Source organism: Phodopus roborovskii, unplaced genomic scaffold (genome assembly GCF_943737965.1).
Source record: "Phodopus roborovskii unplaced genomic scaffold, PHOROB, whole genome shotgun sequence".
Lineage (NCBI taxonomy): Eukaryota > Metazoa > Chordata > Mammalia > Rodentia > Cricetidae > Phodopus > Phodopus roborovskii.
In genome coordinates, this window is record NW_026126480.1 from 52,464,096 (window position 1) to 52,525,043 (window position 60,948).

At 50.1% G+C, this 60,948-nt stretch overlaps 3 protein-coding genes across 3 annotated transcripts; 2 read left to right on the top strand and 1 right to left on the bottom strand.

Moving 5' to 3' along the window:
* The first annotated feature begins 728 nt into the window (after positions 1 to 728).
* Mrgprd (MAS related GPR family member D) lies at positions 729 to 1,695 on the top strand. Its single transcript, XM_051192145.1, is given in 2 exon segments — positions 729 to 773; positions 775 to 1,695. Coding segments are annotated over 2 exon segments (966 nt in total).
* A 21,684-nt stretch (positions 1,696 to 23,379) lies between these two features.
* Positions 23,380 to 44,715, bottom strand: Ighmbp2 (immunoglobulin mu DNA binding protein 2). Its single transcript, XM_051193504.1, has 15 exons — positions 44,598 to 44,715; positions 43,449 to 43,618; positions 41,624 to 41,813; positions 41,358 to 41,455; positions 38,732 to 38,895; positions 36,219 to 36,419; positions 34,795 to 34,942; positions 34,189 to 34,363; positions 31,189 to 31,371; positions 30,815 to 30,933; positions 30,081 to 30,175; positions 29,516 to 29,639; positions 27,869 to 28,708; positions 25,132 to 25,301; positions 23,380 to 24,155 (listed from the first exon to the last, which is right to left on the bottom strand). The coding sequence occupies exons 1-15, from the start codon at positions 44,681 to 44,683 to the stop codon at positions 23,940 to 23,942; spliced, it is 2,979 nt and encodes a 992-aa protein (XP_051049461.1). The 5' UTR covers positions 44,684 to 44,715; the 3' UTR covers positions 23,380 to 23,939.
* A 225-nt stretch (positions 44,716 to 44,940) lies between these two features.
* Mrpl21 (mitochondrial ribosomal protein L21) lies at positions 44,941 to 53,604 on the top strand. The gene is made up of 7 exons (XM_051193505.1): positions 44,941 to 45,094; positions 46,630 to 46,687; positions 47,890 to 47,975; positions 49,393 to 49,556; positions 50,174 to 50,226; positions 51,171 to 51,274; positions 53,417 to 53,604. Exons 1-7 carry the CDS (start codon positions 44,995 to 44,997, stop codon positions 53,479 to 53,481), a joined length of 630 nt encoding a protein of 209 aa, XP_051049462.1. The 5' UTR covers positions 44,941 to 44,994; the 3' UTR covers positions 53,482 to 53,604.
* Positions 53,605 to 60,948: the final 7,344 nt, after the last annotated feature.

Here is a 60,948-nt window from a genome sequence, read left to right on the forward strand (position 1 = left end):
ATCAGGTCACTGTCAGCTGCCTTCCCCAGAAATCAGGAGGTAGAGGTAGGAGGATTGGGGGATTGGGACTCCTAAGTCAGCTTGGACTACATGATCCCCTGTCTCAAAAAAAAAAAAAAGTCATATTAAACTAGGAGGAGGGAGAGGAGGTGAAAGAGGTAGGTGGAGAGATGACTTAGTGATTAAGAGCACTGGCTGCTGTTGCAGAGGGCCTGGGTTTGGTCCTCAGCACCCACATGGTGACTCACACCTGCAATGCCAGTTCCGGGAGATCCGATGCCCTCTTCTGGCCTCCATGGGCACTGCATGCATGTGGTACACGTACATACATGTAGGCAAAACACCCATATACATAAAATAAAAATAACTTTTTTAAAAATGACACTACACTGGGTATGATGATATACAGCTTTAATAGCTTTAACCCCAGCACTTGGGAAGCTGAGGCAGGAAGATCAGGAATTCAAGCCCATCCTGAGCTATATAGGGATTTGAGGCCAGCTTGGTCTATATGAGACCCTGTCTCAACAAAAGAAAAAGAAATTCAGGCTGGGACAGAGCAGAACCTGAGGAGGAGTGTATGTATCAGGTCAGTGTCTGTCTGGTCCTGTGGCAGACTCAGCCATAGTGGGAACCCAGGGATGCTTAAAGAAAATTTTCAGCATTCCCAGGGGTCCGATGGTTCAGTGACACAGAATTTAATACAGGTTCCTTTTCCTTCCTTCTGAATGAATTACACTCAGAACAGCAGCCCAGCCCCAGGTCTGACCGTCAATGAGCCCCGCCATGGACTCTGTGAGCTGGGTCTACTTTTCAGTGACATTTCTTGCCATGGTCACCTGTGTTTTGGGGATGGCAGGCAACAGCATGGTGATTTGGCTGCTGAGCTTTCGTGTGCAGAGGTCCCCCTTCTGTGTTTATGTGCTCAACCTGGCGGTGGCCGACTTCCTCTTCCTGTTGTCCATGGCATCCATGCTCAGCCTGGAAACAGGGCCCCTGCTCGTAGCCAGCACCTCTGCCAGAATCTACGAGGGGATGAAGAGAATCAAGTACTTTGCCTACACAGCCGGCCTGAGCCTGCTGACGGCCATCAGCACCCAGCGCTGCCTTTCGGTGCTTTTCCCCATCTGGTATAAGTGCCACCAGCCCCAGCACTTGTCAACCGTGGTGTGCGGTGCGCTCTGGGCACTGGCCCTGCTGATGAACTTCCTGGCTTCTTTCTTCTGCGTCCAGTTCTGGCATCCCAACCAGAACCAGTGCTTCTGGGTGGACATGGTCTTCACCAGTCTTATCCTGGGGATCTTCATGCCCATCATGATCCTGTCTAGCACCATACTCCTCATCAGGGTACGGAAGAACACCCTACTACGGAGACGGCGGCCCCGGCGGCTGTTCGTGGTCATCCTGGCTTCCGTCTTCGTGTTCCTCACCTGTTCTCTGCCCCTAGGGATCTACTGGTTCCTACTCTATTGGGTGGGACTGCCACAGGATGTGCTCCTCTTGTATATCTGCTTGTCACGCTTCTCTTCCAGTTTGAGCAGCAGCGCCAACCCAGTCATCTACTTCCTTGTGGGCAGCCAGAAGAGCCACCGGCTGCAAGAGTCCCTGGATGCCATGCTGGGGCGGGCACTTCGGGACGAGCCTGAGCCAGATGGCAGGGAAACACCATCCGTGTGCACCAATGATGAGGCCTGAAGGCAGCCCACCTCAGGCCTCCTTGCCAGCCCTGCCCAGCCCTTCCCACCCTGCTAGCCTGCAGTGGGTGACCCCAAAGGCCTTGCAGCTCACCATGTTGGGGTCCATTTTCTCTGTACCAAAGGGCTCACCACTATCACCTTGTGCTCCTAATCTAAACTAGAATATGAGGCAACATTTCTTTCCATTTCACCTGTTTAGACACAGATCCTAGCTTTGGACCCCATTCCATGCAAGGTTGGCTGGGAAATGGGGTCTCCAAGTGGAGACAGCTTCTCATGTGGGTGGAAAAGGCTATTCCTACCAAGCTTATCTCCTTGAGATACCATTTATCCTACTTTCATTTCTGCTGCTGTGAGAAATCCTCTGACAAAAAGCAACACAGGGGAAGAAACAGTTTATTTGACTTACAGCTGCAAATCATAGTCCATTATTTCAGGGAAATCAAGGTGGGAATTGAAGCAGCTAGTGACATCAAATCTAAAGTTAAAAGTAAAGGAAGGAAGGAAGAAAGGAAGGAGGGAAGGAAGGAAGGAAGGAAGGAAGGAAGGAAGGAAGGAAGGAAGGAAGGAGCGTATTGAGGAGCAAATGCATGAATCCATCCCTGCTTGCTTGCTCTCAGCTAGCTTTTTCCTCTCTTATTCTATTCAGAACTCTGTGCCTAGGGGTTGGTATTGCCCACAGTGGGCTGGGTCTTCTTTATGTCAATCAACAATCAAGATGATCCCTCACAGACACGCCCACAAACTAATCTGACCTAGGTAATTCCCCGCTGAGGCTTTCTCCCTAAGTGATTCTAGGTTGTGTCAGGTTGACAGTTGAAGAAAAACAACACAACATCTTGACTTGGGGATATACTGGTGGCATCACTTGGTGCTCAAAGTGGTGGCTCTGATGCACCTGTCATTGAGTGTGCCTGCAGCATATTGTATGACTTCTCCTGGGGTGGCACGAACATACATCTATACATCCCAGATAGGGCACTGATGACAGACCGAGGAACAATCCCATCCAATCCCAGTCTGATGACCCAATGAGTTATTGACCCACGGAAGTGTGGATCGGGGATTACTTATAAAGATGTAAGTGACCCTAAAACAGCCACAGCACTGAAAAGTCTCACCCTAGCGTGAATGATAATTCCTAGAGGTTGTATAGATGGAAGACCCTGTTACTAACCATCTACCTTCTTTACACTAACATCTTCCCAAACCAAGAGCATCTGGAGTGGGTTATATGTGTTGGAGAGGAGGTGCAGAGGAAGGGGGAACCTCAGACCCTTCTGCCTGTCTTTCTTGAGGGGACCACCATAGGCTTCACCCTGAAGGTTTCCGGGGGGGGTGTTCACAGCTGCACTGTCACAGTGGTAATGGTTATGAGTGATTCTCAGGGAACAGAACTCCATAGGCCAACCAACTGTGTCACCTTCTCTGACCCCCCATCTCACTGTCCTCATCCCCCACTTGACCCCTGGCCCACCCTCAGGCTCTGACTTGGGGTTCTCTTGTATCCCTTGACAGGCACATAGGTTTTTTTCCCCCAAGATGTCTGCACCAGTTGACCTTGTAGCAGGAGAGGACAGAAACATGGTAGCCAGAGTCTAGGAGGAAGGATAGAGGGACAAGATGGAAAGAGATTGCCGAACAGACAAAGCTCTGCAGGAGGCAGGCACAGCAGAGAGCCTGAGTCAATAGGGGGAGGAATTGGAAGGCTTTAGCAAAAGTCAGTGTGCCATGTTTGAGATGACGGAAAGGCTAGCCACCCTGCTCTGCATACATGTGTTGAAATGGCACCTTGGACCCCATGAACCTGTATGATTCTTATGTGTAATTAACAATAAAAGGCAATAAAAAAGAAAAACAAAACAAAACTCACAAAAAAGACTTTTGTGTTTTTGTCCTGACTCCAGCCTCTGAATCCTAGATATTGCCTTCAACACTATTCAGTAAACAGTCCCCAGTTACCTACCCTCCAACTGAAGGGCACTCAGGAGCCACTTTCGCCCAGTTATTGACCTAGGAGCCCTCTCTGGAATCTCACTGCACATTGATTTTGTTTGGGTTGAATTTTTGATTTCTTTCCTCCAAAATTGAGAAAAAGATCCCGCTTGGGGTCAGATCAAGGGCTGTGCACACACCAAGCAAGATCTCTAATAGCAATTGCAGCCTTGGTCTTCTTTTTAAAAAGGTTATTTGGTGGCGCACACCTTTCATCCAAGCTCTCCCTCATCAGGCAGAGGTAGAAGTAAGTGGATCCCTGAGTCTGAGTTCGAGGCCAACCTGATCTACAGAGTGAGTTCCAGGATAGCTAGGGCTCTGTTAGAGAGACCCTGTTTCAACATGCCCCCACAAACGACTATTTGATCCTCCCCAAAAAAGATTATTCTTTAATTTTATTGTGCATATTTTGTAAATTTATTGTGTGATATTTTGTTTGTTTGGTTTGGTTTTTTGTTTTTTGGTGGTTTTTGCTTTTGTTTTTTTTTTTTTTGTTGTTTTGTTTTGTTTTTTGTTTTTTGTTTTTGCCTGCATGTATGTCTGTGTACCATGGGTGTACCCAGTGCCTGTGGTGGTCAGGAGAGGGCATTAGATTCCTTGAAACTGGAGTTACAGGTAGTTGTGAGTCACCATGAAAGATCAGCCTTCTTTTTTCTTTTTCTTTTTGAGAACGAACCTTCCCATGTAGCCCAAGTTAGACGTTGAACTCACTACGTAGCCCAGGCTGGCCTTATATCTATGGTCCTTCTGTCTCGGCCTCCTGAGTGCTGGGTGTACAGCTCCTTTTCATTTTTTGCTGTTTGTTGTTCAGACATACCGATGGAGAAAAGTAGAGAAATGTAGAGGCACAGAGTAGCAAATTCAAGGCAGGTTTATTTCTTGACTTTGCAAAACCAAACGTCGGTACAAAGTCACCAGCCAGTCTTGAAGACTCCGATGCAGGCATCTTCCTTCCATTGGCTGAGTCCTAGTTTTGTTTTCGTTCTTTGGGTTTTTCAAGACAGGGTTTCTCTGTGCAGCTCTGGCTCTTCTGGTGCTTATCTGTAGACAAGGCTGACCTTGAACTCACAGAGATTCTGTTGTCTCTGCCTGCCAACTGCTGGGATTAAAGATGTGCACCACCATTGCCTGGCTGTGATCCTAGGCTTATCTGTTCCTCTATTGCCTAGGTTTGGATTTTCTCAACAACAAGAAACATTTAGCTCTGTGTTTTAAATCCTTTTAAACACAGGCCTCTTTACCTCTGTATGCAGGTTATTAGGTGGGAGTAGCTGTTAATAATTTCCTACTCTAAACTACTAGTTTGAGTGACAGTAGCTAGACAAGCAGAGTTTGCGTGGGATTAGATAAATTTAGCAAGGTACCTGAAAGGTTCCCACATATAATCTTCCTGCATCAGCCTCCAGAGTGGATGGGATTAAAGGTTTGCCTGCACGTGTACTTGATCCAGGGTCAAGAGTGGCCTGAGTTGTCCCCATCACACTTCAAGGAAGAGACCACAAAATGCTGGAAAACAGATGGGGCCTTTAGTCACAGCCCCAGACCTCTCCAAAGTCCCCAGAATAAGTGCAGATGCTACAAGGAGACCAGAGCAGCTGAGCAGAGGTCAGGAGATGAGGCTGGAGTGCCGGAGACTCCCTGGAATGGCTGGGTGGGGTCCAGGCCTGAGGTGAGAGAGAGGAGAACCAGGTGCTAAGTAAATGATCTCTCTTTTAGGGTCAACATGAGGAGTGATGGAAAGAAAGAGGGGGGAAATCTTGGGGACACAAGATGGAATAGAGCCCCTCACCCAGGAACCTGGTCAAAGCCCTTTGCCAGAAAAGAAGTGGAGATTCCAAAGCTAACTGTCCAGGCCTTCCCATCCCAGCTGTGACCCTGCAGTTTCTAGGAATCTCTAGGAATCCTGTTGACAGGAAGGGATGTGTTGTAAGCCCCTGTGCAGCCCTACAGGAGCCTAAGTCACCAATGAGGTTTAACCCATCCAAGTCATCCCCAGAGCCGCTTTATAATCTCCCTTATCTCAAGGGAGGAGACAGACAGAGAGAAGGTGGGAGAGGGGCCCTTAGCAACCACTGAGATGTAAAATGAAGCCAGCAAAGGACTATGTGTAACTAATACTAGGATGTCACAGCAGCTCTGCCTTGAGGCGCTCAGATATGCTCTTTAGAAGTTCACACCCACGTCTCCGGTGGCTTTCACGTTCTCCCGAGTGCCTTTCTTTCTCCTCACTCTAGTGTTAGCCTATATTAAAATGTTTGGGGCTAGGAGATGGCTCAGTAGAGTTCTTGCAAGCACAGGTAAAAAGCTGGGCACAGTGACTTTCCTGTGACTCCAGAGGGGCAGGGTGGAGACATCACTCTTTGACATGTGGCTAGCCCCACATGAGATTCAGGTTCAGTAGATCCCACCTCAAAAATTAAAGGTGGAGCCCAATGGGAGAAAGACCAATGTCAACCTTCATACTCACAGGCACACATTCACACACCTATACCAACAATACATCATTCACACAAAGCCGTAACTGCTTGTACTTCCAGCTCCAGGGGCTTCAAGGTGCTTCTGTGGCTTCAGCAGGTACCCACACCCATGCACAATAGAGAGAGGGAAGGAGGGAGGGAGGGAGGGAGAGGAAGAGAAGGAGAGACAGAGGAAAGGACAGAGGAATGGAGGGGGGAGGAAGGGAGGGAGGAAGGAAAAGAGGAAAGGAAGGAGAGAGAGAAGAAAGGAAGGAGGGAGGGGGAGGGAGAGAGGGAGGAAGGGAGGGAGGGAAGAAGGAGGAAAGGAAGGAGGGAGGAAGGGAAGGAGGGAGGGGGAAGAGAAGGGCAAGGAGAGAGGGAGGAAGGGAGGGAAGGAGGAAGGGAGGAGGAAGGAGAAAGGGAGGGAGGGGGAAGGAGAGAGGGAGGGAGGGAGGGGGAAGGAGAGAGGGAGGGAGGGGGAAGGAGAGAGGGAGGGAGGGGGAAGGAGAGAGGGAGGGGGAAGGAGAGAGGGAAGAAGGGAGGGAGAGAGGGAGGGAGGAAGGAAGATAAAAATAAAACAGGGGCTGGAGATAGCTCAGAGGTTAGGTACACTGCTGCCCTTGTTCAGGATCCCTATTCATGTCCAAGCACTGACAGGATAGCTCCCAATCAGCCATTACTCTGGGTCCGAAGAATCTGATGCCCTTTTTTGGCCTCTGAGGGCACTGCTTACACATGATACACCTGTAAATACACACACACACATAAATAAAAACAACAATTTAAAAAAATAATAGTAACTGGGCAGTGGTGACACACATCTTTAATCCTAGTACTCAGGAGGCACAACCAGGCAGATCACTGTGAATTAAAGGCCATCCTGGAGTACAAAAGGAGTTCCAAGACAGTCAGAGCTGTTACAGAGAAACCCTGTCTCAAAAAGCAAACAAACAAAATAATATTTATAATAGTAATAGAATACAAAACAAGCCGGGTATCAGTGGCCCACACCTTTAATCCTGGCATTTGGGAGGCAGAGACAGGTGGATCTTTGACTTCAAGGCCAGCCTGCTCTACAGAGTGAGTTACAGGACAATCAAGGCTACACAGAAAAACCAAAACAACAACAACAACAATGATGATTATGATACAAAACAAAATTTGAGTCAACCATGCTTTTAAGTTTGAATTATAATTCAATTTTCTTGTCAGAAAATTATTGAAACTGTTGACCTATGAGAATATTGTCGGCCTAAAATGATTAAAAACCACATCACAGTTTCCTGTGTTCTCGATTCTTCCACCGCATCTGTTGCTGTCCACGACCTATAGCCTGCCCTAAGCTCATCCCTTGCCCTAGCTATCACCACAGCTGGAGCTGATTCTACCTGTGTGACTTCACTCTCTCCTTTAACATGCCTCCCTTCTCAACCGAGAAGCCTGGATCACACAAAATGTGAGGGTACAAGAGCCCCCATTTCAATTCCAGCTGGTTAGCAAGACCCACAGGTCAGCCAGGGACAGATGCAGAGGCCGAGGAGGGCCCTGTCGGCTGGAGTTGCTGCTCCCAGCATCCCTGGGTGCCTGGAGTCACAGACTGGCATTTCAAACCCTAATTCATTATATATCTGAACAGAAACCCCAAGGGATCTTCTAAGCCAAAGCTGAAGGAATATCTATCCTCCCTCCCTGCCCCCCACTCCCAAAGGCTAGTCTAGGGGAAGGAAAGGGAAAAAAAATCTATCACAATACGCTTCTGTAGTTTGCTAAATTAGAGCTTTTATTGAACTAAGAGAATGACTCAGTGGTAGAGAACTTGCCTAACATGTGTGAGGCTGTTTGATGCCAGTACCACAGGGGCTGGGGGAAGGGGACACACACACACACAAACACACACACACACACACACACAGAGAGAGAGAGAGAGAGAGAGAGAGAGAGAGAGAGAGAGAGAGAGAGAGAACTTGACTTTACAACTGCCTCAGCCTGCTGTTCCTTTAACAACCCTTTCTGAGCAGCCAGTGTGAGCTGAGCCATGCTCACAGGCCACTTGGAAAAAGAGATTAGGAAGATTCAGAGAGGACAGCTCCCAGCAGGCATGTGTGTGTCCATCCACAGGCTTCTCCTACCCACAGGGTCCATCCTCTCCTTTGCCTCAACCACTCTGGAGTCCCTGCCCTCTGGGGACTCTGCAGGGACCAGTTCCCTTCCCAATCCACCCTGTGGTCATCCTAATTCCATGCCAGCTGCAGCCTGACAGTGGTACTGGAGGAAAGGGTCCCCATGGAGGAGAGAAGAGCTGCATCCCTCACTGTTCAGTGTTTGAGGGTACAGGATGTGGGGTGCTGCATCCCGTCTGCTCCCCAGCTCCAGGCCCTGGTGCTCAGATGTGTTCCTGAGGCTCTGCAGGCGGCCAGTGTGAGTCTCCAGCTCACCCAGCCCAGGGTTCCCGTGGCAGAGAGCTCTAGGCCAAAGGCAGATGATGTCAGGAGAAAGGAATGAGCTTGGCATGGTTGTCCCTCCCTCCCACTCTGCACAGCCCCAGAGAAGACCCAGAGACTGTCTGCCAAGGACTTGGGCCATACCCAACACAGGGACACCAGTATGCACTCAGATACACTCTGCGAGCACACAAGTGTGTCGGGAATGTGTGCATGAGAAAAAAAATAAGCCTCAACTGAGTGACCCAGGGCCTCCCCAGGGCTGGCAGCCAACCTCCTCTTTCTCTATTCCTTCCTCTTTCTTTTTGAGACAGGGTCTCATGTAGACCAGGCAGGACTTGAATTCACTATATCCAAGGATAACCTTCAACTCCTAATCCCCATGCCTTCATCTCCCAAGTGCTGGGATTGCAGGCTTATACTACCAAGCCTAGTTGTATGTAATGATGAGCAGGAGCCAGGGCTTCATGCATGCTGGATAAACACACTACCCCCTCTCTCTTCTTCCTCCCCTCCCTCCCTTCCTGTTTTCCTCTCCCTCCCTCTCTCTCCCATCCCTTTTTAGAAAGTGCTTTTCTGTATTGTCAAGGTTGACTTTCAAATTGTTGGGCCAGCAATCCTCCTGCCTCGACTTTCCAAGTCGGCAGTGGATCCCCTGGAGCTGGAGTTCTAGGTGTCATAAGCCACCCCAAGGTGGGGTGGGAACCAAGGACCTCTGCAAAAGCAGGAAGTCCTCTTAACCACTGGGCCATCTCTTCAACCCCTAAGCCCCCTTTCTGAGATGCACTACATCTTTGGTTCCCTCAGGAATGGTCCCAGGCTTAATGGGAAGTAAACCCAGTCTTTTCACCCCAAATGCCTTTCTCTTTAACCACCTAGCAAGTTCAAGGTCAGCCTGGGCTATTTGAGACTATCTCCCCCCAAAAGTTCTTATTCTAATATCGTGGCAGGTGTAATGGGTTAAGGCAGGGTCCCAGTGGATTAGGGTGACCTCTAATTGAAAGTGGCTGTTTTCCTTCCCGAAGCTGTGTGCAGGGACAGACCAAAGGAGAGTGATGATGACCAAGGTAGACATCATTGATGCACCCATGAAGCCAAGCTGTTAGAAGCAGGAAGGGACACTGTCCCATGGAGGAAAGAGGAACTTACTGCTCAGTTACTGAAAACTTGAAACATGACTTTAGGCTCAGGTGGACACAGGTGACCCTCAGGAATTGCTTGCTTCCCGGGGCTCGGCTCCCCTGCGGGCCTGACTCTCAGACAAAATTCTCTCTCTACTGGAATAATGGATTTCCACTTCTCAGATTCCATTCTATCAACTCAGGGGCCCCAGGAGAAGGGTGGATCTTTTTCTTCCATGTTTCCCATGAATCTCCTGGGCCTGACAGCTGCTAGATGACCTGGATGAGAGTCCACTTGGACCAAACTCACGCACTTTTCCCCAAGCTTGCCAGAAAGTCCACAGCCAGGATCTGCTGATGGTGAGTCCCAGGCATATTATACAGAGCCAGCTGTGGGTTCAGAACCGCATCTCCAGCCCCCCAACTCCCACACTGAGAAACACCTGGGCTCCTCTGTTTGGGAGAAGTCACAGATCTTGGTGGGCTGGGCTTGAGGTGTGGCCAGCAGCCAGCTGCCTTCAAAGCCAGTCTCCTTGTGGGAATCTGCATTCCATCAGAGTCAAAGCCAAGGCCTAGTGGGTCCTGGGGGGAGGGGCGCTCCTCCCACCGCCTTAGCTCTGCTGCTGGCCTGCTGTCCGCTGGGGTGAGGCATGGTGGTGCATACTATAATCTTAGCACTGAGGGGACAGAGACAGGAGGGTCCTGAAGTTTGCTGACTAGCCAGCCTATATGGATCCAAAGGCTGCAGATTACATGAGGGTCCCTATCTCCATAAAAGGTGCATAGTGACTAAGGAAGACATCAACCTGATATTAACTTCTGGCATCCACAGGCACATGTACACGCCCACCCACTGTAAGAGTCATACATGCATCCGTGATTCAGCATCCATGAAGCTGAGGCAGGATGGCAAGCTCAAGCCCAGCCTGGGCTACTTAGCCAACTGCTCTCTCAACCATGCACACACAAACACACAGAAGGGAGAAAAATTAAAGGAACAAAATAATACTTATCTTTGTTTGCTTTATTTAAAAACAACAGATGAAAGCCTTGGGAATGCCCCAAACTGTTTTTAGGTAGGTTTTGTCCTTTTGAAATGTGGCTCTTTGTGCGCACAAATACAGGATACAGGACTCCCTCAGCCTGGGGGCGGGTGGGGGAGGTTTCTGAGGTGGTTGTGTATCTTGGAAGACAACAGAAGGGCATGAGGCCAGCTCCCCCAGCCAGCATGGGTGGGGGGCCGAGAACATTCCATCAGAGTCAGTCATGAGGTTCGTGGCAGGAGGGGTCCTCTTGGCAGGAACCCCACAATCTGTATTGCTTTAACTCAATAATGTAAGGCCCCATGCTGCATAGACAAACCCAATGCAGTCCCTCCAACTCTCTGGACTGTGAAGGACACCATACAACTAGTTACATACACACATCTAAGGCTGGTCACCTGTCAGGTATGAAGGGGCACAGATGAGGGCAGGGGTGAGGCAGGAGGAAAAGATCTGGGCTGGACAGACAGTAGCTGGGACCCCCTCAGTGGGTAAGAGGTGTACTTGGGATGTGTTATCAGCAGGTGGGAGACACCCCTGCACCACCTACTCCACACCTGCATGTTCCCATGGTTCCTACTTCCTCAGTGTGGCTACCTCCTGTCCCTGGCTCAGCAGTCCCCCACCCCCACCCCTGTAACACACACACACAAAGCTTTGTCCAGGGCCTGTGTGGGGACTTTTAGGAAAAAGGGGCTTTGTTGATGGCGGTGGTTAGTTCCATGTGCCGGCCTGGTTAGGCTAAGGTAGATTGTGAGCCATGGCCGTGGGCATGCCTGGGAGGGATCCTGAGCAAGGTGAGCTTCAGACTCAACGGATGGCACAGGACAGATCCACCCTCCTCAGTGGGTGTGGGGATGCTATGCAGAAGAGAAAGGCAGAGGAGGGGTAAATCTCCTCATCTCTTTCTGGAGCTGATGATGGAGCTGGGAGTCCCAACATCTGTTTTCTCCTTTCATCATCAGAGACCCTGGTCCTCAGGCCTCTGGACTCAGGCCCCACCCACCACTCCTACTAGCAGCCCCTCCCCAGAGCCTGCACCACACTGTTTGAACTATTACCCTCCAAAACCATGTACCTCTTTTGCTTATAAAGCATCCAGCATCAGGCATTTCATTGAAGCAATGGAGATGGGCTGACGAAGCTGTTCTGGATGGATGTATGAATGCTTCAGGGTTGTTCCAGCTTCAGGCTGGAACTCCAACTAAGCAGCCCTGATCCTACCCTCCCCATACACCTGGCAAGCAATGGACAGGGACTCTCCCCTGGATAGAGACACTGCCACCCACGACACCTTCTGTCCTCCAGCCTCCTGCTGGACAGACTGAGAGTGAGCCACACAGGCCACCTTGTCTCCTACAGTGGCCTCAGGAACATTGTCCTCTCTGGTGCCATGCCAGAGCCTACCCCAGCCTTGGCCTTGTCCCTATGTGAGCCTGACCCTGTGTCTTTTCCTATCACTCTCTCAGGCCCTCACTGACCTAGAAACAAACTGCCTCCATCACCATGCTCTCCAGGGTAAGAGGAGCAGAACTCGGCAGCCAGCAGCTTTTTCCAAGGAACTCTCCCTGGGTCTCATGCTGATCCCCACTGCCTGACTCTTGACTCCAGGGCAGCTTCCCACAGCCATTCCTTTGGGCTTCCAATATTTTAGTCATGGTTGTTTTTTGAGACAGGGGTTCCAGATAGCCTCAAACTCATGAGCTTCTTCTGAGAAGCTACCCAGAATCCTCTCATGTTGACATCACAGCCAAGACGATACCAGGGATACAGTTTATGTGATGCTTCACCGGGGCATCACGGTGCTTGACTGTGTGGCCAGCTCAAGGGCTGTGTTTATGGCTATGTGTATAGAGTCCTACAGATCTTCATATCTTTGTCTAGGTTTCTAAGTAGAGTCCTCTGTGTGTGTGTGTGTGTGTGAAGCAAGTCCTGGAACCTAGGGTCCCTACACCCACACAGACATGCTCCCAGTTCCCTAGTTATTCTAGTCCCTTCTGTTTACTGGGTCCCTGGAGCCTTGCACAGTCATCTAGGCAGTTCAGGGACACTGAAGGCTGGGCAGCCCAATGCCTGCGAGTGTATTTTGGCCTCTATGGCTACCTGCCGACAAAGCAGGGGCTAGTGGGCAGGTCTTCAGCGACCATCAAGCTTCCAATGATGAAGAGGACTGGATCACAGCATATTTGGGGTCTCTCTGTTCTTTACACTTGGGTGGCCTTCACATCCACTGTGACTCTGTACTGAATGACCCTCCCCACCCAGCTTCAGAGAAGGCTCTCCGGCATGGTGGCCAGACCCATGAGACTGGGCACGGCCATCCTGGCATCCACCCCCCCCCCCATGAGTTATACCTGCACCCTGACTTCTGAGGTCTCCAGGTTCAGCTGCTCTGCAGTGGACCTGCCCTTGGACATTTTGCTAGGCAACTTCAGACACCTCACCTGTCTAGAAACAGCAGCTCTGAACTTGCCACCTACTTCCTGTAGGCGCTTGGGACCAGGAGAGTTTGCAGGAGCCATCAGAGACCTTGCTGGGCCTGGTGCTGTGGGAAGAGCCTGAATCCGAGTCAGGATGATGCTCTCCACAGGCTCCAGTGAGGTGGTTGCTTCTAACTGGTCCTCAGCTGCCCACTCTCACCTGCTGGTGGCCTGAGTCCGCAATTAGCCATCATGGTTTTGACCCACAGCTGTCTACCTTCTCCCACCCTGGCATCTTGAGGTCACTAACGGGCAGTTGATCAGCACGGATCATGTCTGGGGTAAGGGAAAAGCCAGTGTGGGCTGTGATGCTCCCTCTTCTCGTCAACCTGACTGGATTTAGAGTCACCCTGGGACATAGCTACAAAAGTATCTATGAGGGAGTTTCCAGAAAGGCTTAGCAGGAAGAAGGCCCACAATGTTCATCTCTCTCTGCTTCCTGACTGGGGATGCAATGTGACTGTCTGCCCAGAGTTCCTGCCAGCATGCCTTTCCCACCATAATGGATTGTGGGCCACAAGAAACCTCCCTTTATTTTATTTTCTGGGTTTTTTTTTTTTTTTTTTTTTGCCCCCAGACACAGAGTTTCTCAGTGTAACAACCCTGGCTATCTTGGAACTCACTCTATAGACCAGGCTGACTTTGAACTCACAGAGATCTGATTGCCTCTGCCTCCCAAGTGCTGGGACTAAAGGCATGTACCAGGCAATCCTTCCTTTCTGAAGTTTCTTTTGTCAGGTTTTTTTTTTTTTTTTTTTGTCACAGCAACAGGAAAAGTAGCTGATAAGGGTTAGGCAAGGGTCACAGGCAGGTTCCATTTGAAGTCCTGATGGCCAGGAAGACACACATGCTAGGCAACTAGGACAGACCTGATCCCTGCATATGAGCAAGGCCCTGTGTGGGGTGCTCATCCCTCAGTTCTTGGACCATGGAGAGATCTCAGTGGTACTGGGAGAGCAGCTGGGACAGGGCAATGGGGGGGGGTGTTAGTTATCAATCAGTGCAGGTGCATTCGTTAGGAGCCTCCAGGGCCTGTCAGCCAAATGACAGCACAGGTCAGTAGCCAAGAACTGGCAGTGTGTTTAGTCATCTGAGTGGGACAGATGGCCTGCACAGGGGACAGCAGGGACTGGCAGGGGCCTGTGCAGGCAGTGGACAGACTTTGCTGGCCACTTCTCTTACCTTGCATGACAGTAGAGAGGAGAAGGATGGGATCTGTGTTTTCTAGAGGAACCGCCAGGGTGTGGAGTGGTCAAAAGAGGAGTCTCCCAGGCCGTGTATCCTGCCAGGATTAGCCATGGCTTTGCCAACTCCATCTACCAGGAGGCATGCAGACCCAGGGCAGGGCAGCCTATCAGTGACCCCCAGGAGATATACCATAACCTGGCACCATGCACAGGTCAAGCATACAGCAGGCATTTCATGTGTGCTTGATTGTGTAAACATGATGCTTTCCTGGGCTAAGCCTGAGTGCTCATGGCCCATTTGTACATGAATTCATCTCAATGCCTCCTGCCTCCTTTGAGGCCCTTCTTCTCTTCTGCATTGGCCTTGTCTGCAACCTGAATGGTCTCCCTGTGCCATCTTCTAGGACTCCCTGCTCCTTCCTACCCACTGCCCACTGTGCCTCAGGACCTTTGCACTTGCTACTTCCACTTCCCAGCATGTTCCTCCTGTGTGCACAGTTCCCACCTGCAAGGCACATGAGCCAGTCAAAGATGGCGCAGAGGGGAAGTTGGATAGGCAAGTCCTGAGTTGTTTACAAAAAAAGATAACTGATTGATGGGAGATGTCATTCTGTAAACATATTTCTCTTATTGGTTAATGAATAAAGCACTGTTGGCCAATAGGAAAGCAAGATAGGCAGGACTAAGAGACAAGGGGAATTCAGGAATAGGTAGTAGGAGATTCAAAATGTGGGACCAAGAGAGCAGAACTCCGGGCCCTCTCTCTGGTAAGATAAGACCACGTGAAAATACTTAGATTGATAGAAATGGGTTAATATTTAAGACAGAGCTAGCCAATAAGAAATGCTAGTAATAGGTCAACAGCTTTATATCTAATACAGCTTCTCTGTGTGTTATTTGGGGCTGGCGTGGCTCTGGGACCAGGCTGGGGGGTGGGGGAAAACTGATTGTAATAATTGGTTGCCTAGACAGAACCAGATGAGGTCACTGCATGAACAGCTCATGTTCACTAGGTAAAGGGTAGGGCACCTAGGTGCATGATAGGCTGACTTTTCAAACCATTGGCTCGCTGTTTTCCCACTTTGCAGTTTTTTCCTTTAAAAGATGCTTGCTATGAGACAATAAATGAGTTCCTGCTTGACTAGTCTCCCTGCTGCATCTGATTGTCTCTGGGATTCGGGGGGGGGGGCTGGGGAATAGGCAAGCAGCGCACTAACCTTTCCTCAGACGCAGCTCAGGTTTCTGTGGTTGGGCTAAGACCCTGCATCTAGTGCCCTCAATGTCAGGCACGAAGGACCTATATTTCGGCAGAGGCTAAGTGGTCTCTCAAGGTAAATGAGACCCTCAGAATGGGTAACTCTATTTTCAGTAAGAAGGGAGAAGGAGAAGGACTGGAGAAGTCCTCCAAAGATGAGACAGAGGAGGGATGGGCAGAACCATCCACCCCAGATACCTCCAGACTCCTGCCTTATGCTCCCAGGAATGAGGAGGTTGGGTCCTCCTATACCGCTGGGACATATCCGCCCTTCTATGAGCCCATGGAACACCCTGATGTTTGTAATCCAAAAGGCGTTCAGGGCTTGGTGCATGCTCCAAGATTTGCGCACAATAAATAAAAGAATGGAACTAACGGGCACCCCCTTACGGTGCATGCCCTGGACTCCTGCTATTCCCACAGAATATACGTTTATGGTAACTGATATTAAGGATTACTTCTTTTCTATACCACTACATCCAGAGGATTGTGATAAATTTGCCTTCTCTGTTCCTTCACACAATTATTCCAAACCTGATCGACATTTTAAATGGGGAGTGCTACCACAGGGAACGGCTATTAGCCCGGTTTTCTGTCAACAGTATCTTGCTACTCTCTTAAGGCCTATGCTAAAGTCAAAGGACTCACTAATATATGCCTATATGGATGATTTAATTTTGGGACATCAGGATCCAGCATATCTGGAGGGCTTTGTGACACAAGTGCTCCAATTGCCTTAGAAAAGGGGGCTTTACTGTTGCCCCAGAAAAGGTCCAAAAGGTGCCCCTCTTCAAAGTACTTGGGTAGAGCCTCACCCTGACACAGGCTAGCCCACCTAAGCCTGTTCTGGAGGTGTCTGAATCTATGACCCTGACCCCGCTCCAGCGCTTACTGGGGGAGATTAATTGGTTGAGATCCTGGGTGTCAATCCCCACAGAAGACCTTGAGCTCCTGTATGCTCCACTAAAGGACAAAGTGCCTCATGATAATATAACCATGACAAAGGAACCTCAAGATGCTCCTTGTATTTCAGAAGGCCTTGGACAAATGCTCTATAAGGAAGTATTCAGTGACTAGGTCCTTATCCCTCTGGCTGTTTGCTGGAGTCTCCCTGATTACAGCGGTTCTAACCCAGGAGGGGGAGCCTTTGGAATGGATCCATACGTATGCCTTAGGGAGAAATACCCCCGGTCTACTCTCAGGCAGATGAACTCACTGACGCCATCATAAAGGGCAGGACCCAGGCCCCGTGACACTATGGGTTAGACCCCCATACCACTGTCTTCCCCTTCCAGATGGTTGAATGTTGAATGGCTTGCTCGGGCTAACACCCACCTTGCTCTCACCTTAGGATTTACGGGAAGTATTGATTGTCACTATGGGCCATTCAAATGGGCTGCTCTTTTACAGAGACTACACCTTAAGATACCTTCCTTATTTCCATTCGAGCCCATCCCGGAAGCCATTTGCATCTTCACTGATGGGGGCCAAAAGGGCTCTGCCTATGTTGCCTTTAGGAGATACAAAGCGACACCAGGCCACCAAAGATTTCAACCCTGCCAGGGGTCTTCCCAATATAAGGAAATGCTTGTTGTGATGCTGGCATCTTCAGTACTCTCTGAGCTGTAGGTCAAACTTGAGAGGGGAGCCTGATTCCTCAACTTTGCCCAGATGGCAAAGACCACATCCTCAAAAACATCTGCCAGGCAGCATTAGGAGGCAGAGGCAGGGGCATCACTGTGAAACAGAGGCCAATCTGGTTCACATGAGGAATTGCAGGCCAGCCAGAACTACATAATGACACCTTGTCTCAAAAACAAAAAAACAAACAAACAAAAGGGGACATGGCTCTTCAACTTTGAGACTTGGTTCCTTTGTTGGTTGGCCATGCCACTCCAAACAATCTAAAATTGGGTGGTTATATCTTTTAAAAAAGTGTTTTCATTTTTTTAAAAGCTTCATTTATTTTTATTTTATACATACAGGTGTTTTGTCTGCAAGTATGTCTGTGTACCATGGGAAGGCCTGATGCCCAAAGAGGCCCAAGAGAGCATTAGATCCCCTGGAACTGGAGTTCCAGACAGTTATGAGCCACCATGTGCTTGCTGGGAATGAACCTGAAGTCTTTCGGAAGAGCAGCCAGTGCTCTTAACCCCTGAGCTGTGACTCTGATATACTTCTGTAGCCCCTAAACTGTGACTCTAAAATTATACCCACCACCACAGCAATCAGGACTGCACCAACTCTCCTGCCCACAGTCGGCACTCACAGTGGACAGAGGAGCAGCAGGGTAACCTTCACAGAGGGGCCGCAGGAACCAGGGGCAAGGACCTCTCAGCTCCCACATGTACTTGGGCCTATCTGCTGCCCTCTCTTAGTCTCCATTTTCTCCTCTATGGAGCGGGGATAGTCCTCTGTCCCTGCCCTTTCTCACCTATGAGTGCATTGCAGAAAACAGCATGGGTCAAATGCCAGTCTGTCACTGGCACTGGCAGTGCTATCCCTAAGCAGGATTCCTAGCTATCTGGTGAGGGGGTGCTAAGGTGGCCTAGAGCTCAGGAGTCAGCATGTGGCTGCAGCCCAGAACCACCTGAGAGCCTCCATCTTGTCTCTGCACCCACCAAGGATGGGTTAGAACATACTGATGTCAACCCAAGGGTGAGAGTCTGTCCAAATCAGCCTCTGGGTTCTAGTTCTTGTGCCTCCTGTAGTTAATACTCCCTGGTGGGGCTCTACCCAAGTCTGGGCCTGGAAATCCACTTCAGACAGGAACAACCAGAGTGAATGGGGAGACCAAGGTGGCCAGGGAAGGCTGCATGCTGTCTGTCCTGGCCTGCAGCCTCCTATATCGCCAAATGCCATCAATCTTATTGACATCAATGAACAATCTGGAACTCTCCACACTCACCTTTGGGGCTGAGACTTGCAGGCGGGAGTTAGGAGTTACATACAAAGTCACACAGTTCCCACTGCAAGTCCCATACAGGTGCACACCTTCCAGCTTCCCCACCCACCCATCGGGACAAGAGGCAGGTGCTGAGCTGTCAGCAGAATTCCCCTCCTCATCTATCTGGCCTGGTCACTTCCTTTGATTTTCTGGGTCTTCCTAGGTGATAACCTAGGGTGGTCACTGGGTGTTTTCTGAAACAGGAGATCCACCTCCCCTTCCTGCCTCCCATAAGGCCCAGGCTTCTCCACAGTCTTCTATACACAGATCCGTAATCCACCTCCACACCATGGAAGGCAACATCACACTGTGGTGTTATAGAGCGGAGGAGACTGAAGAGGACAGGGACAGGTGAGAGTCAGTCAGAGGCCAAGTGAAGATCAATCTGGGAAGAGGAGGCCACCCTGGGGTTAGGGCAGAGAGCGTGGGGTCTTGGCTGGAGCAGCAGAGTGAGTGGAAGGTCCAGCAGAAAGCCCAGCACATTTAGAAGTCAGGAAAGAGGAAGTGCCAAAGCCAGGCGTGGGGTCACACCTGAAACCCCAGCACTTGAGTGGTAGAGGGGGAGGACAGGAAATTCAGGGTCATCTTTGATGTCTTAGTCACTGTTTTCTTGCTGTGACGACATCATGACCAAGGCAACTTATAAAAGGATACATTTGACTGGGGGCTTGCACACAGTTTCAGAAGCTTAGTTCATTGCCATCTGGGATGGCTTGAACGAAAATGGCCCCCATAGGCTCATATATTTTGATGCTTAGTACCTAGTTAGTGGAACTGTTTGGGAAGGAGTAGGGGTGTGACCTTGTTGGAATAGGTGTGTCCTTGTTGGAGGATGCGTGTCACTGGGAGTGGACTTTCAGGTTTCAAAAGCCCACACCAGGCCCAGTGTCATTCTCTCTCTTCCTGCTGCCTGTGGATCAGAGTGTAAAGCCCTCAGCTATGGCTCCAGCACCACGCCTGTTAGTTCCCTTCCTGCCATGATGCTCATGGACTAACCCTCTGGAATTAAATGCTTTCCTTTAACAGTTGCCATGGTGTCTCTTCACAGCAGTGCAACAGTAACTAAGACATCATGATGGAGGGGAGAGCATGGCAGTAGCCAGGCAGGCATGGTAGGGGAGTTGTAACTGAGAGCTTAAAACTGACCCAGACAGACACAGAAAACCTAACAGCCCATCCCCAGTGACACACCTCCTCCAAGCAACAAGATCACACCTCCTAATCCTTTCCAAACAGTTCCACTAATTGGAGACCAAGCATTCAAACAGATAAACCTATAGGCAATCACTTGGTTACATAGAAAGTTCAAGGATAGCCTAGGTTACACAAGACCCTGTCCCAAAACACACACACACACACACACACACACACACACACGCACGCACACACGCACACATGCACACACGCACACAAGCACGCATGCACGCACACGAATGTGAGCAACCATAGGGTTTGGGGAAGAGCAGTCATAATTTATAATTATTTGAAAACAGTTGGCACCTAAAGCCAAAAGGCTGTGGTGTGTGGCTCAGGTCTGGTGGCCAGAGCAGAGCCTGTGTGGGTGAGTGACTAGGAAATTGACATCTGGCTGATGGGCCTGACCCCACAGCAGCTACAAGAGACACATTTCCCTCTTTGGGGCAAGCTGTCTGCCATTTATCCGCTGATAAATGGTGTTTAGGGCCAGTGCTCATCTGGGGGTGGTGTTGTGCAGCCCTGGTAATAACATCACCTTCCTTCCGGTATCTAGTTCCACCAGGGGAACCTGAAACTCTCCCTTTTCCCAGATGGCCTCTTCCAGCCCTGGCCCTGTTACCCACAGGGAAAAGCCACAGCACTAGGCTGTGACCAGATCCCAGATTCTTGTGGGTCCACAGCCTCTATGCTGAGATTCTGGGTTCTGAAATACCAGGCCCTTTCTTCTCATGAGCAGCATAGGCTTTGCAAACTCTTTGATCCCCTGGGCATGGTTGTACACAACTGTAATACCAGCAACTGAAGGCCAGCCTGGGCTACACAGCAAGGTCCAGGCCAGGACCATCTCTAACCTGCATGAGATTCTGTCTCAAAAATAAAAATAAAAGAAGAGCTTGAAAGTGGAGGTTCACAACATCCCTGTGGTTCCTGACAGCCCCAAAGCAGAAGCAACTCAGGTAATGAATTTAAAAAGGGTGATATGTTCACACAACAGGATGTTACTTGGCAACAAAGAAACAAAACTGATGCATAATACAACCTGGGCAAACCTTCAACATAGGATGCCAAGTGAGAGAGGCAAAGGACTATGTGCTTGAATGAAGTTTCCAGAATAGGTCAATTTCCAAGCACAGAAGATGGGTCCAGGGTTCCTGGGACTGCAGGAAGGCAAACAGATCAAGTACAAACCACATGGATAGCTTTTGGGGTAGGAGGGATGGACTGGAATGGCCAGGACTGTACCTGCTAACTCCCGTGGGATTCTGCACTCTCAGAGGGTGAACTGTGTGGTGGGGCCACTGCCCCTTCATGACAGTTACTCCTGGCAGCAGGAGGCAGGGAGAGGGCTGAGCTGGGGATGTAGTGGGTAAGGGCCAAGACAGCCAGCCCAACAGAAATACAGGGAGGGTGTACAGCCTTGCCATACCGATGCCCAGCCTTGTCTGCTGTCAGATGCTAAGTAGCATTGGTCCTGGTGAGCATTCAGAAGGGATTCAGTGATGGAGGTCACTGGTACATCCAGATTCTGTCCTGGGAAATAGCCACATTGCTTCCTACCCACTAGAGGTCCATGGGCCTGCTCCACATTTCCTTCACTCAGAGAAGTTTCCAGACCAAATAAGGCTGCAGCAATTGCCAAGCTCCTGGCACAGCGCGCAATTCCCTGTAAGTGCCAAGGTTGTCACTTGGGCCCAGAACCTCCTGAAGCAGCTGGGTACCCAGCAGCCCTCTGGAGCCACCCGCCTGGGTAATGCTAGAGGCACACTGGTGATCCTTGACCAGCAGGGGCAGCATTGCATCTTGGAACTGTGGCCACCTCAGCCCCCCTGCATAGTTGCTTTGCTAGAGAACAATGGTAACAATAAGCAGAGACCAGATACTGTCACCAGAGCCTTGCACTGGATTTCCTCTATCCTTCACAACTGCCTTATGAAGTGGGTTTTGTAATGCCCATTTTACAAATGAGGAAAGTGAGGTACAAGTCCAAGAAAACTAGGGGCTGTAGTATAAATAAAACCCCTCTCCACCCTCAGGGCCACCTGGGGACCTCCAAGAAGCTTCTCACTCCTAACAAACCTAAATGGGTATAAGCCACTCCCTCCTGAGAGGCTGTCCCAGCAGCCTAGAGCCCACAGTGGCTGGAGGAGACATCTGGCTGCCTTTTCCATTTCCTGGGCTAACCTGCCCAGCTAAGCTATAGGACATTTTTTCCAAGCAATCAGACACATTTTCCTAACCAGGGCTCTCTGGGATGAGACATGGAAATTTTGAACTTAGCCGCCTTTGATGCCAGCATTTTAATGGAGCAGCAGTCAGGGTAAGGATGACCCATGAGAGCTTTGTGGGTTGTGAAGACATGATGCAGGCACTGGCATGGAGACCTGTGTGCAAGGACCAAGCCACACCTGACCACATCCAAGAATGGCATGGTCATTCTCCTACCTGCTTAGTAGGTGAACAGGCTTGGTGTGTGTGTGTGTGTGTGTGTGTGTGTGTGTTGCCTAGTGTTGCACCAGTGGCAATTCCAACACTAAGCTCTGCAAACCACAGCCATGTCCTCTTCCCAACAATTCTGTCCAAAGGCCATGCATGAACGCAAGCAAGGAAGGCAACCATAAGCACAGGAGTGGGAGGTGGTGTTACATGTCTTTTTTTCCCCTGGGAGATGGATGATCTCACCCCAGGGAGAGACACTACAGACAAAAGGAAGGATTCTGTTCAAGTCTAACTGGGTGGATGGCCTAGCTTTAGGAACACGGGTGATTCAGCAGCAGGTATACCATCTAGAAGTCTCCTTGGGGGATGTATGGACATCTGTATTACCTAAGAGTACCCCCACCAGCCAACTGTTTGCCACTTAATCTTAAGAGGGGAGGAGTCTTGGGAGACCTTAGGCAGGGGACTGTTAAGGAACCCAGTCTCTTAAGGTCTTGTGCACACATTACAGCTGCTCTAGTTCAAGTGGCCATGGTCATGTCCAACCTGCAGGAACAGCCACACAGCAGAGGGCAAGGATGATCCTGCCCTGGCAACAGCACAGAGGTCAAGGTGTGCAGCCACCTGGGGGACAGTAGTATGACTGCAACATGAACAGGCTCCCAGGAGAGGAACCTCAGGCACCAGTTCGGGGAAGCCATGTTTCCCTTTGCTTAAACAAAGATGACCCTTATCGAGGGCAGGCAGAGAGCAGGGCATGAAGACCCTCATGGGAGGGAGGAGGGAGGATTCAGAGCCTGGCCCCACCAGGAAGCATCCCACATAGCCCGTCTGGGGATTCCCAGCTTCTCCCTACAGTCAGTTACATGGTGACAAACTTCCCAATCTGAAACTCCATCCTCCTTGCTAGGAAAGTCAGCTGAGAGAGCGTCCCTTTCTTCCCACCTATCATGAAACTTCCCAGCACTGACCTTGCCTTATCCATGCTGCCAGCCTGTGTATGGCCTATACCATCACTCCTGCATGCCCTGGGGGAGGTGCTATCACTGCCCATTCAACTCATGTTCAGGGTGACATCTGAGCCGGGGTAAAAGACACTCACTCAACTTTGTCACAAGCAAACAGCCACTATGTGCACACTTTAATTTGCCAATAATTTATATTCTTTTGAAACAAGAGCCCAAGGCTAAAACACATCTGTCAAAGTTCCCAGGAACAACTGGTATAGAATGCTGGAGATGATGCAGACTTTGTGAGGTGACAGAGAGGTGCCCTGGGATGGTTCCTTCCCGCCAGTCACCAAGCAGCAGCAGAGTGCAGCCAATCACAGGCTAGGTGACTTCCAACCTCAGAGCAGCCTCCTCCTATCCCCAGAGCACACACTCTATGACCATTGTGTCACTGAGGAAGATAGATGAAGGTGGCCATGCCAGCTAGACATGCAAGGTACTCACTTCTCAGGGCATGCATCTAAGAAGCATTAATGGGGCCTAGGCAGTCAGGGCAGAGTTATTCTGATGAAGTCTAAGATCAGGCAGGTCTCCTTTCGAACAACACCCTTGTCACTGAAGAGCAGGGATAGGCCAGATCAAGCAGGGAAATGGCTAGTGCTGGACTATGACTGAGGAAGCTAGACCCAGGGCCTGTCCCTCTGCCCCACTCAGCCCTGCATGAGGACATTGTCTCATGTCCCCCTCTCCTTCTCCCTCTCCTTCTCCTTCTTCTTGCTTGTCCTCTGGTTGCTGAGGTCATCCAGCTTCTTGTCCAGTCTCCTCTGCAGTTGGGCCCTCTTGGCCGGGTCCAGAGCCCTATCCCTGGTCCCACTGCCTGCACAGAGTACTCCTTCCCGGCTGATCTTCTGCCGAGCATGGGTGCGAGCCTTTTCACCACAGCCATGGATCTGAAAAGACACAAGAGTCAGGGTGAGCTGTGGGCAAGGGAGACTCCAGCCTATATGCCTGCATCAAAGGGGAGTACCTAAGGCTGGTTCGAGGCCATGGATCTACCCTTCCACCTTCCCCAAGTCCACCCTTCCACAGCTACCCAGTGATGGGCCTACATCCTGAGGCTGGAGCCCTGGGGATTGTGGACAGGAGCTAACACCCCTTGTCTGCCTACAGAATTGTCAACATGGTCTCTGCAGCTGCTTCTACCCACCAGCCCCCCCTCTCCAAGCTGCTGCCAGTCTGGTGATACCATGGCCCTGGTCACACCTTGTGCTGCCCATACCTGACTCTGATAGCCTAGGCCACTCCACCCAACACAGCTGGCTATGCTGGGGCCTCTGCATGCTAGAAGAAAGGGCAGCCTGCTGTCACTACTGTACTCCCCAGCCAGGCTTAACTTCCCACCCTGTGGGCCTCAGCCCACTAATCCCAACAGTCCTGGTTCCTGGATTTCTTCCTGGGAGCACTCAGTAGTTTCTGTCTCCTACTCTATGCCAGCCTCTTTCTCAAACCCCCACCAAGCCCGAGTGCCCTGGGGAGTCAAAGCTTGTTCTGCCCCAAGTCCTCATAGGTCCTATACCTGACCTGAGGATTCTGGAGGTACCACTCAGTCTGCAGGCCAGAGCCCCTCCCCAACCTCTGCGTGGACCTAGGTTAGCCAATCTATAGAATGCAGGATGGACAGACCTCCTCTATCCAGAGTTCCCACTGCTGTGGCTGTCCCTTGGCAAAGGTGCACTTTGCTTCCTTGTGCCCTGAGTGTTCTCACCAGATCATGATCAGTATCTGCTTTGGCTTTTACAGGAAATGGGCTAGAGAGGCCTTAAACTGATCTGGCTATCTCCACCACCACCACAAGCACCAGCACCAGCACTAACACCACCACCCGCCACCAATGATGCCCCCACACCATCTGGGAGGAGTTGTCACCTCGGGCAGGTGATGGCTGAGGCAATAGCGTTGGCTACAGTGTATGCAAAACTGGCCCAGGGTAGTGGTACTGGCCGAGCACTTGGCAAAGCTACAGGTGTTGTCAGCCTTAATCACAGCTGACACCAGGGCATCGAAGTCCTCCTCGCAGGGCAGAGCCGGGGCTGGACCTGGGGAGGAATGAGGCAGTGCTCAGGCAAAGGAAAGGATGGAGAGCAGACACGGCAGACAGCAGACACCCCATCCCAATAGTCCTTGGTGGGATTTGCCATCAGCCCAGGATGCAGGGCCCTCACCAAGTGGACAGCCTGCCCAATACACTGACTACCCACCTCACAGCCCAGCCTCTAGGGAGGACACAGTGCAGAGCTGAGGGCCTGCCCAGCCCATGCCCTGAGGAGGGAGGACACAGTGCAGAGTGCCTCTAAAAGTGTACCTTTTACCAGAAAATCCTGGGGGGGGGGGAGGCTTCCTGTGACATCGATTGCAAAAACGGAACCCAGGCCAGACATCAGTACCACCAGGGACAGAAGCTACTCAACTCAGGCCCCAGTAGAATCCCCTCAGACTCTTAGCTAGGGGCAAGAATTGCTTGTTTGACAGTGAAGTGTCTTACTTAAACTGTGGGTGTTCAGGGGTCAACTGTGAAAGGCTCCAGAACATGCAACAAGCAAAAATCTATTCAACATCAAATATGTGCCGCACGATGCCCCTCCTGAAGCCTTGGAGCTGAACACGAAACACACATGCTCAGCACTGCCCCCACTGCCACGCCAGGGTAGCCAGCCTGGCTGAGACTGCAGCCAGGGTATGTGAATCCACTCTCACAAAGGCGTACTGTTCTAAGTACAGACACCACACACAACGGGGCACTTCCTGCCCAGAAGGGCACATACACACAATAAATAAATGTAAAAGTTTTAACAGAGCCTTGGGTGATGGAGGGTGTGAGTGTCAATGTTCAAGAAACCCCATTTTTGGGCTGGAGATGGCTCAGAGGTTAAGAGAACTGGCCCTTCTTCCAGAAGTCCTGAGTTCAATTCCCAGCAACCACATAGTGGCTCACAATCATCTGTAATGAGATGTGGTGCCCTTTTCTGGTGTGCAGGCAGAACACTGTATACATAGGAAATATTAAAAAAAAAAAAACAAAAAAAAAAAAACCAAAAACCAAAAAATAACCCATACCCTATTTCTACCAGAGAAAGCTCGGGAGTACACAAATGCAGCAACACACAGCATACTCCACAAAGCACAAACACATGCAAACACTGGGGGCAGAATACTGGGAAGAGCCCACACAGCACTGACAGAGGCGGGCCATGGTCTGTCCGTGGCTCCATGCACCTCCCTATGTACTGGCAGGTGCTGCAGTACCTAGGCATACTAGGGTCAGGTGTGACTGACTGACACTAAACAAAGGTCTCCCAGAAGCCCTGGTTCACCTGTGCCCACCTAATAATATCTATTTCTGCCAGTTCCATGTGTCCAGTGATCTCTCTTCCCTCCCTCCCTCCCTCTTTCCCTCCTTCCTTCCCTCCCTTCCCCTCCCACACCCCCCCCCAGGGCTATATAAAGGGGAAATTGAAGCCACTCAGGCGGCCCTTGCCCAAGTAGAACCAAGTGGCTTAGAGAGGGCCTTGGGAGGGTGCATTCCATTCTGGCAACACCCTCAGTGAGCATGCTCAGGAGATGGACAGGAAATAAGGACCCAGCAAAGCAGTCAGACCAGATGGAGGATGCAACCCAACCTTCCTGCCTTCAGCCCATCCTTCCTGTCACAGCCATCTCTCTATGGCCAGGGTCCTGAAGAGCACTGGCCAGGCAAAGCCTGTCATAGGTGTGGCCATCCAGCACTCCGGCTGCTGGGAGGTGTACTGGCACAGGGACTAAACCTTTGCAGAACATGTGAGATCCTGAGAACTCTGAAAGATGGTAGGTAGCCTGAGGAAATCCCAGAACCCCAGGAGTGGATGGGGCTCCCAGACCACCTAGGCCTTGTGGCAGGAAAAGCAGACATGGGTAGGTCCAAGCTTGCCAAGGCACAGACACAGTGCTTTTCCATCTGAGGCAGGGGTCATCTGGGTCACCAGCACACAGCCTGGCTACAGGAACATTCCCGGAGTACTCTGTCATGCATGGAGCAGTGCCCCAACTGTGGGAGCTGGTTCGGAAGCCAAGAATGGCACCAGTGAGGTCTGGCTCACGGGAATAATGCCCCAAAGAGAGCTGACCCGTGGTCCTGCTGGCAGGGGCCCACTGAAGTGTTCAGAACACCTGTACCATACCCCAGCAGGTTGGCCCTCGGATGTGGTGGAGCATGTGCCAACTCAGAGGTAGGGGTCACCCGGGGGATGGCAGGCACGGTGAAGGCTGAATGCAGAGCTCAGTCTACTGGGGCCCTGGCACAGGACAAAAGAGTGATGGACTCAACAAGCCTGCAACTCTGAGTACCTGCCCCTATGCTGCCAGTCAGAACACACTCTGCCCCACAAGGCCCTAACTGCCTCCTTCTCCCACAGGGACATCTCTCCTGCCCCTAGAGGGCTCTGGGGACAAGCAGGTGACCTGCCTGTTACTACCCCACAGGAGGCCAGGCCAGAGAGAAAAGAATCACAGGAAAAGCAAAATAGACATGGCCAAGGGAGTCTAACTGGCTTCTGGGTAGCAGGGGGTGGCAAGTGGCAGGAGATAGGAAGCATGTGACACCATGTGCTTGAGAGAAACTGTGGCTCACCTTTCGTTTCTTTTTTCTTTTTCTTCTGGTGAGCCTTCTGTGGTCGCGAACCCACACCTAGCTGCGCCTTGGCAGAGCTGCCCTGCTGTCTCTGCAACCTCTCCAGGTGCAGTGCCTTCAGATCCGGCTGTGTGGGGCCAAGTGCCTGCCCAAGGGGCTGTTCTGATGGTAGCTCAGGCTCAGCCTGTGCAGCACTGGGGGGTGAAGGAGGCTCTGGGGCTACACCACCAGAACCCGCAGGGTTCTTCCTGCTCACTGTGATGCGCCGGGCCTTCCCCTCTCCAGTGCTGTCATGCCTCAGCCCATACGCCTCAGCTATTTGGTGGACTTGCAGCCTGTCGTGGGAGCTCAGAGACGCGGGAAACTCCAACTGTGACTCCTTGCTGGCCACAAACTCCTTGATCATGGCCCTAAAGTGCTTTGTGCGGTCTGTAGCTCCAGTTTTGTCAGAACCATTTGCACTGGAGCTGGGCTGGGAGTGGACATGAGAGCCTGAGTGTCTCTTACTCGACTTCCTGCGGCTCTGTGCAGCAGTTGCTCTGGCCTCTTGGCCATTCTCCTGATCCTGGGCAGGCTTCCCGATGGAGATAACAGGGCCACTGGGTTTGGGGGCTTGGCTGTGGCCCTGGGAGCCGCCATGGGTGTAGTTCTCAGGGACGATGTCATCCAGGTACTCAAAGGCTGTGCGTACCTCCCCATGCTCTGTGAAATAATCCACCAGGGTCTTCAGAAAGGCGTGATTGCTGACAGTGCGGGAATCACAGATGACTGCCACGTGGCGGCGAGCACGGGTGACAGCAACATTGATCCGCCTGTCCTCAGCCAGAAAACCAACTTCACCTGAAAAAAAGGCTAGAGGTGAGAGAGACAGAGAACCAAGGCACGGAACAGGGACATCCACAACTGGTCACATCAGAACTACAGCAGTCTGCAGCTGTCCCTCTGCATTCCCTGTACACACGACCCGACCTGCCATTGGCAGGCTCGATCCCACATCTACTATGCTTGCCCCTCTGCTGACCAGTTCAGTTCTGGTCAGTGTGAGAGCGCTGAGACTGCACCACTGCCTGGTAAGTACAGCCTCCTCCCCACGCCTAGAGCCAGGATGCTAGAACTGCCGCTGTGGACACAGGGAAAAGCTCTGTGCCAAAGCCATTTCCCTCCTTCCTCTCCATCTGCTACCAAAGCCATTCTGCAAGCTCATTGTCTAGTGCCTGGGCGCAGTTTTCTCACCCCTTGGCAAGTTATAGCCACACAAAAATCAAATCATCGCTTCAGGCTAAAAGAGAGGCATGGAGGGAGGGTTCCTCCTCCTGGACAGGTTGAGCAAGTCACTTGGGGCCCACTATGCCCAAGCCTGCCTCCCCAGTGACCTGAGTCTATTCTTTTTGCTGGGAACACTTTGCCCTCCCCTCTCTAGGTTGGGAAGCTCTGTTCGCACATCCTCCCAGGATGTTCCCTCCCTGCCTGGGCTCTGCTGACCCTGAGGGGTCAATACCATGTTCCTTGGTCCTGTGCATTTCATGAGCTCAGAAAGCAGAGGCTAAACAGTGATGCTTCCCGTGTAGGAGAGTCCCTCATGCCTTTATGATCAGCACACTCACTCCTAGGCTGTGCTCAAAGCTCCTATGGGGCTGCGCTATGTACCTTTCCTGTTGGACCTGACAAAGGTCAGGACCACAGCCTCCTTCTCTCGGCCTTGGAAGCCATCAACAGATTTAATCTCGAGCTCGGGGTGCTTGTTGGAGAGGCTCTGTCTGAGCAGGTCCACCTGAAACATAAGGCAGGGCTAAGATCTCATCAAGTCAAGGGACTTCAAGACCCAACATGCCTAGAAGCCCTGACCTGCAGGAATGGCCACTGAGGGCACCCTTCAGGGACTACAGCAGCCACGTACTGCCATAAGCCTGTATCCCGGAGGCTTGTAGCATTTTTCTCTTCTTAGCCTGGGAGTGAGTAAGCTGTGTCCACCTGGAAATGCTCAAGGAAGGTCACAGTGGGGAACCAAGCTGAGGTCAGGCTCATAGCAATATGAGGTACAGAAACACACATATGGTCTCTTGCTGTCCCCTGGGCCCCAGACCTGGCCACAATGAGGTCCTCTCTGGCCCCTGGACTTTGTAGTCACAAACACCAACAAATGACACTGTCTTTTCAGCCTCTAGCCAGCTGACTTCAATGACACAAAGAAACAAAAGGGGACCCCTCACACCTGAAGGTTGTAGGGTGCGATGACAGCAATGTCACCTGCATGGACCCCAGCATCCACCAGTGCCTGGATGTGCAGAGCGACGAGGCGAACTTCGCCTGGGGAGGAGAGAAGGTGGTGTTCAGTGAAGTCTCTACTATGCAGCCTCTGTTACTGAGCTGTGGGAAACATTTTCTGACAATTGTGATCGGATTTTATGCTGGGCCAAGGGCAGGGAGCATCCTGGGAGCTGGCCAGCTGAGCAGAGGGTCAGCAGGCTAGCAGATGAGTTTCACAGGACCTGGGGACTGCTGGCTTAGAGAGATTCTCAACCCAAGGTGAACCAAGCAACCAGGCTGCTGTTCAGAGGCGTGTAGGGGAGTGTAGGGAAGGCTACCAGCCCCAGGAGCCTAGGAAGAGCACACAGATGCCTTTGGAGTCCAGCCAGGTGCACAGTTCACTGGGAACTGTCCTCATCTCTGCCACCCAGCACCTGGTTTACTTCATTTCTAAATATGCATTTTCATTTATGTGTAAACGTGTGTGTCAGTAAGTATAGTCACATGTGCCTGGGTGTTCTGCAGAGCCATTAGGTATCTTGAGCTGGAGTTACAGGCAATTGTGTGCTGTCCAATAAGGGTGCTGGGAACTGACCTTGGGTAACTGCTCCGAAGTGCTAAGGTGCATTTCCAGCCCGTGGAGTGACTTGTCATAAAAGCAGTCTGAGAAGGACCAGTGGATACTGGCTGGTGACTCACCAGGGTTTCCCTTGGACTGGCTGTCCTCCTCGTCCAATTCCAACAGTCCACAGCCAGCTGTGTCTATGAGCAGCAGGGGGACACTTGTCTCCTCTGTGTCGGCCACACCTGGGAGGTCCCTGGCACAGGAGTGGGCAGAAGATAGGAATGACCTCCTTCACAACAGCACTGGTCCTTCCCACCAAAAAGACTGAAAGGCTGCCCAATAGGTCTGACTCCCAGGAAGGTCCAGGCTGCATCTAGAAGGTGAGTGTCAGCAGCCTCTGCCACCCCAGACCCCTAATAGGAGACACCTCCCTCCCACAGAGGGCCAACTGGGGCTGGAGCTGGGTGAAGCAGAAAGATCAGGGGACACAAAAAGCCAGGTTACTCACTTCAGGAGGTGTCCCGCCACAGAGGGATGGGCGATAAGCTGCCCATGGTACATGACCTCCGAGGCCCACCACATAATAGCCTGGTTCATTCGGTACTGTACTGTCAGCATCCTTATCACACCAGCGCCATGCTTCATTGCCAGACGCTCCATCAGGCTGCGGGACAGCCCAGCCAGTGCTGCCCTGTGCCCAAGAAGGAAAAAAAACAAAGAATGCTGAGTTGAGATATGATACTGTGGGAGGGTAGGGAAAACTGCCCTCGATGTCAGGGCTTCCCTGGCTTTCTACATGATGGAAGGGAAGGCTGGGCTGGGCTGCAGTGTTCAACATAACCATCACAACCTAAGAATACATCCATCCCCTCAGAGCAACAGGCACTTGGCAGGTGACAAAGACACAAGAGGGAGACAGAGTCCAGCAGATTTGAGGGTATTGTGTTGCTTAGAAGATGGGAGAACCCTGAGCCATCATCTGCAGTGGCCTTGAACACAGATAAGGCAGACACAGGTTCTCCCTGAAGCGTTCAAACCAGGCAGCCCCTTTCAGAACTGGGACCCCAGCACTGTGAAATATGCCTGAACCCAGCACTCAGGAGGTCTGGAATTCAAGGCTGACTTCAGCTACGTAGTGAGCCCAAGGCCTGCCTGGGCTACATGTCTCAAACCAATCAAATTCAAAAGTGTTCCAATGGGTAGCAGTCACCACTACAGCCAGGCAATGTGGCTGAGCACACCCTAGGTGCACACTGCCCAGAGATAAAGGCATTTATTCTCCACTGCTGAACTATTTCTATGTCATCCAGAGAGTGAGGCCTAAAAGTTTAAGTACAGTCTGAGGCTGCCCACCCACAGAGACTCTAGCACAGTGCCGTTCTCCATGTTAAAATGTTCAAGACCCTGAGAGAGCACCCCATCCTATCTTAGCGTGCCCCTAGCAATTCACAAGGTCCTTCAAGTTGAGAATCAACCGATTCTTTTTAAATATTTCTAAAATTTTATGTGTATAGGTGTTTTGCCTGCACTTTATATTTTCTTTGTATCCCACATCTGCCTGCACAGGCCAGAAGAGAGCATTGGATCCTTTGGAACTGGAGTTATAGACAGTTATGAGCCTGCACGTAGGTGCTAAGAACCGAATAAGGGTCATCTGGAAGAGAAGCCAGTGCTCTTAACCATTGACCCATCTCTCCAGCCTGGGATTCAATTGATTCTTAAGGACCACTGTCACCAAAGTAACTAAGGCCAATGTGGAATAATATTCTGGTACACTGTAAAGATGTGTTGCTCTCATTAGTTTAATAAAGAGCTAAATTGCTAATAGCTAGGCAGGAGAAGGCACAGGCAGGAGAACTCTGGGAAGAAGGAAGGAGATGTTATGAGACATAGAGTGAGCAGGATGGAAAGGAAGTACATAGATGAGGTAAACGAGCCTCAGAGCAGCACACAGATTAATAAAAATGGGTTAAGTTATAAGAGCTAGTTAGTGATAAGCCTAAGCTATCAGCCTAACATTTATATTTAACAGTAAGTCTCTATGTAGTTATTTAGAGCTGGCTGGCGAGACAAAAAAGTCCACCTACAGGCCAAAGGCAGGATAGATGCCTGTCATACTCCCCCTTAAACCCAGAAGTACATAGCACAGTCACCGATACCACCCAGCTTTTCCAGGGAACACACATGGTCTATCTTTTCACAGAGACAGCCCAGATTCCACCCTCAGCTCCCTAGAGGACACAGCCATCTGCTGTCATATCAGAGAAACAGCCCCTTGAGAAGCCACCAGGCACATACCATGAACCTTCTCACTCCTGCTCAGACCCATGCCCTTCCTATCAGGACTTTCATGATCCCCAGAATCCTCCACTCCACTGTCTCAAAGATCAACCCTCCCCCCCCACTCACCCTGCAGTCTGGTTCTGAGGGACTGCTATAGGTACTTTTCTTCAAGACATCCTTACCTGAGCATCCTACCTCTAAGACCACCCACTCCTGGGAGGATCCACATAGCACCTTTCCTAGCAATTCTTTCACCACCAGAGTTCTAGTTGCACTAGGACCTCTGAACACATACAAAAAAGAGACAATTTCAAATGCAACAGGAACCAGGGCAAAGCCTCCTCAGCTGCAGGGAGGCCACAAGCGAAGCTGAGGGCCCTGGCTGCTGGTAGCTGTCTTCCTGGAAGTAGGTCCATCTGCTAAGGATTATTCATGTGTCAGATCCTGCACACAAGCCCACAGTGGGCTTTCTAGATGGGAAGACAAGCAGATAAGACAGAAAATCACATGACACTGTCAGGGAGTGATTCAAGCTGAGAGAATCCATATGAACCCTAAAAGAGATTGACAGTATCATTTGAGCAAACTGGACATAGGAAACCTTGTAAGGGCCCACCTGAATGGAGGGTAAGGCTACCCAATACCCAGGGAAGCAGTGGTTCAGACAGAGGGGACAGTGAGGCAGGGGCACACTGAGATCTGAGGAGGCCACCGTGGCCAGAGAAGTGAATGAAATGGTAGGGAAGATGATGTGAAGAGCTGGTCAGCCGACAGCCCTTCCTCCACCCAGGAGAGGCTGAGCTGGGCCACTCTACCAGTCCCGTTGAAGGTACCTAACATCCACACTGCAGGCTGGGAGCTAATTGCCACAGACCAGCATGCCCAGTCTGGAGGGGTTTCCCTAACTCCACCATTAGGCCTGCCCATCCTTCACAGGTTCTCAGAGCAACAAGCCTCCAGTGAACAGAGGAACAGGCCAGCTCTATGCTGGGGCCTGAAGCCACAGAGATGAGGGTGACACAGCTCCCGCCCTCACACAGCCCATAGCTCAGCTGATCAGCTCTGTGGACACCTAAGTTCGGTGCAGGGAGGGGATGCAGTTGAAAGTCATGTGACAGAGGAATACCCAGACCTCATGGTGAGTTTGGGCATGAAGGCTGGCCCTGTGGGACAGTAAGGAATTAAGTAAGGGGAGGGCCAGTAGAGGGGCAGGCAAGTGTCTTACTTGTTTGAAATGGTGGTAGGTGGCAGCTGTTTGTGGTCTCCAGCTAGGATGCATTTTGGGGCCTTCAGCAGGGGGATCCAGGAGCTGGCTTCCAGGGCCTGTGCACACTCGTCCACCACCACCACATCAAAGTGGTTCTCAGGCAGCAGCTTCAGAGGGCCATCAGAAGACGCACCTGGAAGGAAAAGGAACCATGATGGTTCACTCAGTTTTGCTTCATGACCTAGTCTTATACTAAAACTACTGTATACATGGCCATGGAGAAGGCTCAATGGATAAAGAAACTCAGCATTGTCAGGGGTGGAGGCAGGAGTACCTGGAAAACTCTGTCTCAAAACCAGTGCAAAAAGCAACAGAACAGGACATCTGACATCGTCCTCTGGTCTGTGCATGGGTACAAATATCCACACAAACATGCATGTGCATGCACACACACAAAAGAGAGGACACCCAGAAGAGCCCATGTCTATGGCAGGCATTGATTTCTTAGCTAGAAGATTCCCCCCATAGCAAATCCCAGCCCACAGGCTCAGTGAGTCCCAGGAAGAGCAGCAGCAGCTGCAGACTCTGTGGCCAAGGCCGTGTGGCAGGGGGGCTTGCTCTCACCCGTGTTGGTGGCTAGGACCACATCTGCAGCAGTGAGGCTCTGAACCATGGCTGCTTCTTCTCTTTCCTTCAGTTCCTTCCTCAGCAGCTTAATTTCATTTTGAAAATTACTTTTCTCTCTCTTATCCTGGGTCTTTTTGTTCTTGCTCTAGGAGAAAAATTGGTAATTATTCCAATGAGACTCTGCCTTTCTTTTCTGTTATGCTGCTCTCAGATAGTCAGAGATGCAGCTCAGAGAGCTCCTGGGACAGCACTGAACAGCAGAATCATCACGAAGGAAGCATACGGCCCACTGGCCACAGAGGCCTGTCCTCACCAGCTAAAACTGTGACCAGGGACAACAGACAGCTAGTGTTCTAGACAAGAAAGTGTCAGTGTGGACTTGAGGGGGAACTCTGGCCAGAGGCTGGGCTCACGGCCATCACATGTGGGCAGGGGTGGCATGGTACACTGCCTGAAGCCCAGGCAGCGCCTGCATCCTTGTCTCCACCTCCATGTAACCATCTGGCCCCAGGTTGACACCTAGATCTGCATCATGAAGCCTCCAATCTCCCAAAAGGCAGGAGGACTCTTGCCTTGGCATTCTCTCTGCTACCATAATTCCCCAGTGGTGAGGCCAAGGAGAGCCAAGGTGAGACAGGGGGGTGCTGATCAGAGGACAGAGCCCAGCCCAGGAAACTAAGGAAGTCTTGGGCATGTATGTGAAACAGATCCAGTTCACAAGCACCAGCTACTAGAATAGAGACACTTCACCTGCAGTCACCAACCATTCCAGAAGGGACTTACTTTTCTGAGTATTTTTTTTCTTGCCAATGTCAGCCAGCACACCCTGCCAGTGCTGGGGATGGGGAGGCACCGAGAAATGCTTACTTTCACTGCTTTTTCTTCCAGTGCCAGAGACCAAAGCAAGGGCTGTGCATACATGGGCACTTGCTCTGCCCTGCACCACCCCCAAGACCAGGGAACACTTTCTTCAGCACAGTTTGTCACCTATTCCACACTCCCAAAGCAGCTGGACCCCTACTAAATGCTCAGAGCAGTTCTCCACCCACAGCAAGCAGTCCAAACTACAAAGAGGTTTGACACCAAAGAGTGGTCCAGTTTGTCTCAGGTAGTCCAGGCTGGTCTTGAACTCACTATGCAACCCAGGATGACTTTGAACTTCTGATCCTCCAGACTCTACCTCCCAAGAGCTGGGGTGACAGGCCTGAGCAACCATGCTCAGTTTTATATGGCACTGGGGTCGAGCCCAGGGTTTGTGCCAGCTAGGGAGGCGCTACACACCAAGCCACACCCACAGCCCTGGATTATAAAGTACTAAGAGAGCAGAAAGAAGCAGAAGATTAGGAGGAGGAGCCTGGACAGAACAGAATAGTCAGCTCAGACAAGCTCATGCCAGGGGACACTGGCTCCATGACACCTACAAAGAGCTGGTCGATGTCCTTTCTGATGTCAGCAACAATCTGGGCGTTGTCACTCCGTGCTAGCACTGCATCCAGAGAGTGCTGCTGAGCAGACTCCAGGAGGCGGGCAGGGTGCCCCAGGCGCAGAATCCGCTTCTTAGACAGAGCCAGGCGTTCCACCAGGTTGTCCACAGCGATGTTGGAGGGAGCACAGCAGAGAACCTAGGAAAGCATTCAGTGAGGCTTCCAGCAACTTCCTTCCTAATTAAAACCACTTATCAGCCAGACAGTGGTGGCACACGCCTTTAGTCCCAGCACTTGGGAGGCAGAGGCAGGCAGATCTCTGTGAGTTCGGAGCCAGCCTGATCTACAGAGTGAGTTCCAGGACAGCCAGGACTACACAGAGAAACCCTGTATTGAAAAATCAAAAACTCACCACAACAAAACAAACAAGCCACTTATCAACACATTAAATGAAACAATAACCCTTAAAGGTCAGAAAGTAGGCACTAAGGTGAGAGAGTGAATACATGGTGTTCAGGTGGCATGGCATTCAACCCAGGTCACACCTGGATAACTAGAACCCAGATACCCACAGCCTATGCATCCGGAAGTACTGAACATTGCCAGCTGACTTATGACTGCACAAAGCACTCTAAAGCCGCTAGCACAATGGCACATATCAGTGACCCCAGTGTTCAGGAGGCTGAGGCAGGAAGGTCAATGTGGGTTCAAAGCCAGCCTGGGATATACTATACAGTGAGGCAAGGCAGGGAGAAGGGGAGAGGACAGGGGAAGAGAGAGAGAAAGATTCAAGTGGAGGAACACCAGAGAAGCCAGGGAGTTTTCTCTCCTAAGTTTTGGCCAGTATTAACCCGTTTCCTTTTCCTAGCTCCTATCTGCCAGTGTTTTAGTAAAATGGCCAGCAACAGCCCTGAGTTCCGTCACAGCTTTAGCAAGCCTTCACCAGGTGAGGCTCCCTCCCCCAACAGCAGGTGATTTTTTTGGAAAGGAACCCTTGCAGCTAGCCAATGGTATGGGTTCCTTCATCCCAACTTGTGGAATTGGCAGCTTATAAAACATACCTCACTGGTAACTTCTGGTTTCTGTACCTTGTCTGTCTGTCTTGCTTGCACAGTACAAACAAGACTGTATTGCACTGACGTGGAAAGTCCTTGCCAGCTGCTGAAATTATAGCCAGTCTGTGGAAAGCATGGGGGCCCGTTCTGGGAGGACTGAGGGCTCCCAACTGGGACCTGAGAGCTGGTGCCCTGAGGAGAGTTTAGGCATTTTTCCCAGTATCATAATCTGGGATCGTACACTTCACACTGAGGTGAGGAAGTTTGTCCAAAACAGAAGCAACACCCACAACGCTAACTCCAGCATTCTATGACAGCTCCCTGAGAGCAAGTGTAGCTCTGGCTTCCCTTTCCTTTCCTATATACCGTACACTGCTGCGGGCAAGACAATGGCAATGTACTTCTTTCCTAACTCTAACAAAACTAAATAAACCATTTTTACTTTAAAAAAAAAAAAAAAACCATCATATAACCAGGGCCCAGGGCACTGCCCACAACACCAAGCACACTGTTTTCTTGTCTGACAAAAACAAGGAGTCTCTTTCTGGTGGGCTCCATCTTGCCTTAGTAACTGCAGACCCCATCAATCCAACGCCTACCCCACATGTTCTGTCACCTCCACTGCCACTCAACAGTCCCGGGGCTCACCCCTCCCAACCAGCACACTAGCCTCACTGTGCACTGAACCAGAAGGCACCAGTTAAAACCACCCCACCTGCTTCCCATCAAGAAGTCAGCTTTTCCTGCTGGTTCCAAACATCCATGAAGACACTGGCAGATACACTCACAGTCAGAGTATGTGTGACAGGTCACCCTGCAGCTCTGAGGAGTGGTGGCTCTGCCACTCACCCTCCGGTAGTCACTGTTGCATAACCAGGAACAGTTCTATTCCCTGGTTATCTTTTCTGTACAGTGGGTGTATTAGTTCCCAGAACTTAGGTGCCTGTGAGGTTACTGACTGTATACACAGGAATGTGTGGAGGACACTGATGGGTGTTAAGCATGTAATGGTGCTTCATGGCTCAGAAAGGCAGGAGAGCATGCATAGTGCACATGTATAACATGGGTTAACTGAATATTCGATTAATTGTAGTCCCACCATCTGCCTTAAACTGCTGCAGGACTCTCAAAGGGCCCTGGTCAATTCCTCGGCACCATCATGAACCCGGACTCAGAGCAAGAGCACAGCAAGCGTGGAAATCGAGGGAGCCTGGGTTGACAACAAAGGCTGAGTGATCTTAACGGTTCCCAAAGTTTACCTGTGCTTCCAGACAGGTTCAAGTTTTGTGAGGCTAAGAGAAACTGCAAAAAGTGCAGCAGGCCAACACTCAACCTGCAAATGCCCTGTGCCAGTCCTGACCAGCCATGCTGGACTGTGAGGAGACCCTGTTGAGTGACAAGCATGACAAATCCAGAGCTACCGGGCTGGATGAGGAGGGAAGGCCCTCTGCCCACCTTTGAGCCTTGCTTCACAGCTTGGAGGATTATTTCCACCACAGTTGTAGTCTTCCCAGTGCCAGGAGGCCCATGGATGATGGCAAGCTCTTTCTGGGCCAGTGCAAAAGTCACAGCTTCTTTCTGGGAAGCGTTCAGGGCCGTGTTGTAGAAAGTGAGTGGGGCTGTGGGAGAAGTACCATTGTCAGCAATCAGGAATACATAGTGCAAAGCACGCTGAACTACACAGCACAGAATCAATCTGCTGTTTTCTTGTTCTTTGAGTAACCTTGGCTGGTCTGGAATTCACTATGTAGACCAAGCTGACCTCAAAACTCAGAGACCCACCTGCTTCTACCTCCCCCCCCCCAAAGTTCTAGGATTAAAGGTATGCCTGTACCTTTTTTTGTTTTTGTTTTTTAAAACAATATCACCCAGGCTAGCCTCAAACTCTCTAAGCAGGTAAAGATGACCTGGGCATTCTGATCTTCTGCCTCTACCCCATTGAGTGCTGGGATTACAGGCTACACCACCACACCTGGCTTAGTGGTACTGGCGATGGAACCCGGTAATTCATGCTGGGCAAGCACTCTGTCAATTCAGCTACAGCCACAAGCTCTAATTTCTCCAGGAACAGGAGTCAACTCCCAGCCTGCCCCTGATTTTCCCTCATTTTATGAGAAAGTGCCATGCCATTTGGTTACTTCTAATCTGACCAATGGCTGCTGGGTGCCACAGCAGGGTGAGTTACAAGAGCTCCAAAGTCTAGATGTTGAGAACCTGTTTTTATGAACTTTGCCAACTCATGTTCTAGAATAACAAATGTGAAGGAATTGTTTCCTGGGGTGTATTCATTTCCATTGCTTTATCACTCTTAAGTGACCATAAAATGACAAAGACAAAGGATCGTGACTTTATTTTGGATAATAGAAGACTCTAATAACTAATGATGCTTTCTTTAAAAAATCATCTGTATGTGTATGCGCATGCACGTATGTGCGTTTGTGAGTGCCTGTGTGTGTGTGTGTGTGTGTGTGTGTGTGTGTGTGTGCGCGCGCGCGCGCGTGCGTATGTGTTAAACAGTATCCTTGTGGAGGTCAGAGGACAACCTCAGGTGTTGTCATTGTCTTCCACCTTGTGGAAGCTGGCCTATGCACTTCCAGGAACTTTGTCCTTACCTCCCATCTCATAGTAGGAGTGCTAGAATTACATAAGAATGACTATTTGGGTTATGGGGATCTGAACTCAGGCTCTCACATTCACACAGTAAGCACTTGACCCACTGAGGTACTCTGGCCCAAATGGCCTCTTGTGCTCAGCTCTGAACCAGTGTCCACCACAGACACCCAACAGACGAGTGCACCAAGCTCTTATGAAAAGGGTGCTGACCTGGACTAGTGACAGGCAACAAGCCTGTAAACCATCAAAAGAGCAGGATGAGGGACAAAGCACACACTATCAAATCCCAAGTTTCTGGCACATTCTACATTCTATCTAATTCTTGTTAATTAGATAACAGCTACAATCAGGACACACCAGTCTTTAAAGGGAGCAAATATATTTTTGAGGTGGGTGTAGTGGCACTCAGGAGGGGGAAGCATGTCAGGAGTTCAAGATCATTCTTGGCCATAGCATAAGTTTGAGAGTAAGACCAACCTGGGCCACACAGACTTACTAAGGAAAAAAAAAAAAAAAAAAAAAAAAAAAGACTATCATTTTAAAACTGTGGTGGGGGCTGAGGAGATTGCTCAGTAGGCAAAGTGCTTTGTCACACAAGCATGAAGAACTGTGTTCAGATCTCCAACACCATGTAAAAGCTGGGCATCTATAGTCCCAGCACTGGGAAATGGAGACAGGTAGATTCCTGGGACTCACTGGCCAGTCAGCCTAGCTATTGAGTGAGGTCCAAATCCAGTGAGAGACCGCCTTCAAAAACTCAAACATAAGACAGTTCAGTGGGTAAAGGTGTCATCAAATAAGTTGATAAAATGTGTTCAATTTCTAGGACCATGTAAAGCAGGAAGGAAAAAACCAACTCATACAGCTATTGTCTGATCTCTGCATGCACACTTGACACAACAGTAATAAATAGAAAAAAACACGTGATAGCAACCTCTGGCTATTAACACCTAGGTAGCATGCGTGGTGTGCACACACATGTGCACACATATAACACACAGTGTGTTGGTGCACACCTATAGCCCAGCACTTGGAAAGTAGAGGCAGGAGGGTCACAAGTTGAAGGCTAGTCTCAGCTATGCAGAAAACTGCAGTGAGAACTCCTTCGGTAGTAACTCCAGGGAAGATGGCCTAGAGTCTGCAAATCACTCAGAGAAAAGAAACACATCCAAAGATGCCAAGGCAGACATTGCAAACTCAATGTGAACTCTTGCTAAAACAGCACAAGGTCACATTGTCCTACATAATTTCAGGTAAGAAATTAAAAAGTCCCAGTGGTTAAGAGCATGCACTGCTGTGGCAAAGGACCCATGGCTGGTTCCCAGAACCCATGCCGAACAATTCACAACCACCCCAACTCCAGCTGATTCAATGTCCTTCTGAGCTCCCCAAGCATGACACTCATGCATTCATACATGCACACGCATACACACACACAATCTTAAAAAAGAAATTTTAAAATCCTCACGTATTTCAGCGGTGGGACTTGGGGGGAAGCCACCCAAAAGGACATCTATGAGTGAGGATGCTGGCCCATAGTGGCCCCTCTTCAGTGTCATCAGCGCTCTATGAGGAACCAGAGCCAAAATGAGGAGCTCTTTGAGATAGCAGTTTGGGGACACCATCACCTAACAGCACCCAGTGGACAGACCACTCCCTCCCTCAACACAAATAAGGGCATCCATGAGTCTCATTCAAGGAAAACACCCCTCCGATTTTCAGTCTGAAACTCACTTTTTCAGTCGCTTGTAGGTGACATCATTGGCGAGCTTCAGCAGTCTGTACGTATTCTCTCGGTCCAGGTTCAACTGGAAATCGTGAGACTCATCAAAGGCCACTGAGACTGACTTTTGGGTGATGCGGGTCAGGACCCCAGTGGCCAGCTGGCTACTCTCATTAGCATCATACAGACCCACAATATCACCTGTGAAAACAAACCCAGCTGAATATTACGGTATGTAATCATTTTCAGAATATTTCAAACAAATACACATGATTGCAAACAATATATCATGTATTTATTTATCTGTGAGTGTTATTGTTCATATGTGAAGGTCAGAAGACAGCTTGTGGCAGCTGGTTCCCCCCTTCTACCATGTGGATCCTTGGGACAGAATTCAAGCACCTTTCTCCCTAGAGAAACACCTCACCCATGTGTGAGTTTCACCTGTGCCTTGACTCTTACTGGTCTCCTCCCTGACTTTAGAAAGACAAACAGGATATGACAATGATGCTCCTGGGGCAGGAGCTGAGCTGTGTGTCAGACTCCCCATATCCCATCCTGTGCAGGATCCCTCATCTCAAGACTGTTACTTCCGAGTGACTGTGACTTGACACTGCACCTCTGAAGATGGACAGTAGCCACATCCCCCGAATCTGGTCAACAGCCGTGTCCACATACCACCACTCCAGCTTGCTGGTGTTCCACACAAAGGTCCAATTCTGTTACCAGCCCCCATCATGCCAGACTCCACACAGCTTCAGAGAACACAAAGCACAAGCTCTGTCCTGCTCCCTCATGCCTGACAGTGGCAGGCACTCTTCCTCCCAACTTCTGTCAGAGCAGGCTGAATGTAGCTCCATTAACAAAGTCAAGATCTCAAGTTCTGCTTGGTCTCACACCCACCAGCAGGTTCCTTCATTACCTTCCCATTACCTCCTTCAAACCCAGCAGGGGAACTGAAACTCTTGAGACAAGAGGTTATGAAGCCAAAGGCTTCCACTCAAAACAGGACAGCCCAGGGCTCAAGAGATGGCTCAGTGGTTAAGAGCACTGACTGCTCTTATAGAGCACCTGGGTTCAATTGCTAGCACCCACGTGGCAGCTCACAACTGTCTGTATCTGTAACTCCAGTTCCTGGGGATCTGACATCCTCACATAGACATACATGAAGGCAAAACACCAATTCACATTAAAAAACAAAACCAGGCAGCACCACCAGCTCTCAGTTTTCAGGGCTAAGGCCAACGCCAACTTAGCATCCCTGGTGTGAGTCAAAAAACTCCAAAGTGCAATGCAATGGCAGGGTGCTTGCTCAGCACGCCAGAGGCCTTGGGTTCCATCTCAGGCACTATAAAGATAAAGCTGTCAACCTGGGCAACCAAAAAGCAGTGTATTAACAGCCAAACAAGTAGTGCATACTTGCAATTCCAGAATTCAGCAGGCAGAGACAGAAAGCTCATTGCAACTTCTAGTATAACCTGGTCTACACAGAAAGTTCCAGATGGACCAGGGCTACACAGTGAGTCACATTCCTGGCTCTAAAAACCAACAAAAAGTCAGGCATGATGGTGTAGGCCTGTAATCCCAGCACCTGGGAGGTAATGGCCGGAAGATCAGGAGTTCAAAGCACAAAGTCATTTTCAGTACAGTACTGTACAGTAAACTTCAGACCCTGTCTCAAAACAACAAAACCAGCCATGGTAATTGTAAGATTTCTAAATAGGAAGTTTTCATTACTTCATACTCCATCTGGGTCTGTCCTCCAGCCTTTGGGAGAACACAAGCCTTAATCTGAACACCAAGAATGGCCAATAGAAGCCTATACCAGATACCTACCAGAAGTGAAGCTGTTGCTGGGAAGCACCACCACAGGCCCGAACTTCCTGGGCTCAAAGGTGACCAACCACTGTCCATACAGCCCAGTGCACTGGCTGGATACCTGAAGCTTCAGCAAACACACTCCTTGGCTCTGGAGCTCTTTCAGAGAACTGTGTTCCTGCCAGGACCTGGAAGAAACTCAAGATAGCGTTTTCATTGTTTGTGCCTGTACCCTTTCCTATTTCCACCCATGCAGTAAAGGTAAGATTCTGCTTATAGGCAACCAAATGTCCCAGAGTAAATTGCAATCTGCTCCACTCCAACCTTGCCCCTCCCACATCTCCCAGGACTGGTACTGCTTAACATGTTCCAGGTCTGCCAATGCAGTCTTCCCATACATCTGCTCCAAATTTAGGCAAGTCCTGTGGGGCCTCCCATTTATACCTTACTCCCTCTCTGCCTCTTATTCCCAACATCCTAACTGTGGTTCAAGATTCTAGCTTCTAGTTGGCTTGCAGTAGATCATTTCACTCTCACTGCAAGCATGTGGCATAAGAACTGCATGCCTTTACAGATGATGTAAGGAAAACTCGGGTATTCAATTCCATAGTCCCACAGCCAGGGCAGCAAAAACCCTTACTCATTATGACTGGCTGACTCAACAAACCAATAGTCGCAGCTGCGACTAGCTTCAAGTCCTGCCTCCATGTGGGTTACCCTGGGCCAGTTATTTCACCAGCCTTTGTCTTTCCTCAGGGAATGCATTGCAGGGATGGCACTGCGGGGTAAAGAAGTGCAGGCTCTGCCTGTTGCAGGCCTGTAGACATTTTTTCAGAAACAAGCCGCCTCTTCAGGCACAATAATATGCATCCACTTTCCTCTAGGAGGCTGATCTCAGGAACACCCTCCTCCCTGGTTTTTCGGGGGGGGGGGGCGGTATGGTGGCAAAAGGTCTCCTGTAGCACAGGCTGACCTCAAATTGGCTATGTAGTTAAAGATGACCTTGCACTCCCGATCCTCCTGCCTCGACTGCCGGAGTGCTGGGATAACAGGCGTGCGGCCCTGACACCAGCGAGGGCCCGACCCCGCCCGCCGCCAACACCAGATCTGCTCCGGGAGATTATGAAGGAGGGCTGCAGAGGCTCGGGGACTCGCGGACGCACTTACCTGCGTTCTTCCACTTCGGCGTTCCGTTCCAGCTCCAGCAGCTCTAGCTGATGGGCCACAAAGCTTTCTACGGTGGACGAGGCCATCTCCTCCGCGGTGCAGTCTCTGGTTGGAGCTTCCTACTCGACCAGTTAGTCCTGTGAGACCCGTGTTCCCGTCTGACCGTGTCCTTACCGGGCCAGTGACCCCCAACGGATTTGTACTCCCTGTCGGAGCAGTGAATCCTGACGGACTCCTTTCCTGTGTTCTCTACCAACCCACTGATTCCAGTGACTGTGACTTGACAATGATTCCAGTGAGGACCTGCGTCCCCCTCTTCCAGATGTTTCCCACCGGGGTAGTGAGTCGATGAACGACGATAGCGCCGCTTCCGCTTCCGGTTGGGAATGTGGAAAAAATGGCGGCGTCCATAGCGGCCTCGGCATTGCCAGGCGCTTTCGGGCGGCTGGTGTCTGTATGTAGCCGCAGCATCCTGGCACCTTCGGGACCCGGAGCTGGTGAGACCAGGGAGGCCCGGGGAGGGAGGAAACAGAAGCGAAGTGGTGCGTCTGCCGCACGTGTGTCGCCTGGGTGCCTAGTGTGTCGGTTGCGTTCGTCGTGACTATTGCACGGTATTTGGAGTACGAGAACCTGGGATGAGAACGCGGTTCCTTGAAGCGCTCTTAAACTTATGTGTAGGTCCTATATTAAAAAGACGCAAACAGCCTCAGAGAAACCACCCAGAGTCATACAGAGGGGTCTAAAGAGAGAAGCGACTCAGAAGCCGCTATATAGGGAGGCTTTCAACGCCCGACAGTGGACGTTTGTCCCCGGGCTGCTAGCCACTCTCGGATCTGAAAAATGACCTTGAAGAAAGGAGTGAGTGGTTTTGATGTTAGGGTCTTAGACCATGTTATGTAACTAAGTGATGTGTCTTTAGTTTTGTTGCCCGAACGTTTTGGTTTGAGAGAGAGAGAGAGAGAGAGAGAGAGAGAGAGAGAGAGAGGAGAGAGAGAGAGAGAGTGTGTGTGGTGGGTGGTGGGTGTGTGTGTACATGCCGGTGCAGACCAGATGACGTTGTCAGGCGACCACTGTTTGTCTTCTACCTTTTCTTTTTATTGCTTCCTTTTTTTTAATTAAATCAAACTTTTATTCATGTACACAGCTGCTTCCCCATAAGACATGGTTCAAGATGTCAACATTGGACATGGGTGAGATAAGGATTCGTGTAGTTCAGGAGTCAGGAGGACTTAGCAGTCAAATAGGTGGGGTTACAGAAGCAAAACTTAAGCATAACGAGTTGTCTTTACTAACCTTCTGAAGCAAAGACATGATTGCAAGGTGGTCATGACAAGGTAGTCAAGTTATAACAAGGTGGTCTAACAATAGGGGATCATTAATAACCTTTTGAAATAGAGGCATGGTTGCCATTTTCTGGAACAGACAATACAGAACCATTTGTAGTTAAGTTTATGAGTGGGGCATAGCCTGCTCCTTGAGACACAAAATTAATCATAAACATTAATGAACCTAATTTGTCTTGTTTGTCTTTACTGTAACTTGGTTTTTACAGGTGGTTTATTACAGGAACCCCAGAAACTGGAGTTACAGGCAGTTGTAAGCTGTCATGTAGGTGCCAGGAACCAAACCTTGTCCTCTACAAGAGTAGCCAGTGCTCTTAGCTACTGACCATCCCTCTAGCCCCTCCCTACTTTATTTCTAAAGGTTTCTCACTAAACCTGGAGCTGGCCATTTTGATTAGATTGGCTAGTCAACAAGCCCCTGAGATCCCTTTGTCTCTACCCCCCTCTCCCCAGTGCTGAGGTAACAAATGGGTGGCAGTGCTGTGCCTAGGTTTTCATTTTAATGCTGGTGATCCAAACTCAGGTTCTCACACTGTATAGCAGGCACTTTACCCACTGAGCCATCACTAGTTCTCGCCTGAACTTTTTTAGAGTTAGGTTGTGGTACAGTAGGTTAAACCATACACCAACAACATGATCTGTGCATTTCATCACAGTAACTACCCACCATGTTTCTCTTGTTCCTACAGCTGCCCTCCGGTCTGCTTCTCAAAGATTCAATTCACAGAGCACTTCATATCCACAAGGGTAATAATACCAGTATATTGGTTTGGTGATTTTCCCATTTGTCTGTAGAAATGTTACTTTCAAGTTCAGACTTCTCAAGCTGGGTGGTGCTGGCACATACCTTTAATCTCAGCACTCAAGTTCAAGGTTAGCTTGGTCTACAAAGCAAATTCTAGGACAGCCAAGGCTATGCAGAGAAGCCCTGTGAAAAAGCAAAACAAACAAAATACTTCTCTAAATTAGAGGCTGGGTGTGATGGCAGACTTGGTGGCATTTGAGAAGTAGAGGCAGATAGATCTCTGTGAGTTTGAGGCCAACCTGATCTACATAGCAAGTTCCAGAACAGCCAGAGCTACATAATAGAAAGACCCTGTCTTTAAAGCAAAACAACAACAAAAATTTCTGTATATTTTGATGAGGTTATAGGGGGCTATAGCTCAGTGATAGCATGTTTGTTCAACATACTTGAGGCCTTAGGTTCCTCCTCCAGAACAAATGCATATACATACATACATACATACATATACATGCATACGTATAATTCTATCCCCAACAGAAATAATGCACGCATGCATTCATGCATGTTAAAGTTACATATATGCATACTTCCAGAATAGCATCTGACATACATTTTTGGCCAAAAACTAAGTGAACCTGTTGTGTGGATATTCTCAGTGGCATAAACCAATCTTTGAGTCTCAGAACAAATTATAAAACAGTCTGAAGAACCCCCAAGTGGCATTTCACTGAGTGGCCTGTTCTAATTCTGCTGTGACAGGCCCAGCTCTCCTGCCAGATTCCATTTTCCCAGCTAGCTCTGTCCTGTACAGTCACTGAACCTAATGTCACTCAGAACAGAGGTGCTTAGAGAACAGCTCCTTCCAGCTACTCCTGCTCCCTCAAGGTCATTGGCTGGCCACAGACTGAGAATGGTATGGAGGGAGAGTGTCCATTCATTGCAGACATGTGCAGAGCCATCCTGTGTGCTTGTTAATGGCACAGACAGGCAAGGCTTGGGTCTGAAGTCTGCACATGCCCCTGGGAGCAGAAAGGCTGGAACTCCTATGATAGTGATCTCGAGCCAGCATTAGTGTTGTGAGTCTCACATCCCTCCATAGCAAGCTTGTACATTCATACCCTCTGACACCACACAACTGTTCCTTGGGCACACGAAGCTGCCTTTCATGTGCATGTGATATGAGTTTATGAAATGGCTTTTGCAGATATGTTCCTAAGACCTCTCTGAGCTCACCACCCTGGGAAGAAGTGGTTCTGCCAGACCCCGTTGAAGAGACAAAACACCACAAAGGTAAGACTTTGCAGGGGCCAGACAAGTTGGCCTTTGTAGCCCTAGCACTTGGGAGGCCCAGGGAAGAAGATTACTGAGTGTTTGAGTCCAGCCTAGACTCTATCTCAAAAGCCAAAACAAAAAGGGAAGTGTTTGGGTAGTACCTAGTGTCCACTCTCATGAGCCACTGAGGTAATCATTGCCATGGAACAAGGTGGCAGGTTTCTGAGTGCTCTGAACAACAGCACCTGTGATGTACTGTCACTTGATAAACAGCCCTCCAGCATCTGCCACAAGGCAGCCAGGTGATGGGAGTGGTGAGTGGGTGCACCTGTATCTCCAGCTATGTCGTGTCGGTGCATACCTGGCATCCTGGCACTCAGAGTCACAAGTTCGTGTCTAGCCTGAGCTATGTGTCAGGAAAGGCAGCACAGCTGTGCCAGCTGTAGAGTCACATCTGAGTTTCCCAGAGTTAGAAGTTCCCATCTTAGCAGCAGCCAATCTTCTGGCATTTAAAATGCTATTCAAGATATAGTCCTACTTAGGGGACTGTGGGCTTGGTGGGAGGATTTCCCAGTTATCAGAATCCATGAATGTCACGCCCTGATGTGGAACAGCAAAGTGTTTGTGTGAGGCCTGTACAGGCCCTACCTGTCCTCTCTAGGGCACACCTGTCACTGACCTACGTGCTCACTCCACTGCACTGTTCAGGAGAGGTCTGCGTGTTTGGTGCATGCACAAGTTTTATTTTGATTTTTGCTATTGAGTTCTGAATATTTTTGATCTGTGTTTACCCAGTTCTACAGATGTTGAGCCCAAGGACACAGAAGGTTCTTCCTCATTGAGCCTTCATTAGTGATGCCAGGAGCTGCTTCTGGCCTCATTCTGTCTCCAGGGCAGAAATTATCATGTCCATCCTATGTGTCCAGCCTAGGGGTGGGGCTCAGTGCTCAGTGGCTAGGGGACTTGAGCCAGCACAGTAGTGATGATGGGAGCCCAGAAGGAACAGGGATGGGGCTGCCACCTCAGAGAGAGAGAATTCTGGCCCCCAGGCTGCAGAAGGACTGTCCTTTCATTTCTCAGTCTGCATGTAACTCACCCTGGAGTGGAGCCCAGGCTAGACTCAAACTCTCTGCAATCCTCCTGCTCCAGCCTCCCAAATACTGGATTATAGGCATGACCATTCATGCTCAGTTTGTCCGCTGGTTCTTAGTTGATTTTTTTTTTTTTTTCTTTTAAAGAAAGCAAAACAAGGTGAGGGTTCTGCCCCAGAACTGCAGAAGTGACACTCCCTGCCGATGCTCCTAAAAGCACCAGCCTAACCCTGAACCTGCCTATTGGGTGGGTAAGCAGGCCTGGATGGACTGCAGGGAGTACTCCTCACAAGTAGATGGCTGGCTGCCTGTCTGGTGGATGATTGCCATGTCCTTTCCTGCAGAGGTTGTGAGGAAGGTGAATGAGCTGATCGCCACGGGCCAGTATGGCCGCCTCTTTGCTGTCGTGCACTTTGCCAGCCACCAATGGAAGGTGACCTCCGAGGACCTGATTCTAATTGAAAATGAGTTGGACATCAAGTGTGGAGAGAGGATCCGGCTGGAGAAGGTGAGGTGCAGGTTGTTGTGTGAACTCAGGGCCTTGGGCACCAAATGTGCATCACTGAGAGGGTTTTTTCAACTGTGCTGAAAAGCAGGAGTCCCAGCCACCGTGCATGGGGAGTAGGATCAGTGCAGGGAAGAGCAAAAGGGAAACCAGGGTTGGTGGAGGGCAAGTAGACCCAGCTGTACCTCTATAGAATTTTCAGTCCCCGACATAAAACCTCCATTTGAGCTCAGAGCAAGATTTGTTGCACCTGCTGGTACAGAGAGACTGAGAGGTTCTAGTAGTATGCTGCTGGGCAGCATGATGGCACCCAGAGCACCTTAGTCTGACCATTTTATTTGTATTTGAGACAAGGTCTCCTGTATCTCAGGCTAACCTCAGATTTGCTGTGTAGACAAAACTACTGATCCCCCGTATCTACCTCTCCAGTGGGTGGTGGGGGTCAGAGAACAGCTTGCAGAGGTCATTTGTCTCCCTCCACTGTGGGCCCTGGGCCTCTCTGTGTTTTAAATTTCCTGTGCAGTTTCAACATGTTGAGTGTCACCCACTGCGTGCTCCCAATGGTTTCTGCGACCTGGTGAGGAGCCAGGGATTAAATATGCTACATTTTATCCTCTCAGGTCCTGCTGGTCGGGGCAGACAACTTCACACTCCTGGGCAAGCCACTCCTCGGGTAATGAACTGCTTAACACTGGGCTTGGAACAGGGCCTGGGCTGATGCACAGATGGGACATGGTCTGGTCGTGCCCAGTGGAAACTATCACACATCACTGTGAGAGCTAAACGTAACACCTTCCTGTACCATTCTGGAGGGTGTTTGCTGTCCCAGGGAACATCCAGTGAGGTGATTGGTCAATCGCTAACCCATTACAGTGCAACCTTTCTTTTATTATATTTTGGTTTTTCAAGACAGGGTCTCTCTTGTGTAACAGCTCTGGCTGTCCTGAAACTCACTAGGTAGACCTGGCTGGTCTTGAACTCACAGAGATCCACCTGCCTCTGCCTCCTGGGTGTTGGCTTTAAAGGCCTGTGCCACCTTAGGCAGCTGCCAGTATAACCTTTTAGATCATCTTAAGGGCTTGTGGTTTGGCTCAGAGATAGAGGGTCACCTGTTAAGTTTGAGGCCCTGGGTTTATGTCTCAACACCACACACAAAATTTTAAAAAACGGAGTTTCCTTTGTCTTTTCGAGACAGTTTAACTATTTAGCCCTGATTAAACTGAAACTCACAATGTGTACTAGACTGACCTTGAATTTATGGCCATCCTCCTGCCTCTGCCTCCCAAGTACTAGGAGGCTATACCTGACTAAAATATTTTTTTATATACTCATTATGCTTTCTTACTGTTTTCAAAATGTTTACAGTTAATAAACCAGATGTGGGGCATGTGTCTGTTGTCCCTGCACAGGAAGCAGAGGCAGGAGGATCAGAAGGTCAGAGCCACTCCTTGGATATAAAGGGAGTTCAAGGTCAGTCTGGGCTCCGTGAGACCCCCCTTTCAAAAGCAGGGCTTCTCCTTTGGGGAGCTTCACCAGCGTGTGAATAAAGCCGAAAGCAATCAAGGAGGTCTACTGTCAGTGCACTGTTGAGTTGTCGTTTCTTTTCCTTTCTTCTAGAAAGGATCTTGTGCGGGTTGAAGCCACAGTCATTGAAAAGACAGAATCATGGCCCAAAATCAACATGAAATTTAGGAAAAGGAAAAACTTCAGGAAGAAAAACAGTAAGTGCAAGACTGTGTTGGGGCCCCGTGCCTGTGTTTCCTGCCAAGTAGCTGGTCAGGCCAGGGTGATGTCATCCCTAATAGTCATGCCAGTGTTGTGGGGGAGGGGACCCAGGACTACTCACATTGTCCCATTGTGACATGCACACCACACAGCAGCTGTAAACCATCATGGCACCCACCTTGAGACACTGGGGGACAGCAGTAGTATTTGGGGTTGTCTTGGAAAACCAGAAGCAACTCCCACACGAGCCAGATATAGTTCACGTTCCATGGCACAGGTCAGGCTTAGGTGGCAACAGGATAGAAAGCTCCTGGCAGGCAGCTTTGTGCTGATGGCATGTGTGTTTGTGCATGTGACATCACAGATAATCCAAAGGGAGGCATGATTAGATGCTCAGGAACAGGTCCATCACCCCTGCAGGAAGTGGGGGTGGGGGAGTGGGGGGAGCCAACTGTGCTCCTTTGAAGTCATTTCACCACTAGGCAATATGCATTCTCCCTTCCCAATGATGCTGCATTAGCCCTTGAGGAATGCACCTCAGCCGAGTCACGTGTCATGGACATGCTGAATACAAACATCCTCTGAGTGGTCAAGGCCATGGCCAGCTGGCTGAGTTTTAAGGAGTAAAGGAGGTGTTAGACAGAGGATCGGATTCTGAAGTCTAGAAGCAGAGAATGCTGAAGTCCTAGAGCCAGTGTGAGTTGAGAGGCTGAGGCCAGCTTAGGGGTGTTCAGGTTGGAGCCACAGTGTCTAGTACCAATGGGAGAAGGCTGCAGTCTGGTCCCTCAGTATCAGCTGAGAGCCCCAGGGCTGCTTTGGCAGGAGCTGTACAGGAGGCAGGACAGAACAAAGACAAGCTCTCCCATGGGAAGGGTTTTTTTGTTTTTAGTTAGTTCCCTCCCTACATCCCCCCTCCCCCAGACTGTGGCCATTATGAGGTATTCTTAAGGAGGGGTGGTGCCATGAGGCAGCTGACCTGAGTGAGGACAGGCCGGAGTCTGAGGGTGACTGCACAGGGCACTGCTTTCCCTTTGGTGGTTGGCTTGGCTAGGCAAGAATCCTCTGTGGTGGTGGAAGTCATGGGAAGGCAGTGCCCAGTAGCTGAGGCAGGGCAAGAGGGAATACTCTTGCCCCTCACGTCATTCTGTCTTCTCTAGAGGAAGGGGGTTTCCTAAGGGGAAGTGCAGGGTAGCCTCAGTGCAAATGCCACTACCTCCTCATCCCTGAGAGAGTGCCTAATTATCAGTCCTTAACAGGTGTGACCCATGCCCTGTTACCTGCTTTGATCTGATGTAGACAGTTGACATTATCCTAAAGCAACCGGTGGTCCATGGCAGATAGAGGGCCACAGAACACCAATCCCTACAGGGCAGAGGGGCCCCCAGGGCAGGTCCCAGGGTCGTGGAGTGGCTACAGAGTCTGTCTCTGAGAGTGTCACAGCAGAAGATGGTCCAGGCACAGTGCACACACTTGTGCTCCAGCACTGAGAAGGCTGAAGCAGACTTCCCAGTCAGCCTAGGCGACACAGCAATACCCTGTCTCAAGCCAGACCAGTGAGATGGCTTGGCACCTAAAGATACTTACCAACCCGAGAACCCGTGGGGAAGGAGAGAACTGATTTCATCCAAGTTGACCTCTGACCTACACACACACACACACTGGGGCAACCTGCATGCACACACACAATAAATGCAATAAATTTTTTTTTTAAATTCAACTCCTTCCCTGCACCCCCACCCCATCCCCAAATAGGAGCAGTGGCAGTTGTGAAGTCGTCCTAGGCAGTAGGATGTAGTCTCATGTACCCACTCCAGTCAGGAGCATTATAATCTGTGCTGAGAGAGCCTTGCCCATCCCTGTCTCTCCAAATGAGTAGTCCATCCTACCCTTGAAGCCTTTGGGTCAGTGTGGCTATGGGAGCAGACCCTTGATCCTTGACCATAGGCTGCTGGGGTTCTAGCATTTGCAACTGTAGATGGAACCCATGATGTGAGTGAGGTCATTACACATCAAATAAATAGAGTGGGGGCCAAGGACATGGCCAGGGGCCAGGCAGAATGCAGTTAGGGTGAGCTGGTACCGACCGAGCTGTCTATGAAGGGATGAGGCCCAGCCTGTGACAAGGTTCTCTTTTTCAGTCATCGTGAACCCACAGACCGTCCTCCGGATTAACACCATTGAGATCGCGCCTCGTTTGCTGTGACCACAGAGCAATAAAAATAAACTCAGGATGCAGAGGCACGGGAATCACAAGTTCTAGGCCAGGTTGGGCTACACAGCAAGACCCTGTCTGATAATAAAAACAAAGTATTTTCTAGGAGCCTGAGCCAGTTCATGCCTGATTATTGGTGGACCTCGTCCATGTCTGAACAGCCATCACCCTGAGCCATAGCAGCAATCCTGGAGAAAATGACTGGCCAGACCTCACTCCAACCCTGGCAAAGCTGGCTGCTTAGACAGACGGGGAATGGAATTCTCAGTAGAAGGAGCACAGATACCTGGAGAGGTGGGGGGGGGGGGGGCAAGACCAGGAGTGGGTTAGCAGAACAGCTGCTGGGATTGGGCATGTGGCTCAGGTGGCAAAGCACTTCCCTAGCTGAGTTCCTGAGGCAGGAGGATCCCAATTTCAAAATCATCCTCAGCTGCGTCGTAAGTCCTGGGCCAGCCTGAGCTACATGACCCTGCCTCAAAAAGAAGTTAGCTGCTCCAGGGTGGAAAGCTGTGGCTGCATAGATGATGTATGCCGAGTGTCAGCTGCTGTCCTTTTGCTTCCATCGCTCCCTCAGGCAGAGGTCATCAGAGTGGTCAGGGTCCCAGCAGCCCCAGGGGAGTGGTCAGGGTCCCAGCAGCCCCAGGGGAGTGGTGAGTTCTCAAGGGCACAGTGCCTACTGGAGACAGTGGCAGTAAGGACAGAACAGAGGGCACTGGTCCTGGGAAGAGTTTGGGACTCAGGACTGTGACGTTGTGAGTTAGACCCACCTTGGGAAGGACCACCAGGAAGGTCACTCGGGCTGTAAGGGCCACAGCCAGAAGCCTGGGAGAAGCCACGGGCCATGCACAGGAGCTGCCAGTCTCCCAGTGGCAGCAACCTCATTTTCCCAGCTGCCCTAAGGAATCAGATTTTCAGTTCTTAAAGACACAATACCCACTCTATGTAGCCAGGCTGATTCTGAACGGAAGCAATCCTCTGTCTTAGGCTTTTCAGAGATGGGATTACATGTGTGCACCACCCCTCCCAGGGTAGAGCTTTTGGATTGGGCGGGAGGCAGTTGCCCTGCAGCCTCAGGTTCCCTTGCAGCTTCTTCTGAATGCAGCAGGGGGCAGCGCCTGCCTCCACTGGGATCACTCACAGGTTTGAGTATACACAAGAGCACAATATTCTTCCAGCACAATATTCTTCCAGTACTAGGGATTGAACCCAGAGCTTCATGTGTACTAGGCAAGTGCTCTACCAACTGAGCTACATCTCCAGCTCCGTTTTTTTTTTTTTTTTTTTTTTTTTTTTTTTTTGTGGTCTTAAATTTTATTACTAGTGTGTGTCCAAGACTGAACAGAAGTGTCTGTGTCCACGTGACAAGGCCCCATCTCACCAGCTTTTTTGTCCATTTATTAAGACAACCCCTTGCAGACTGGTGGGATGGCTCAGTGGGTAGTGACTTGCCGCAAAGCCTGATAACCTGAGTAAAGTCTCCCAGACACTGACTCTGGCAAATTGTCCTCTGAGCTCCAAGTTAGATGTGATTTAAAGGTTTTACTTATTTATGTGAGCCAACCTGTGTGAAGGAGATCAGAGGCGGTTACTGGGTCCTTGAACCTGCAGTTACAGAAGTTGTAACTTGTTCTGTGTGTGCTGGAAACCAACCCCTGGTTCTCCACAAGAACAAAAAACACCCCTCCCCCCAATCTCATTTTTCAAGACAGATTTTCTCTGTGTAGTTCTGGCTATCCTGGAACTCATTTTGTAGCCCAGGCTAGCCTTGAACTCACAGAGCTCTTTCTGCCTCCATTTACTGAGTTGGGATTAAAAGCGAGAGCCTCTGCCACCTGGACAGCAGTAAACACTCTTAACGGATAAGCTATCTCTCCAGTCCCAATGATTACAATGTTAAAAACAAGCCTATAATCCTAGCACTACGAAGGTGGAAGCAAAAAGATTAGAAGTTCAAGGCCAGCTTTGACTCCATGGGAAATTTGAAGCCAATCATGGTTACAGGAGACCCTGTCTCAAAAATAGAGCCAGGCATAGTGGAATAGGCCTCAGGAGGCAGAAGCAGATGGGGCTGTGTGTACCAGACCAGCCTGGTCTACACAGCAACCTGTCTCAAAAATAATTAAAATGAATAAAAAGATCTCCAATCAACCAGCGAGCCAGGTGTGGCCCTTATGAACAGTTTGAACACCATCTCCAGTAAAGCATGGCTGTCTCACAGTGGCTGGCTGTGAGGTCCCAGGTCACTCAGGAAGGTCGTGTCAGGCAAGGCTAGTGAACCAGAGTTGTAGGGGAGACTAGCTTGTGTCTGCAGGCACCCACTTGGGCCTGGCTCTCAAAGCACTCCCTGTATGCACTGTACTGTGACAGTAGCAAGGCTCATGGTGGCCACAGGACTGACAAGGGCTCTGTCCGAGATGCCACAGGACCTCAACTCTCCCTTTGCACGTGGCTCTGGAGACCGAGCTCATAACAGCAGAAGCTGTGCCTTTCCTCCAGTGTGTCCACACCCCAGACCAGTAGCAGCTCACCAAGATAACATGTAAATTAGAAGGTGCCATGCCCTTTGACCCACATCCAGGGCAAGCACCACCCTGTCCCTTGATGGCTCAGCAGCTCCAAGTGCAGAGACACAGCTGCCTGAGGCCTAGCAATGTGTCACCTTCCACCCCTTCATCCGGGTGAGGGGGTCCTGGAGATCCGAGAACACAGGTATGGGGTATGGGGACCCCAACCAAGCTGCCGGTGAATGTTAATGCCTGGCAGCATCTTACACATTATCTCAGGAAATGATTTTTGAGCAGAGATCATTGTGCCCTTTTAAAGTAAAAGCATGGGGCCAGGGAGATGGCTCAGTCAGCACCCTGCCTGTCACACAACAAAAAGGGTCTGTTTGAATCCCCAGCATCTACATGAAAAGCCAGGTGCTGCCCCAACAATCTGAGTCCCATACCCAGGACCCACAACACAGTATGGGGAGAGAACTGATTTCCCCAAGTTTTCTGACCTCTACAAGCATGCCCTGTCACACATGTGCCAACCAACCACACACAATAAATAAATAAATGGATGTAATTTTTAAAATAGCTTGGCATGACAGCACATCCATGTTTGGGGTACAGAAACAGGAGCGTCCCCAAGGTTTATAACATATCTAGCTGAATCTTTGTGCTCCACCCACCCCACCAAAAAAAGGGAGCAGGCTGTGGTGGTGCATACAGCCATACTCCAAAGGCAGAGACAGGTGGATTTGGCCTCCAGGTTCTCCCAGCATCCCTCAGTCCCTCCCTCTTAGAGGTTATGGCTGGCATTCCTGCTCTCTACCCTGAACTCTCCAGCCCAGGTCCTGGGCTGCTCTTCCATCAGAGACTCGTCCCTATATAATCCAGACATTTTGGTTACCCACCCCTTTTGGATCTTTGGCCTCCTGCCTGCTGCACCTAGTTCCCTCTCTTCCCTCTCCCCCTACCCCCCACTTCTCCACACGGCCCAGCTCAGACTGGTCATGTCCATTCAACTCTCCCAGATGTCTCTGTTTCTGACTATGCTCTCCCATATATCTACAATAAACTTTCTCCTCCACCACCCCTAGAAGCAATCATGTGACTTACAACCATCCATACTCTGGTTCCAAGGGATCTGATGCTCTCTTCTGGCCTCCACAGACACCAGCCATGAATGTTGTGTGCATACATACATGGAGGCAAACACTCATACATATAAGCTAAAACTGAATCTAAAGTGTTAAAATATATTTATGTGTGTATTTTGCCAGTTTGTATGTATGTACATCATGTACATACCTAGTGCCCACAGAGGCCAGAACACAGTGCCTGATCCCCTGGGACTATAGTTTTAAGTAGTTGTGAGTCATCAGATGTGGATGTTTGGAGCTAAACTCAGGTCCTCTGCAAGAGCAGTCAGTGCTCTTAACTGCTGAGCCATCTTTCTGGCTTTAAGCCGGCCTTCATCAAGAGTCGCTCGATGGTGGTCACAACTGCTCTGCTTGAAATAATAATGGCTGCTGTGCTCAAGCACAGTATTCTACAGCACAGTCTCTGGGGTAGAAAATGCCAATAAGCACTGTCCCACCTCCTGCAAAAGAGAGACACACATGGCAGCTGTAATTTTTAACTTAAAAAAAAATATTTGAGCTAGGCATGGTGATGCACACCTTTAATCTCAGCACTTGGGAAGCAGAGGCAGGTGGATCTCTGTGAGTTCCAGGACAGCCAGGGCTTACAGCAAAACCTTGCCTCAATAACAACAACAAAAATCTAGTTTTGGGGTTTTTTGTTTGTTTGTTTGTTTTTGTTTTTCCTGCAAGAGAAAGTTTCTCTGTGTAGCTTTGGAGATTGGCCTGGAACTCACTCTGTAGACCAGGCTGGCCTGGAACTCACAAAGATCTGCCTGCCTCTACCTCCCAAGTGTTGGGATTAAAGGCATGGCCACCACTGTCCAGCAAAACATGTACTTTTAAATTGGGTATTGCCAGATGTGGGTGTTGGGGATGTCTGAAGTGACCTTTCTTGTTTGTGTTTGTGTTTTTGTCAAGAATGGGGTTTCTCTGTGTAGCTCTAGCTGTCCTGGAACTTTCTCTGTAAATCAGGCTGGCTTCAAATGCAGAGATCTGCCTGCCTCTACTGTGATTAAAGAAGTGCATCCCCCCACCCCACTTGAAGTGAACTTTTTAAAACTTCCCTCATGCAGACTGGGAATGTAGCTTGGCCCATAAAGTGCTTGACTAGAAAACATGACGCCTCGGTTCCATTCCCAGCACTGCATTAGCTATTGGGGTGTGATAGCTCACATCTGTCATCCCAGAACTTGAGAGGTGGAGACAGAAGAACCAGGAGTTCAAGTTATTCTCATAGGGAGTTTGAGGGAAACCTGGGCAGCATGAGATACAGCTTCAAACAACAAAGTGTGTGTGTGTGTGTGTGTGTGTGTGTGTGTGTTATACATGTGTGTAGAGGGTACATTTGCCACATAGGTAGGTGTACGTATAAGCCAGAGATTGATGTGGGAATGTCATCCTCAATCATCTCTCACTATGCTAAGGTGACTAACCACTGCCCTGCCCAGATTTTACTTGGGTGCAGGGGTCCAAATCCAGGATCTCATGCTTGCACAGCAAGTGCTTTATCCACTGAGCTGTCTCTCAAGCACCCCCAGTTTGTAAGTGGGTTTCATTATTATTCAAGCTGGCAGATCCAGTGACATGTTAATGGACAAGATCATTACAGAGCGTTGCAACAGTGCCAGGAGTAACAAGGCATGGACAACAGGGAGGTGACTCTCCTGAGTATAATGGCAGGCCAGACAGCCCTCCTACCTCACAACAGACAGTAGGATGTTGACATCCAGGGTGTGACGGGAGGAGATGAGGAATGCTCAGGCAGAGGAAACAAGAGGCAGAAAGCTGCTGAGGCTGCAGAGTGGGAAGTGTTCACTGTTGAAGACCCTGCTGGGTGGTAGAGAGGAGACACCAGGTGGCCAAAGAGATGACTGTCCCTCAAATGAGGAGTCCATGGGTTGGCATGTCCCTGTGGTCAGAACCAACATGGGCTTGGATGCTAATGAGTTTGCCCATATCCAGCTGGTTTCTGTGTCAGGTGACCCCTAGGTGGAGGTCTCAGGCCCACATATAACAAAATGCAGCTTGCAGAGCCCAGGGGGCATAGCAAACTGAGTCCAGAGGCTTCTGGCTCCCATAGGAACCCAGGCCCCAGTAGTGGGCCTTAGTAAACACTGGTTAGAAGTCAGGCCTGGTGACTGGTCTTGTAATCCCAGTACTCAGGAAGCTGACATAGAAGGATTTCTGTGAGTTTGAAACCAGACTGTGCTACACAGAGAAGTCTGACAAGCCTGGGCTACATAGAGAAGTCTAGCCAATCTGGACTATAGAGTAAGGTCCTGGCTCAAAAAACTCATAGAAGCTGAACATGGTGGTGCACACCTTTAATCCCAGAACTTGGGAGGCAGAGGCAGGTGGGTCTCTGTAAATTTGAGGCCAGCCTGGTCTACAAAGTGAGTTCCAGGACAGCCAAGGCTATGCAGAGAAACCCTGTCTCTAAAAAGAACAAGAGACTGGAGAGATGGCTCAGCGTTAAGAGCACTGGCTGCTCTTCCAGAGGTCCTGAGTTCAATTTCAAGCAACCACATGGTGGCTCACAACCATCTGTAATGAGATCTGGTGCCTTCTTCTGGCCTGCAGACACACATGCAGGCAGAACACTGTATATGTGATAAATAAATCTTAAAAAAAAAAAAAGAAAGAAAGAAAGAAAAGAAAGAAAGAAAGGAAAAGAAAGACCCTGTCTCAAAAACTAAAAATCTCAATCCTGTACTAGGGTGATAATTCATTGGGTAAAGTACCTGTTATATAAACATGAAGACCTTTGATCAGCTCCCCAGAACCCACACAAAAAGCCAGTCACAGCAGCACATACTGTAGAGACAGGTGGATTCCCGGGGCTCACTGGCCAACCAGCCTTGCCTACCAGCAAATTCCAGGAGTCTTGAGAGACCCTGTTTCACAAAGGCAAAGTGGACAGCTCCTAAGGAGGTGGTAGTCCTCTGCCTCCGCAGGCACATACACATGCATGAGCATCAACTCCCACAGTTATTCCCACATGTAAGCACGCACACACCCAAACATGCTTCAGCTGTGCATGGTAACCCTACATGCCTGGAATGTTGGCACCTGGGAAATAGACATGGGGGGATTGGATAACTGTCGTTGTTGCAGTACAGAAATCGTGCTGAGGAGTAGAGGCCAGGCACGAATGCCACACATTGTGTGACTTTTTTATGAAGTCCTTTCTATGAAATGCCCAGAACAGGCCAGTTCACAGGGACAGAACACAGGCCAATGGTCCCCTGGGGCCGACAGAGGGCAGAATGTGGGAGTGACTGCTGATGGCAGGAGTTTCCTGTCCAGTAGTGAATGTTTCTGAATCGATGGAGCTGATGGCTGCAGGGCTCATTAACTATAGTAAACCCCAGCCGTCGATGCATGGGTTGTGTCAGGTGCTGATCACGAATTGCCAAGGCCAGTTGCTTCTCTGGCTTGGCTTTGTTCTTTATTCATTTTGTTCTGTGGTTCTTTTGAAACAAGATCTCACTATGCAGCTGTGGCTGGTCTCAAACTTGCTATGTGTGCCAGGTTGGCATGGAACCTGCTGCAATCTTCCCGACTCTGCCTCCTGCCTTCTAGGACACCAAGAGGTACATTTATCTTATTACTTCTATTTATTTGTGTGTTTGTGTGCACAAGAGCGCCACAGCATGCCTGAGGAGGTCAGAGGACAGCTTGCTGGAGTTGGTTCTCTTCTCCCACCACATGAATCCCAGGGATCAAATTCAGGTGTTCAGGCTTGGCTTCAAGCTCCTTTACCCACTGAACCATCTCGCCAGCCTAACTTTTTTCTTTTGGAGATTTATTAGTAAACTTTCTTA

What these genes read in the sequence shown, in the direction of transcription:
- Ighmbp2 (XM_051193504.1), bottom strand. Translation starts at nt 44,683, where the DNA reads ATGGCCTCGTCCACCGTAGAAAGCTTTGTGGCCCATCAGCTAGAGCTG. An exon ending in CAGCAACAGCTTCACTTCTG is followed by an intron (nt 41,814 to 43,448) that starts GTAGGTATCTGG and finishes TTGTTTTCACAG; the next exon opens with GTGATATTGTGGGTCTGTAT. An exon ending in TCAGCCATCACCTGCCCGAG is followed by an intron (nt 24,156 to 25,131) that starts GTGACAACTCCT and finishes GTGTCTTTTCAG; the next exon opens with ATCCATGGCTGTGGTGAAAA.
- Mrpl21 (XM_051193505.1), top strand. Translation starts at nt 44,995, where the DNA reads ATGGCGGCGTCCATAGCGGCCTCGGCATTGCCAGGCGCTTTCGGGCGG. An exon ending in ACCTTCGGGACCCGGAGCTG is followed by an intron (nt 45,095 to 46,629) that starts GTGAGACCAGGG and finishes TTGTTCCTACAG; the next exon opens with CTGCCCTCCGGTCTGCTTCT. An exon ending in CTGGGCAAGCCACTCCTCGG is followed by an intron (nt 50,227 to 51,170) that starts GTAATGAACTGC and finishes CCTTTCTTCTAG; the next exon opens with AAAGGATCTTGTGCGGGTTG.